The following is a 70,896-nucleotide window of genomic DNA, read 5'->3' as shown; positions in this document are numbered from 1 at the left end:
GGCGTCGAATGGTGAAAGACACCCAGTGTTTTCATGCGCTCTCCTCTTCCTCTGGGTCCTGCAGTGCCACTTATCTGCTGGCACAGCTATCCGCGCTGGGTAAGCGGGCGCTGCTCTCCTTGCCAAAAGAAGTTTGCCACATCCGTGCACATGCACACTTTTACTGGCCTGCCACACGCAGGCACTAGCCTAAAAGCATTCTTTTACAAGTCGCACGTGCTGTGATCTGTATCACCACCCTAACAAGCAAATGCTGCTTTACCGATGTTTTAAAGTCTGTCACCACTGACGGTCCTGCTCGGTGGCACAAACACAGGTGCACTCAGCTGAACCGTACGAAACGGGTCTTAAGGAACAACACAGACCCCCCGCACTGCACCAGCAGAGCCCTCACTTTGAGGCTGACACTGGTTTAAGAAACTGGTTCTTTCTATTACCAAAACAGTCCATAAAGGATAACCTCAGCACTGCACAAGCATTACTTCAATATTCCAGCAGCCTCTCAGCACTGCAACTTTTCCTGTTCCCACTTCACAGATGGAAGCACAGAGACATGAAGGAAAAGGCGTAACACTGGTTGTGGAGTAACAAGTCCCAAACTTCTCACTTCCAGCCATTTGCAGGCTTTATGTTAATGTCCTTTGTCCAAAAATCTATTTGCTGAAATGAATAAATAAGAAAAAGAGGCGATTCCTCCCCTCTCCCCTTGTCATTCTTCTAGAACAATGCAACAAAACAGCTTCAGTTTGGAATCAAAACCCTCACAGCAATTTTTGAGGAATGCTGCATGGAAACACCTTTTTCAAGTGGGGATGTCAGAAGCCCAAAAAAAGTATCAGGGAATAATGATGCTTTTTTGAACAATCAGTATCAGTCTGTTCCTCACGTTATTTTTGGAAATGGTATAGCTAATATGACAGCTACGATTTGGAGCCTTCAAAAGGCACAAGCTATTGGCATTTTAAATACATTGCACACAAACATGCACGCACCCCTACGCCCACTCCAGCTCTGGAGATTTGTTCTGCTCCTGTCTGCGGGCTCTTCTGAGTGTACGCCACAACAGATTGTTTCCTTCTCTCACTCCGCTCTTCTCCTGCAAGGGACATCGAGCACCGAACGCAAAGGATTTGAAGAGACTTGCACCAACGCGCTGCACGGCAGAAGGGATCCTCTGTGACTAAAGGGACACAATCAAGCCTTTCAATTAAACTATTAACCCCAAAAGTATGGGAAGTTTATGGCCAAAGACAGCATTTATATTTAAAAAAAATGGGAAGTCCCATTAGAAACACCTAATATAACCCTTATTCACTTATTTGAATCTAGTCCTGAGCACATCGGGTCCGTAAGTGTCTGCTAACACGGCATTCTGTTTGCCTAATTAAGTTTTCAGTAGGGTAAGCTGCAGCTCTCACACTAATACAGGGAACTGGAAAATCACACATAAACCAACGCCTGGCTTGATTTACCTTTATTGGACAAGAATTTGCTACAGGCTCTTTGACAACTGCTAGGTAATTTTCCATCAAAAAGGACAACTGCCGGACAAATCGCCATCGCTGTTCTGAGCCCGTTCTCGTTTCCACGCCACAGTTTGGGCAAGGTGGCTGCAGGTGGCACTGAAGGTCTGGCACGGCGTGGAGAGGACGAGGAGCAACCTGCAGGGCTCCTCCTGGAGCTGGGGAAGGCGAGGAGCCGGTGCCTGGGCCGCCCGGCCGCGTGGGCACCGCAGCTCCAGCCGGGGAACGCAGGAAAATCACTGCCAGCCAAAAAAAATTCCTCCTAAGAGGCTTAGGAGAAATCTCAGGGAATCAACGCAGATCTCCATGACAAATAATTAGCAAAATAAAGATAAAATACTCAAACATCTCAGCTTTCCGCTACATTCCAGAGCAGCTTATTTCCTCCTTTAATTTTATTCCGACTGCATTCAAAACGCTCGCTTGCAACTTCCAAAAAAGAAGACGGGGGGGTGGGGGGGAAAGCAACTCCAGAGCACGTTGCCCCCAAAAGGCAGGGTTTTGCTGCAGTGCTGGGATCCCGCGCCCCCAGCCCCCCGAGCCGACCCGGTGGGATGGGGGGGTGCTCACGGAGCTGCCCCCGAGCTTTTTAAGCAGCATCACGGCATTAATATAATTTACAAAATGGTTCAAATCCGAATGTTTTCCCTTCGTGAAAAATAACACACTTAATGCTTTTCATCTGGCACATAAAATTTACAATACCTCCAGGAACATTTTCTTCGGTTAAATCAACACGATTGGTCCTTTTTTAGCCTCTCGGCGTATTACAGTCCCGGCTTTTTATGGTGGCTTTTTTTTTTTTTTTTGGTTGTTGTTTTCACCCATCGTCGTAAACTTTTCAGAACCAGAAACGATCATCAATAAAAAGCATTCCCATGTCAAAACAATTTTAACTACTACTTTTAAAAGTAAAGAAAGGAGGGGGGGGGGGGGGGGGATTCAGACCCAGCTTTTTACAGGGTCTCCGTGCAATTGATAGCAAGTCCCTGTCTGTAGGGCCCAAGGAGAGACAGGGCCAGAGCACGGAGGTGCTTTCCCCAAAATCGCTTCCCCGCTGCAGATGCTGGCTGCTGGGTGGTGCGGACGAGGCAGGTGAGGGCTCCTCGGAGGCGGCCGTGTGCCACGGCTGCACTGGATGAAGGCGAGAGGGGAGCGTGGCAAGGCAGCGAGGAGGCAGGAGAGGCGGCCGGGGCCCAAAGCTCGTCGGCTTCCCTGCTGGGGATAAAAATAGCGGATGGAAAAGCGCTGAACGGCGGGGCTGCCGGGGCACGGGCACGGGCGAGGCGAGCAGCCGGGCGGCCGCGAGTTCACGGCGAGGAAGCGAGCGGCGGCGGCAGCCCGCGCCTGACGCTGCGCTCGCAGCTCCTCATTAGCCGGGCGGCGATCCAAGTTCATCTGGGCCCCAGAGAAAGGCAGTGCTTGTGTTTAGACCGCACAATACTGACATAACATTAACAGATTTACATATGCAAAACTGTGAAGCAACAGGCATTCCCCCTCAATTGACCCACAGCTTGTAGTGGCTGCCGAGTTATTCCCTGCTTAGGCTCTGTAACCAAGTGGGCGTCATGCGACTACCATCTGGGTACCACTTATTTAAAGCTGGCAGTCTCTCTGTAATAGGCAAGCTGGCAATAAGCAGGAAGGGAATAAATTGCATCATTTAGTTAACATCCACTTGCTTTGCGGCTGTTAAAAACCCATGACTGAATAATAATTTGGTTATTTCTTTTGCCAGACAATGCTGTCAGCCAAATCGCACGACGCATGCTGCAAAACGTCAGCTTGCAAAGTTTCCACTTTAAAAATAAATTAAAGAAATTCGGAGGATAATGCGAGCTAAGAAGTTTTTCCTAATGCTAGCGACTCTAATGCAATCGGGCTCTAAAAATAAACTTGCGCTGCTGTAGTCACCAGATTCTGCTTTTCCCCAAAACCTTACTCCTTGTTTTCGTCACTACACTTGCCAAACATCGCCGGCCTGGCCCGCAGCGAGCAGAGGAACTGGGCTGCGCCTGCAGGAACGCTCCCCTTAGTGCCAATGCGTTTGGACGTCTTGCTGCCCGCTGCCCTTCTCCTCCTTTGCCTTAGTTTGTAGGTTTTTATCATTTCCTTCCGCCCAACACAAGTGCTTTCACATAAATCAGTATCAAAGCAAGTGGCTGAAATCCTAGACCGCAGAAATACGGTTAAAACATAGCCTATGTTTAAAAAAAGTTAAAAAAAAAAATAGATAAAGAGCTTTTGAAGCAGGTTTCTCTTCAGGACTCTCTAGTAGTCTGTCCAGTTTGCAGGAAATTGTTACCAACAGTAATCCATGGGTTTTTCTGTCCCAGTTTGCTAGGATTACAAACAGCCTGGCACACCCCTATCTCCACATTTCTCTCTCTTCAGGGCTAAAGGCAAAGCCCCCGCCGAGCGCACTCCCGCCCGCAGAGGTAACCAGGGGCTGCCTTACGCAGCGGGACAAGGCAGCGGCAGCGCCCCCAGCCCAGCCGTTGGGGAGGGAAGCCGAGAGCCACCCATGGGTGAGAGGCTTTCACCAAACCAGCCTCGTACTCCCTTAGCACACTTTGGGGCAGGACTCCAAAGTGCACAAGTAATTGAAGACACAGGGCAGCAAGTGGAAACCCAAGTTTAGCGTTAATGCGCGCCCAGTGCTGGCACCGCAGGCGGCGGCAGTGGCACCAGGACTGCACGGCTCAGCACCCGCACCGTGCGTGGCACCTGGAGACCACGAAAGCCAAAGAAAAAGGGGAAAGCATTATTTTCCCGGCCCCGCACAGCTCTGGCCGCTGCAGGCACGACGCTTGGGCAGGGAAACAGGGGACACGCGGCCACCCACGACTGCTGCAACGCAGGACTGCCACCCCAAAACCCAGCAGGGTGCTGGGCAACGGCAGCAGCCGGCGGGCTGGTTACAAAATAGTGATGGAAGTAAGATGGAGGAAGAAAAAGGTTTTACATGGCGGGATCACACGGCAACCCGGCAGGGCAGCGGTCAGCTGAAAGAGGGAGGAAAACAAAAAAAAGGAACAGAAACAGAGGGCAGACAGGAAAATCTGTTACAGGAAACGCAATGCCTCAGACCGCTTTAAGATGCCAAAGCGAAAGCCTCCAAGAAAGTAAAGCTACAGAGCCCCCCAAACCCTCCTGGTAAGGCCCTGGGCCGGCTGAGGTTTGCCCGGCCGCACTCGTGCTCGCGGTGCCCAGCCACAAACACCTCTGGAGAGGAGACCGAAGGCACCCAGCAACTTTGGCAAGTTGTCCTTTGGGAAACGCGCGTCCCCCTAAGCGCTGGTGCGTGTGGGGGAGCGTCTGAGGAGCCTCCCGGCACTGAGCCTTGGCACTTTTAATCGCATCCACCACACCCGAGACGATCGGCCCCGTAACGCTGTCACCCCTGCGGCACGGTACCGCGCGGCCCATCTCCCTAATTGGCCCGGAGTTGTTTTTTTCCAGGAGATCTACAAAATAGCGGCATAAATCTCAAAACATTGACCAGTCAACACACTCAGCACAACAGGCGTAAGCTTGGCCCTGACACATAAAAAGACTACGGAAAATGTATGTATTTGTTGAAAACGTCCTCTCCTATAACCGTCAAATAGATTACAGCTGCAGCTCTCTCCTCGCGCTGCACCCTGGGATCCAGACATTTAACTAGCACACACCGCGGCCCTGGATTAATCAGAAAAGCAGTGTATTTTTAAGTGCATTAATTATGTAACAGATGCTTCCAGGATTCCAATGGAGGTAATTTTTAAGAAATCCCAGCGTACGGTTTTAGGAACCTGTGCGGTTTCAAGGTTGCTTTTAATTTCGGCTCGATACCGCGCTTCCTTGACACCACGAGGCAATCACCCGCTGCCCCGTTTTTGTTTTCATCTCCCTGCGGACCGCACCCCGTGGTGTTAGCGTGGGACATCCCGGCTTCTGCTGGAGGTGCTCTCCATTCCCGTCCGGATACGGCAGGTTCGGACAACACGTGCACGCAACATTTCTCCTTTTGCCTTCTACCAAGGCACATTTTTGCCACTCCAAAGCACCTGGCTCCTCCTGCCCATGCCCGCGCACGTCACGCTGAGCACCCACGAGGACAGCCAGGATGCTCGGGGTCTCTGGACCCCGCCGAGCACACCGCGAAGCATCCCCCACCGCGATGCCCGCACGCGGCACCGTGCACGGGGCCAGAGCTGTGCAGCAGAGCCCCAAGGCACCCGGCGGAAAGCCTCCGGGCTGGCAGCCCTGCAGCGCTTTGCAGCAGGAGCTGCCATCGCAGCCACGCGGTCGGAGCTCCTGCTGCTGGCTCGCTCTGAGAACAGAGCGAAGCCGAGCTCACTCGCGTGCTGCCACACTGGAGGAAAAGGCTTTTTATTGCACCTACCTCAACGGCAACACGGCGTATCCAGATGTGGGGAATAAAGGCACATCCACAATATTTTCCTGCTAGTTACTGGGAAATTTACAGCTTTTACAGCCTGACGCAGCTGCTAACAACCAGAGGCCACCTCACCAACTAAAAGCAGAGCTCTCCTGGCTCCCCTGGCTATGGCACCGGAGCAGCAGGTGCTGGCTGGGGCACGAGCAGAGCACCACAGGCTCCACGTCTTGGATGAGAAGTCTGCTTTTCTCTCCATCTTTGCACATCGCATCATTCTTGGATCAAGCCAGAGGTCTTCTCACAGAGCTTCAGCTCTGCTTCTGTCTGCGACACTTAATTTGCAGTGACGCGGAGGGGCACGTTTCCAGATGCTCACTGTGCTTGCTGGCCTGGGCTCTCCCTCCACCAACCCCTCCAGAAAGGAGCAGAAAAAACACAGCGGCACTGCGGGCACCTAAGGTGCCAATCAGGTACGGCTCTGACACATAAGAACGAAGAGCAAATGACCCTAAAGCACGGCGAGCACTCCTGAGGGGTGCGTGCGGCTGCACACGGGGTGTGTGAGATCCTGGGCTGAGCAGCGCCGCGAGGAGACGGGGCTGGGGACTCGAGCTGGGCACAAACCAAGGAGGACGAAAAGGTGGACAAGAAGTTTTATTTGCCCACCCAGGCCATGCCCCCTGTCTGCACGGCCCCCGAGGCCACACCTGGTGCAAGAGGAATGTGCCCACACCGCCTGGCAGGGATCGGGTCGGTGCCAGCCCTCGGCGTGACTTCACCCCTGCGCTCGCCGCGACGCGTGCAGGCAGCAGCCCCGTGCCAGGCTATCACCAGGTGATAACGCCCGCACACGGTACCTGCTTGGCACGGCTCGAGCGCAGCTCCCCCGGGGCTTCTCCGGTTTCGCTTCCTGCTAACGTGCACCTGCACCAAGCTCGGGAGCCCTGAAAGCATGAACCGTGTTGGAAGCCTTGCTCAGACCCCCCGAGCACACCCCAACGGTAACGACCATCCACACAGGCACCGAACACCTGCTGTTTTCAGCCAGGGCTGTGGCACGATGCTGGAGCCGTGCTCGTGATCTGCCTTCCAAGCACGGAGGAGTAAACGTGTATTCCTGTGCCCCAGAAGCACAGGCTGCGTGACCACGGGCTGCAGGTCAGACCCTCCCTCGGTGTAAACCCGCGATGTCGTTGAGCTCTGGCCACGTATTTCCTTATCAGCTCCTGGTCTTTAACTCACAAGGTAGCTAACAGGCTAGAGACACTTTTAGTTTAGTTTTACGCACGGCTGTATTTGCTTATCGCACAGATAAGTTACTAAAAACAAGCAGAGAACAGCAGCTAACAACCTGGCTACCTGTCGGTGCCCCTACCCAAAATTCCAGCCTCCGGAGCAGCTCGCTGCGTGCTCGCAGGGGCAGCGGGACGCGTGGTGCTGCATTTGGCAGTACATGGGCACCAACGACCTCCAGAGCACAATGAGGACGCTCAACCAGCACAACACGCTTTTCCCAGCTTGTTTTCTGCTGGTCGAGCTGAGCTGCCTGCGTGGTCTCACCCCTTGGAGCCAGCCAAGGCTCAAGGGATGCAATGGAAGTGCGCAGGGACCAGCAGACGGGTCTGCTCCTAACTCCACCGAGCTGCAACGTGAGCCGAGCCCTCCTTCCACACAGCCCCACACGCACGCTGCCAACTAGCCTGAGAAAGCAGCAGCATCCTTCCTCCGAGAACAAACAAAGACAGAGGCTTCCCAAGGAAAACAACGCTCGTTTAATACATGCCGTGAAGTTGTGAGCACGCTTGAGTCACGGCACACGTGTGGCCCTCTGCAATGCACTCGCAGAGCAGCGTGTCCTCCTCCTCAATCTGCCGAGAGCATCCACCAGGCAGAGGCTGACACGCAGAGGTGATTCAACACCGATGAACAGAAACGTGAAGACGTGCTGCTCTTAAAACGGGGGCTGTATCTGACATGGGATTTATTTACCCAGGAAAGTTTTCATGCCCTCCTCCTCCTACAGCATTCAGCAGAATCCCCATCCTACCTGGACGGCTCGCTGCCCTCACACAAGTAGTCAGTGCTTCCAGTAAAAGCAAATGTATTCATTTTTTGCTTGGACCTACAAAAAGTACTAGTTGAAAACAAAAAAGTTATAATTTTTTTAACTGACGGGGCATTAAGAGTAATATCTGCCACCCCCTCCTTATGGTTATAGAATAAAGTAGGAAAAAAATTTTTAAAAATAAATGTAAGAAAAAAAAAGTATTTCTTCCCACCAGAAAGTAAATATTTGTGCATAGCGAGAAGAAAGTATTTCCATAAAGCTTTCAACAAAGGATGACTGCAGGCCAAATTTTACCCTTGGATAGAGGCGCATAACTCTAGCTGAAGTTACTCAGAGCTGCCCACGTTCACGCAGAAGCCAAACCGAGCATCGCGCGTTCACGCACAGGAGGCTGCGCGCTCCGGAGCCGCGGCCAGGCTTCCAGCTCTTTCTCAAAACTCGGGCGAGATTCGCTTCAAATCAGCGCAGAACTTCTGAAATGAGTCAAACCTGCAGGATTTTCTGCAATACCCGCTGCAAAAGAGGATGTGAGAGCTGGCAAGTCAGCTGTGTTTACTCACTGTGCCATCTAATTCGGGAAGCCGGAGCCGAGCCCCTGCGCTGAGCACGATGCCCGAGGGCGGTGGGAAGATCGTGGCCGGCTGGGCAAAACCAGCAGCTCCCGCCTGAGGTCCAGCAGCTCCCGAGCACCTCGGGGCGATGCTCCACCAGCCCGGCCTGCGGCCGAGGCAGGAGCCTTCGCAGGCTGAGACTCCCGGGAGGAGAAGCGATGCTCCACGAACCACGCGCTGCTTCAGCTAATGACACAGATTTACACTGGGTGTTAGCCTGCTTCGCTAAAAAAAGCCAACCAGATTTTTTTTTTTTTTTCCTGGTGCAAACTGTCCTTTATAGAGACTATTAATATCCTCCTTACTTCAGCTTAAGCTACACTTCTCTTCCTTGTTCGCCACTAACTTAACAGATAACTTGCAAAACGAGATCTAATTTATCCCCTTCTTTTGTCCTCGTTCCTCTCCTCCCGCTACCGTCTTGACAGGCACCTTGCTTTCTAGGGGGACCACTGCACGGGGCTTAGATTTGCTGAAATATTAACGTTTTTCAGCAGAAAATTTAAGGCAATGCCTAGTTTATACTAAACAGATCCCCTGTGATTCTGGCCCCAAGTAATTAGTTATGTACTGCCCAGACTAATAACTTCAATAAAGCACCCTGCCATGAACAGCCCCCTCCAAAAGCTGCAAGGATATCCCTCGCTACCAAAGCCTGGTCAAGACAAACAGCACTGGAGGGCCGCCACCAGGACATTATGCTGAAACAAATGCATTTTTATTTTTCTCTTTAAATTACAAAAGATTATCATTTCACTCAGCAATGCCCCTTATTAAATTGGAACTCTCCACATCAGAATTAAATATGTCCCATCTACTCAAAATGAAGTGTATTATTTATCACTAATATTTAATGACAAAAACCTGATAACTTTCTCCGATTATCCCACTGATTTCCTCCAGTCATGCATCATTGGCTCTGCCGGTCATTAGCATTATCACAGTGCATAAACTCTGGCTTATGCAGCAAGTTTGATAACAGAGCCAGAAGCCTACAGCTACTATTTTTCAGTTTGTTCAGATTTACTAGTTTACCTCTCTGTGAGCGTGTCTCTATCTAACGGCACCTACTACAATCCCTAAAAATCCTAGTCAATAAGTGTCCGTTTCCATACAACACGGTTCTGCATGGTAAGAACTCCTAGGCAAATACAAAGCCCCCGCTGGAAAGTCAGTCCTCCACTTCACCCGGCCAAGGACCCTTTTCCAGAAAGACCATATCCCAGTCACTCTGAAAAATAAATAGGAAATATCCAGCCTTCTCTGCCTGCATAACGCCAGGAATATGCTGCACAGGCTTAAAATCATTTAGTTTAATTCACAGGTAATGTTCGATTTCAACTTCTATGAAACGCTGCTTTCGAGGGCTGTACACGTTGCTTTTTTTATAGCAGTGAAGAAAAAACAGCACAGCAGAAGAGAGCACCGCGCACCACCAGCTGAAATACACCAGGATGAGTTTCTCCCCTTCTCGGTTAAATCCTGCGAGTGCAAAGATGGATTAGAGAGGTTTCTGAATAGGTTTCATTCTTTACGCTGCTGGCCTTCAGAAAACTGCAATGGGTTAGCCAGGGAGGAACTTTAAAATACTTGGACAAACTGTAATTATATCGCATAGTTTTGACATTCCGCCTTCAAAGCCTTTGAAGTATCAAGTAATTTATCACTGAAAAATACATTTTCACTTTTCCAAATGTACAATTCGGGAGCTTTGGAAACCAAGTAAGACATTATCTGAACAAAGATGCATGGCGTAGCATTGAAAACTAACACAAACACTTTACCGTGAGCTATTTCAGAGACTCATTCTCAATTTAATTCAAGCAGAACAGCATCGGGCCCGTGCCATAACTCTCTGATCAGAAAAAAAATCACCGAAGTTGTTAACGCGTTATTACTATTGCAAAACTTAATGAGAATAAAATCTCTCCTCTGAATCTGCTAAGTTAGATATAGCCTGTGATGTTCTGTACAAACATCCAGGTTATTATATGTGCATCCTTATTATATGGCACCTGCGTGAATATTCATAGCTTTTATTCTCTGAGCCAAATCGATATATATATACGTATTTTAAACTCGGTCCACCCAAGGAAGCTCCTGAGATTTCAACAGATATATTTGTGGTTAGGCCGCATAACTGAAGCAAAATCTGGCTGGCTTATGAGAGACGCATGGAAATACACCTATTTATGAAATTCACCCGAGGGGGAGGAATAATTTACAGTGCACTGATCAACAGAGTTTGCGAGATATTGTCTGAAGGGGCCCTATTTGAGAAGTAGAGCAGTTATGAAAGCAGAAGGTATCAATACTAATGCAATTGTTGCCACTGTATTATGCTATTTGCCAGGCAGAATTCCTATCGCTCACAGAAATATCAGTTTGGGTTAAGTTTCAGTATCGCTAACTGCAGTATTAGAAATAGGGGCCATTAGACGAGAAAGGGCAGCAATCTGACAAGGTTAATGCCAAATTCTGCATTCTCCGTCAAGGCAAAAAAAAAAAGAAAAATGGATCGAGTCCTGGAAGAAAGGCAGCAAGCCCAGGAGCACAGGATGCAGGCACGCTAACACAGATGCTTCCCCGACTCCCGCACCTCTCACGGTCAGAGGGCTGGAATTCGAGCCTTCAAAAACCAAATTGTGAAAAATATTGTCATTGTTCTCCCGCGCCCCGCCGCTCCTCCCTCTGCACGTGCACCCTCTCCAAAACGCACTTTTGACCTTACTGAGCAACACCCAGCGTCAAGAGCCTTGGGGGCCGCATCCTGCCCCGGGCTTGGCCGCTCCCCGCCGAATCCGGCTTCGACGTCCTCAAAACCTGCCCCAGACCAGCAGTCGCTCCGGGATGTCCCTGCGCTGCTGTCTGCAGGCAGATTTTGGCAGGCGGAGGGAGGCAGGAGTCGCACCACCCCGCTCAACGGGGTTTTTTCTTCCTGGTGCGAGGACAGAACGTGGGAACGGGCTGGATGAGCTAAGCAAGCTGCCTGACCAGCTCACAAAAATTTGTCATGAGGTTCATGGGAGATAGAGTTCGTGACTCACTGTCAGCAAGCTTGCCGTTACAACATAAAAGCTATCATTAAAAAAAAAAAAAAAAAAGCAAGCACCCGGATGAACACTTCAAGAAGGTTTTAACTTCTTAATCCCGAATAGACCACTCATGAAATGAGGTTTGCAACGGACCCAGCTGACAAAAGTCGTACCAGACAACCTTGTAATTGAAAGACCATTAGAACAGCACATTTCACTTGCAAGGAAACCAATCTCTGCTGCCCTGCCGTTCCCAGAACTTTCCTGGGAAGACCTCTCCTGCCCGTGCTCAGCCCCGAGCTCTCTGCTGGCAGCGAGAGAAATGCAAACTTCGCATTCGCTGTGCGGCGCTGGGAAGATGCTTCTTAAAACTGACACTGGTTCCTACAGAAATATCGGTTAATTACTTAATCCTTCTTAATGGAATGATTAACATCCTTTCAGCAAACAAGGCGGCGATGATTTAACGTTATACTGCATGTTTCATTACAGAACCGGTAAAATTAATACTGCTCCCCTCTCCTCTGCTGCAACCACTCATTTCTTTATAATCAGTTACATTTTTCACTTCTGCAGAGCAGCCTCTGCACCCGGCAGCCGGGCCAAGAAAAAGACTCCAACATACAAAAATCTGCATCGTTGTTATTCTGTTGTGAAGCCAAGGACCGACTTCCAGACGGGAACCAACTTTCCGTCAGCAGCAAAGGTGGCCGCGCAGCCCGGCTCGGCGCCGCCGAAATGGGGGCGAGCAGCAGCACCCAGCACGGGTCCCACGGGCACCTCTGCCGGGCAGGGGAAGCCACTTCGAAGGGCACAAGGATGGATGCTCCAAGGCAGGCAGCTCCCGAGACCCCGAGAAGCCTCCGGAGCCTTTGTGGAAGGAACGCAAGTAGGTGCGGGGCGCCAGCGTTCACTGCCATCAAGCCCTCGCTTCCCTCTTAATTCTGCAGGCAAGGGTTTTGCAGGAAGGGGGATTCTGAATTGATTTTTGTGATCAGATGCTGAGCTGCTGCTCTGAACACACATCCAATCCCCCTCACCGTTTTATCTTCCTTTATCACCGTCTTTTTAATAGAGACATGACATTCTGCTTACTGCTGGGCTCTCTCTATTTATCTCTCTCTTAACAACACTTTGGCATCGCCGGCTCCGCTATCTAAATCAGCAATAGTGCATGTCCGGTCACATAAAACTGGAGAGGGTTTCCCGAGATGCCTTGGGAAGTCTGACTACTCCAGTTTACTGATGTGTTAATACGCCTCATCTACCAATTAACGAACAAACAGCTCAGGCTAGGAGCTGGGGGAGGGACACCAACACGAAGGCTGCGCGGAGCCCAAGGAAAGGCACTTGACCCTAATTGTTAGCAACAACGTGACAGGACCGATCGGGAAGTGTGGCTACAACTCACATCCAACGTGAAAGGAAATGTCTGGCGAAGAGGGGAAAACTAACGATGCCGTTACAGGCGCCGGCCCCGCCGAACAGGCCCACCTCCCGTCAGGCTCTGTGCGCCCAGTGCCCAGCCCAGCCGCCGCGCTCCCATCGCGGCCGTCTCTCCGTGCCCAGACCCTGGTCCTCCTCCTGAGCCCCTGAGTCTTCAGCGACCCCCAAGCAAGCGAGGCCGAGGGCTCAGCACACCCACCTGTGTGTACCCAGAGCAAAAGGTCAGAAGTCCAAAGCGCCCCGGACCACACAGCACAAGGGCACCAGCAGGAAGGGGCCTGCACGGCGAGTGCCCGTACCGATATCCTGGGAAATGCTCCCCCACGCATTTCAAGAATTCAGGGAAAAGAAGCCATAAGCACTTTCTACCTGAAAAAAAAAATCAAATCGGGACTCACAACGGCACAACAGTGCCTGCAGCACCGCACTCTGGGCCGTTTTACTTGTCGCCCAACACGTGGGAGAGGGCAGAGGTGCAGTGCACGCACCCAGCGCCGCCCGACCGCGAAGGCCACGAGGCGCGACGCGAGGGCCCGCGTCTTCAGGAGCGACACGTCTGAATCGGCAGCAGCTCCGAACTAACTTATTGAGGAAATAGGCACTTCTAACGAAAACACGACAGTGACAAGTACCGTACAGAGAGACCGCTTAGTGGTAAACAATACACCAGAGGATCATCCGAGTACCACGGCCCGGTACTCGTACCTCTTACCGAGACCACCGCAACCGAGAGGCAAACTGGGAGGCAAAAGGCCCACAGTTAGTTTCCAAACAGCACTCCCAGAAACACCAGAACGTATCAGATGTACCTAAGCATTCTATGGTATGGGTTCCATCTCGGTAGATCCGTCAAGATATTTACAGGGCTTGACAGTACTCCTGTCTTTAATTAAATTTTCACACACATACTTTAATGTAATTTAAATAGATTATTAGTTGTCAGAATATAGTATAAATTTTGTTTACGATTTAGTTGCTTTAAGTACTTACATTGAGGAAACTCATTTAACCCCCTGACTGAGTAGCATTAAGTGTTGAGATGAGACTTCTAAAGAGCTTCCACTGCCCTTTGCACTCTCGCAATAATCTTAAATTACTACAACTTAATTGCAATTTCAAGGCACTAAAATGGGGATGTTTTAAAAACAGCACAGGGAGGGTCACCGAGAGGAGAAAAATTATTTAGTCCTCCTCAGGTACCAGATGCTTCTTGGAGAGAAGAATTGATTTTGCCCGTGCTCTCCTGTTCTCTCATTTTCCACAGAATCCTATCCTCATTTCCAGAATGGCACCGAACAAAAAGTTATCAAGATTATTCTGGATACTTGCCACGTACAAACAGCCATTATACATAAGCCTGTTCGCTTGCATGCATGGAAGAGATCGGTGCCAGGAGAATAGAAAGACAAAACCCTAGAGCGTATTTGCAAAGAAGGCTGCACGCGAACAGAGCCAGCGGTTTCTCTGCCTTGGTAGGTCCAACGCTGAAGCAAGAAAAAAGAGCACACGTTAAATAAAACACTCCAGACACCCCAATCAACAAATATCGGAGCTCCTAAAAATAAACCAGCTTGCATTCCCTCTTCAGCCCCAAATACCTATTTTTTTTTTTAATTAAAAGGCTACAGAGCTCCCACAATTAAGTTTTCCCTCTAACGACTGCGAGATTTATTCCAGCCTACTTTTTCCCTACGCATACCCTGGCATCACCTTGCTGCCTGCCGCCGCTGCAGTTCCCACCGCAGCGATAGCTGCGGGAATCAGGCGGCACGGTACTCTGTGAGAGCAGCCGGCTGCGAGCAGCGTTTTTGTCAGCGAGCACTTCCAGCACACACACGAGATCTTGTTCGGCTCTTATTGCAACAAGGCATTTCGTAAGGCTTTGGCCAACGGAGAAGCGATCCGAATCGCGACTTAAAGCGCAGCCAAGCACTTAGGCGTGTCTTCGGTGGCAAGAAGTCAGGGCCCCGAGCCCCTCCATACCTTTCTAAGCATGGTAGAGCAAAGTTTTGTTGCCAGGACCTCTCGGAGCAGCCGCAGACAGGCTGCTGATCTCCAGCGCACCACGGTTATCAGCTCCCCTCGGCAAGCGCTGCCGGGCTGCGACTGCCACCGTGAAAACACAAGGGGGGCCGGGAGGGGAGCGAAGTCGCAGTTCTGCGAGTCAGTGACACGGACCCAGAGGCAGCAGCGGCAGCAGCGGCAGCAGCAGCAGCGCCGTTTGATGTCAGCGTGCTCCGGATCAGGCCCTGCACAGCCGCGCTGCCTACCCTGACCTCGCCCTCAGGGCCACGGGGCCCGTGCCATGCCTGGCAGCCAGCGCAGCGCCGAGGCGTAACTGCAGCGTCCCCTGCAACACCGCAAGGCAACAGCAAGCCCGAGCTGCGTGGCTCCTGAGGGCCCGATCCCGATCCCACCCCCGGGGAGCTGGGGCTCCCTCTCCCCGGGCTCCCCTCGGGCGCACGTCGCGGCCGCAGAAGGCCCGAGGGAGCACGGCCTGCCTCCCCGCAGCCACCCCGCTACCTGCCTCCGCTCCAGCCCTGCCTCGGCCGCGGGAAAAGGTTTCAGCTCGGTGCCTTGAAGTTGCAATTAAACTGCAGTAATTTAAGATTATCACGAGAGCAAAGGGCAGCAGCGGCTCTTCGGCAGACTCCTCTCGCCACTTAACGCTGCTCAGTCTTGGGGGTTAAATGATCTTCTTTAGTATAAGTACCTTAAAGCAAGCGAATCGTAAACAAAATTTATTCTGTTTTCTGACAGCATATAATCTATTTAAATTTATTAAAGCTTCTCTGAGAAAATTTAAGATGACAGAAGTATCATTATGTCCTATAAATAACCGGACAGCCTTGCAGAAATAACTGTATTTTACATACAAACCCTACATATGTGTGTGCATGTGGTATTTCACTTGATACACAAATACATGCTCAAAAGACACTTCACAAAATGAATTACATTATCGGGTTCGATCTCTCTATAAATGACCACGAGCAGTAAGCATATGACATACTAAGCTGCGCTCCATAAATCCACCTTTTTACTACCCCCCTTTTTCCTAATTTTTACAATACCACGAAACAAGGATAATTCCAGAGCTAAACTGTTTACGCTACATCATACCGCGGATGATAATGCAAATGGAAGCTCCTAAAAGGAGGTGATCCCCTCCAACAGGAAAGCATATTGCAGCATATGCTGTGCAATAACGCCCAGTGCACGATTCTCTGCTCAACTTCCCTGCTCCTTCCCTCACCGGCACAGAAACTGGCTGCCTTACTATCACCGGTGGAACCGATTTAAGCAGAAAATGTTTATAGTTGTTAAAAAACATTACACATTACCCAAAACGGCTTAATAGCATACATGTGCATGTTTAACACACGTACTTTTTATTGTCTAATTAAAGTATGTGCCATAAAAAAACTACAGGCTTTATGCTAAGTTATGCAGGATGGTTATGAAACCTTACCTTATAAAAAGTATAAAGTACTTATTGTGTGATCTGCACTGTTAATTAAAGAAATACTTATGTGAAAAGGTTTTGCATTTCTTAATTCTTCAGTAGATGTGCACTTGGTCTGCCTCCTGATTAACACACATTCGGGTAACAGCCTTTTCCTCAGATTTTTTTTAATAGATGTTTCCATTGTTTTTGAACGCTTTAAAGAAATTAAATAGGTGGCTTATTTGTAGAGTTTACAGTGAGGTGTACGAATGCAAACATCAAAGTGTAAAGCAACAAAAATATCGCTAACTCGCACTGGTTAAGGTTGATTAATACTTAAACCCAAAATATTTATTGAAGTAAAGATCAATTATCACTTAATACCCCTCGCTACAATTTTCTCTCAAGACTACACAGTAATTGAGTCTCCCCAACATAGCCACGAAGCCAAGTTACACACAGTTTTGCAAAAACCTTGGCATATCAAGAATAAGGTGCCGCCCGGGTAATATGTTTTGAAAGAAAGACACCACAAGTTTTCTAAACTCTAGGAACGCAGACAGACAACGTACAATGCTTAATCACAGCCGAACTCCTCTATTATGCATCAGCACAGATCTTACACACAGAGGAAAAAAAAAAATCCATGTTTCCTTACAATTCAGAGATCCAGAAATAAGAGCTGAATTCCACAGAACTTTTACGCTGCTTTCGACATTACACTACTGAAATGCCACCTTCTCCGCGGCTCTAGACAGCAAAAATAAAATCAAATCCTAAGTCACTCGGAAAGTATATACAATGCACTCCAAAGCACCACCACTCAAAAAAAAAAAGAAAGAAAAAAAAAGAAACCCCAACCCAGCCCATGCACAAAACCTAACTTTGCAGGCAAAATCATAAGCACCAGAAAGCCTTGTTTGAAATAGCAGTTATTTTTCTCAAAGTTATCCTTTGGTTTCACAACAAAGATCAGCATTTGTAATGGTCCATTTCTGCATAAGTGAACATATAGCCTTGCTGCCTGATCGAATAGTCCAGAGCTTTCAGTGAGGCAGCTCCTGACAACAGCCCAGCAGCAGCTTTGTTTGATCTCTCCTGCCTTCCTTAATCTGGGTTGTCAAGGTTCACTTGTTGGAGGCTGTTTACTTTACTTTTTCCAAAAAAAAAAAAAAAGTGATTTTTTTTTTCTGTCTCTCATACAATGACTAATCCAAAGACTAAGGGGGAAGAATGCTGCCAATGCAAGATGTTAAAGCTACAATACCTTTTTGCAATGAGATTTTAGCCGACACCTTTTGAATGGTAACTAGTGAAGAGCTTCCTCCCCCAGTGCCCTGGTCCATTCAATCTGGCTGAGAGATAGTGCAAATCAAATGTGCGGGGGGGAAAGATTCGGAGCAGAGAAATTGAAACCAGGAGCCCTGATTTCCCCTTCTTCCCCCAAATTTACTTGCAAGGATGCAGAGTAGCTCGTTGCCTACGCTCGCTGCGCTCTGAGAACTCGAATTCCTTCAGGATCTCACAAACTTAGAAAAAGTAGGAGCTTCTCAGCAGCGGCACAAACTGCAAAAATAACAACCCAGCGAGATGCCTGCCTTCCCTCCACCTAAATTAAAGCAAACCATGGATTACCAGCGCAAGAAGCAAGTTTCTTTGACGACACGCTTTAAAGTTTGCCTAATTAAGAGCCTGTCATTAGCGACAGCAACATTACGTTAAAGCAGGTAAAACGCAACGTTAGGAGAAACTGCATGGAAAAGGAAACACGGCTTCGAGAATTGCTTTAATATTTATAACCGCTCCAGCCCCCTAGAAATCAGCAGGCTACATTGTGTAGACGGCACGCTACGAGCAGCATACAGACATTACTCACTCAAAGAGCAGTTACTAAAAATGAAACCTTAAACTTCGGAGCCCAGAAGTTGGGCTCCAGCTTCCCTAGAGGAGCGGCGGCCGGGCGCGGGCAGGCGGCGGGACCTCGGGCGGTGCGCTAGGGCTGCGACCCGCAGCCTGGGGGGGGGGGGGGGGGGGAGATGGAGGGGGGGGGAAGGAAAAAAGAAAAAAAAAAAAGAAAAAAAAAGAAGAAGGAATCTCACTCGGTCGGGTTCACTCAAAGCAAAACCACGCAATTAAAATCATTACGGCGAAGCGGCAGGAGGAGGGCTCGCGAAAATCGATGCGCTCCGCAGCCAGCCCAGCGATGCTCTGCGCGCAGGGGCCGGGGAATTAAGGACCAGTTGCGCGGGGGGGGGGGGACACCCGCTGCGCCCCGCGCAGCCCAGCCCGCTGCCCGGCACCGCTTTGGGGTTTTGTTATTTTATTTATTTTTTTTTTCCGGAGAAAAAAAGAAAAAAGAAGGGGGAGGAGGAGGAGGAGGAGGAGGAGGAGGAGGAGGGAGGCGCGGACACGCCGCTCGGACGCCGCCTGCAGCGCGCACCCTCCCGGTGCCCGGCGGAGGCGGGCTGCAGGTGCGGGAGGCGCTGCGCGGGGCTCCGCGGATGTGCCCCCCCCCTTCCCCTTCCCCGGCCCCCCCCCCCCCCCGTCAGCTCCGCGGAGGCTCCGCACCGCGGGGGTTGCGCGGAGGGAAGGGGAAGGGGTTGGGGGGGGAGGGATGCGCGCAGCGCTGCGCACCCGCGCAGCGCCGGGATGGGGAGGCGCGGGTGTTTGAGGGAAACGCTCCGGGAGGGGGGGGGTAAAAAAAAAAAAAAAAAAAAAAGGAAGAAAACAGGGAAAAAGGGGGAAAAAAAAAATGTGGAGGGGGATGGGCGCGGCGGGACGCGGAGGGGGGGATGCGCAAAGATGCGCGGCCGCGCAAGGGGCAGCGCGGGGGGAGGCGCAACAGGTGCGCGGGGGAGCGGGGCGGCCCGGCCGGCCGCTGGGGGGGGCGCGGGGGGGGGCGGCCCCGCCGCAACTTCTTGCCCCGAGTGCTGAAGTTGGGGCTCGCGCGCCCCTTGCGCGGGGGGAGCCGGCGGAAAGCGCTGAAAATAGGGGTTGGGGGGGGGGGGTAAAGAGGAAAGGGGGGGTGGATAAAGGGAAAGCGGGGGGGGATAAAGGGGGCGGGGGGGGGCGCCGCATCCCTCCCCGCGGGGGGGGCCGGGGGGGAAGTTTGCAAAGTGGGCGGGGGGGGGCTGCGCGGCCGCGCATCGCTGCGCCCAGCGCCGGCAGCTGGGGGGGGGGGGGGGCAGGAAGATGGGGGGGGAGAGAAAAGGGGGGGGGGAGAAGGGGTCGTGCCGGGCACGTGTGGGGAGAAGTGCGAGAGGGAAAGTGCCGGGAGGGGGGGGTTGGCACGGGGCGGGGGGGGGGGGGGGCGGACTCACCCGCAGGACTCGGCCCTGCCGCTGCCCGCCTCGGCTCGGGGCCGCCTGGCTCCGTCCCGTCCCTCTCCCTCCCGTCCCTCTCCGGGGCACGCCGAGCCCGGGCGGCGCGGCGGCGTGCTCCGCCGCTCGGTAAATAACAATAGAGCCGCCCCTCGGCTCCGCTCCCAGCTCCCCGGCTCCGCTCGGCGCCGGGCCCCGCACGCCGCCCCCGCCCCGCGCCCCCCCCCCCCCCCCCCCTCCCCGCCCCAGCGCAGCCCCGCGCGGCGCAGCCCGGCCGGCCCCGGAGGGGGGGGGGGGGGGTACGGGGCGGGGGGGGGAGCACGGAGTTGTTGGGGGGGGGGGGAGGCGGCGCGGGGCCGCCCCCGCGGAGGGAGATGTTGTTATTTTTTGCTGTTGTCAGTCTCTGACGTCACATCCACCTGCTGGGTAAACAAGGCTGGGTGCGAGGGGAAAAATAATCGGAATAATGGGGGGGGGGGGAGGGATGGTGGCGGGGGGGGGGGGGGATGGTGGCGGGGCGGGGTGGGGGGGGGGCGCGGGGAGGGGGCGCGGGCTCGGCGCGGGTGCCCGCGGAGCGCGCTGCGCGGCTTCTGCGCGGGGTTTGCGCCGGTTCGGCGCCGTGCCCCCCCCCTCCCTCAAGGCGCCCCCCCCCCCCGCAACTTTTTTCCGCACCCCCCCCCGCATCCATGCGGCCCCGCACCTCCTGCCCCCCCTCCCCTCCTTACCCCCCCCCCCCGGCCTTGCGCTGGGTGCGCAAGCACTGCGCGGGTGCGCAGCGGGGGCCGGGCGGGCCGGGGGGTGCAGAAGGAGTTTTGGGGGGGGGGGGGGTCCCGGGGGACGGGGGGGGGGGCTGTGTGCGGGGAGCTGCCGGTGCCGCCCGGCCGGGAGCAGCCGTGCGGGGCGCTCCGCAAAGTTGAAAATCGCGGGCAGCGGCCGCGGGGGCTGCGCGGGGGGCGGGGGGGCACGGCTGGACCCCCCCCCAGCGGGACGGAACCTCTTCCCCCCGTTCTTCTTCTTTTCTTTCTTTTTTTTCTTTCTTTTTATTTATTTTTTTTGTATTTTTTAATTTTTTTTTGCGAGTTCGGGCTTCCAGCGGGTCCCAAACAAAGCTCCCCGGCCCTGCGGGGGGGGGGCTCGCTGGAAACACCGCCATCGCCCGGCCCCGCCGCACATGCACGGAGCCCCCCGGGCCCCCCAGGACCCCCCCCCCGGCCCCCCCCCAAAGCGGGGCTCGGGCGGGCAGGGCCGGGGCCGCGGCGCCACCTCTCGGCAGCAGCGCCCCGCCGGCGCGGGGAGCCCAGCCGGGAGCGCTCCCACCTGGGCTGGCCGTGACGGCAAGGCGCTTCGGCCTAACTCCGGGTGTTTTCCCGCATTAAGGGGGGAGAAGCACCGCAAAGAAATATCTGCGGGGACGGCGGCAGGGAGCAGCGGCTTTAAGCACGGCGAGCGGCGCGCTCCGGGCGCGCTTCTTCACCTGCTTCAGCAGCAGAAAGGAGAGGGACACCCCCGAGTCGCTCTTCTGAAGCACCCCCCTTCCCGCTCTCGGTGTTTGTTTTGTGTTCAGCCTGGAATAAACTGTGGTTACTGGAAATCCCTCTGCTTCCTGTTGTCACACCTTCGCCCATCCAGACCGGCACAGCAGCCCCGTAAAACACAGTTAATCCCCCCGAGGATACAAGGGGGGACGGCTCCCCCTCCACCACCGCTGCTGCTGGTACCAGAGCTGTTCGGGGCCCTATTGCTGGGCAGGTGCCTGCAGAGAGCCGCCCGCTGTTCCCCCCGCCCCAAGCACAGCCATCCCCAGAGCAAACGCTCAGCAGATTTTGGCAAGGGTGTACGCAGGCTACGACTACAGCTTGTTTGCTAAAAAAATGATGAAGGTGATGACGCCTCCGTAATTATAGGTGTTACTTGTTTTAAAGTGGGAATGTTTTCCAAGCTACTGTCACGCCACACCTCCGGTGGCCCCGGAGCCAGGCCTCCCGGTCCTTCCCCTTTTAGTCACTGGTTTACGAGGTTTGCAGAACGCCCCGCCGGGCTGCACGGCTGGTTTTGGGGCCGCTCGGCGCTCCAGCAGGGCCCGTGTAGGCACTGGGACCTTGTCCTGCTTTCTGCATCAGGTATGAGAAGTCAGGAGCTGGACCAGAACCCCCTCATTTCCCTGGCTGCGGTGGGAATCACATCCTGCTCTGCTCCAGGAGGACACCCTGCCAGCACCCTCCAGCCTCGCGCTGCTGCTCAGAGCCAAGCAGCAGAGGAGAATTGCTGTCCTGCCCCGTGGCAGCTAATCCTCTGCTCCTCCAGGTGTCCCTCCAAGTGCCAGGGTGCCAGAAGCCGCCCAGAGCTAACTTTTCTGGAGCACGTTTCCAGCTGCCCTGAGCCGCCAGGCACTGCGCGTTGCCTTTCCCTGTGGGGGCCGTGAACGGCCATTGTATTTGCGTTGGACTATTAATCTGCCTGAATTCGGTAGAGATCCTTAAATGAATATTCATGGGAATTAATGTCATTTAGCTCTTATTGCTTCCTGAACGCAATTACACGCGATACGTGAATTGGCAAACACCAGAAGACGTCCCGTCCTGCTGGAAGCCCGTGACCTACGAGCCCGTTAATGGGAAACACCAGCCGCCGGACGCCTGCGGTGCTGGGGAGGCACAGGGCGCTGCCGAGGGGCGCAGCACCAGGGGAGATGGGGTGCTGAGGGGGAGAGGGGGAGCCGAGGGAAGGGGCAGGCTGCAGGCAGCGCCTTGCAGAATGGAAAAGACGCTTAAAAAGGTGCTTCAATACAAGCTCTTCTTCCCCAGGTATTTCATTTACAAATAGGGACCGCACTTCTCATTCTCTTACAGGAGAGCTTCAGTTTTCTCCAGTTCCCGACTCCTAGAATAAAACCTTTCAGGGTCTCCTGCTCCTGGCCTCTTCTGAGACCCAGCGCCTTTCGGAAGGTCTTGGGCACCTCCTAGGAGAAGAAATGCCCGAGTCCAACCCTCCCAAGAGCGGAGCACATGCCGGAGCTCACGCTGCTCCTCTGATAACAAAGCAGTAAGCAGCTCGGTCTTACAGCAACGCCAGTCCCAGCATCCGTGCTACCAACCCCTGTCGTAACATAACAAGGACTCTTCCCAAAATATTTGGGCTTGCCCTGTCACAGTGCGCGGCGTTCAAGTTCAGCACTCTGTCAACAACGCCAGGTGTCTCCTGAACCCCCAGCTCCCGAGCCAAGAGGGAGAGCTCAGAAGCAAGGAATAATCATTGCTCACATTACTAACACATAACGGAATGTTTAAACAGATAACGTAACAAAACCCTCCGCAGCGAGAAAAACGACAGGTTCTTATTTATCCCAGCTAGGCACACAATGAACTCCGTCTCCTGGAAAGAGAAAGTGAGGCTCCCTCTTCTGCAACTGACAGCCACCAAAAAAAAAAATATATGTGTATATTCTGGTGTGCTGGCTGTGTCCCTCAAGGAGGGCCGAAATTCTCTGTAGCCCTTGATAAACCGACTGGCAATTTTGGGGGGTAAAAAAAAAAAGTTACTCAAAGCCAAACTCAAACATCTAAGAAAAAAGCTGGTGAAACCAAAATCCAAGAACAATTTCATTTTGAGTCAATCCAAAGATTTCAATTTTGAGTTTTAGGGGAATAAAGAAAAAAAAGACACACACCCCCCTTGCTTGAAAATAAAATTAAAGGACATTTTGAACACAAAGTAGTTTCAAAATGAAAAATCAAAGTGTTTCATGTCAGAAGTGTCAAAACTAACAGCTTCAGCATTTGTCAGAGCTTTTTTGAGTTTTTATAAATGACAAGTTTGGCATGTGTGCACAAACCGTTTTGGTGCTGCTGAATCTGCATTTTTGCATGCAAAAAGGGAAAAAAAAAAAAGGTTGGGTGAAATTTTCTGAGCACGAGCCCCCTTTGCAGCTCCCTTTGTTTGGAGGCATAGGAGGCCAGCGGCAGCCTCCTGCAATGACTGCGCTGCCGCAGAGCCCCGGTGACACCTGTCATCTCCTCTTTGGCTTATTAATATTTTACCGTTTGGTTTGCAGGACTCGGCGGGCCTGGGCTTTTTCAGAACTAGTTCACTAGTTAGCGGGAGAAGGTGCAAAGGTTAGGACAGCCTGACTGCACGTCTCCGGCTTGACGCGCTGCTGTGTGACAGCCTGCCGCGTACCTATCCCAGGATGACTTCAGGTAATTCATTAGCCTGGTTCATTACAGCCTTTGCAGTAACGAAGTTGCGGGCTAAGCTCCGTTTCCCCAGCTTCATCACCCAAAGTGATGGTTTTCCAGCGGGGTTTTCTCCTGCCAAGTTCCAGCCAGGTTTACAACTTACCTGGCAGGAGCGGAAATAGGAGCAAGTACTTAGTACCTGAAATAGGGCAAGTTTAAAACCTGAATTACGTGAAACGCTATTGCTATAAAAAACGACTAACAACCAAACTTGCGAAGCGCTTACAATATTAGCGACTGAACTTATTCTCGCCGTGAAACCAGCGGCCAGCTGGATTTCACGTGCCTGCTTCCAGCACGGCTCACCTTGCTGCAGGTTTGGGACAGCAACAAAACTCCCTCGTGGTGAGCACCACAGGCCTGCATTCGCTTCTGCGGGTAGCGGACACCTGCCTGCCTTGTGCTGCCTGATTTCTGCAGTGCTTTCTGCACCTCTGTCAGCAGCTCTGCTTCTTGCTGCACCTCGACGGCTTCTAATTCAGCCAGGCTCAGCGTCTTTAAAGCTTCTGCAGGAAGCCCCAGTGCTTCTCTAGAGCAAGAGGCAAATTCACACCACCGTCTCCTCCCCCAGCTGCCAGCACAGCCTTTGCTCCCCAGGGGCTCCAAACCTCCAGCCATGCACCGTCTGCATCTGCCAAAGGCCAGAGCCGCTCCTTCCCTGCCCCGCCAGGAGACACGAGCTGAGATGGAGACGGGTTTCTCGCATCGCGTTGCCGTTTCTGGGACCGCTCTGACTCCTGCTGTGATGCACACAAGTCCCCGTGGGGATGCGCTGCTCCTGCAGCCCCCGGCAGCCCAACCAGCCCCATCCCAGCGGGATGATCTCCTCGCCCAGCCCCACTCCTCCTCTTGCAGACCCTTCCCCGTAGCCGAGCCGGGAAGGGGATGTAGCTTCTCCCACGAAGGGTTTTCTGTTGATGCCGTCTCAAAAGTGTACTTGGCTAAGTATTATTCCATCCTAACTTTTCCACTATTAGGACTTTCTTAATCCAAAGGTCCAACATCAACAAAGATTAAAGCTTTTACTCTGGTTACATATCTATGAAAACAGCAGTCTCCTGTGTCCTGGGAGATAAACACTACCAGATGCTCTAGTAAACAGCGGAAAGGGGAGAGAGGGGGGAAAATGCAGTGGTCGGGAGAAGGAGAGATGAAATCAAGTTAGAAACAGCAGAAGAGACCAGAGAAGTAAATTCCTGGTGGTTCTTGCTGCGTGGCAGTGAAGAGGTTAAGCCCCAGTACGCTGCCATCTCTAGACAGAATTGGTTGTTATTGCATTGATAAAACCCCGGGTTGTGTTTTCCTTGTCCATTTTGACCCGTATCTGACGTTAGCATTGCAAATGATGTCTGCTGCCATTCAACTAGTCAAAGCGAGCGGACAGCAACAAGACAGAGAGCTTAGCAAAGACGATACTAATGGAAGGGGTGGGGAAAAGTCTGATTTACATGTAATTAATTATTATTTATGTAAAAACCATATCGTTGTGGTGGTTCTTGACATCATTTAAAGCCTCTTTTCAAAAGAGGAGTCTCCCCTCGTAGCGCGCCGATCTTTTCCGTGCTGCGAGTGGGGGTTGTGATGCAGAGGGGTCCGCGTGGGCCCACCACCGCCGCTCGCAGGCGGACATCCGACTGCCCACAAGGGCCAAGCAGAACAATCCTGCCTCCCCCGAACAGACACCTTCGCGTGACCAGGCCCACAGGGAGCCAAAGTCATTGGGTGAAAACTGTCGGATTTTAGCCCAGCGTTATGCGGAAGATGACGGAGTTACACACAGCTGCCGCGAAGACGTCTCAGATGAAATAAATGGGTTTTCTTCTGAGCTTGCAAAATGATTAACTTATTTATTTGATTTCAACACCTAATCTCGAAATAATCACCTTGCCCAGCCCCAAGGTACGTTGGCAGTGTTGTTCTAGACGCTTCAGCACAGACAAAGCTCCCGCAGGAAGACATCAGTCTTCCCGGGCAAATGAAACTGGTCCACAAAAATGAAGGGCACAGCTCCGCCCCGGCCTGCCCAAATCCCCGGCCGCAGCTCCTGTCCAGCTCCCAGACACGGCCCTGCCCCGCCGGCTTTCACAGGAGCTAGGTCAAACCTCAGGTGCACAGATTGCATATGGCAGCACGACCTAATTAACGCAGGCTCTGCTGGGCAAGATCTGCACGGTGGAAAGCTTATTGGCGGTGTCTCCACGGTTCTCTCTAATTTGCCAAAGGAGCTGCTGGGCAAGGAGCTCACTTAACCCCAATGATGGCAGGGACAGATTACAGAGAGCTGGACTCAAAAACAGGCAGGTCTCAAGCACCCTTCTTAATGAAGAAAAACAAACCACAGCGCTAATTGGAGCAATTGGACGGGGCAGGAGCTTCGGCTTGAGCCTGGGAGCGGAGGCAGGTGTGGATGGAACAGCCTGTCCTCGGCAGAGGAGGGACGGCACCCGCAGGGGTGCCCCAAAAACCCACTGCCCAGCCCACCGGCCACACCAAGGGGGTGTCCCCAGCCCCAGCAGTGTGTGTCACTACCCCCAGCCTCCCTCTGCCCCCACACCTCCAGAGCTCTCCTGCCCAGCCTGGCTGCTGCTGAGAGCTCAGCCCCACGCTGGCCAGCTTCTGGGGTCAGAGATCTCCCCCCGGAGCATACAGGACTGCCCCATTATGCAATTTCCAACCACCACAAGCCAGTTTCTCACCCAACCCTCGCACGCCATAGCTGTGGTAGGACTCGCATCCTGTCCTCAGCAGCACGTGAGCCCCATGGAGGTGAAGTGGATCGTCCAGCCTCGCCCAGACCGAGAATGAACTCTGAAACCAGGCCGGCACCCACCCTCCTCGTTTTAAAAACACAAGTTCTCCCAGTAGACCTCATCCTCCCTTTTGCATTATTTATTTTGCCAAAAGCAGCAAAAGCTGCTGCCATTGTCATCAGCTTGGGACTGAGCGAACTCAGCTAACAAAGAGAGGACGAACGGCACAAGGAGATCCCATCATCTCTTGGGGCAGGCTCCAAGAAGGTCAGCTTGCTTTGCTAGCCACTCCATTTCAGACCATAAACGCCTTCCATTCAATATATATATATTTGGCCTATATCATCAGCCCTTTTCTTTTTTGGTTTTATTTTTAAGTTTGTTTTTAAGTCACATTTACCATAGGGATGAGCAGGCTGCTATCGCTGTATTCCAACCTCCCAACTCCGTAAAACTGAGCGAGGTCAGCAGAGGGACCGTTTTTCCCGGTGAAGTTAGCACAGCCATAGAGGCAGAGGCATTATCAGAGCTACCGAAAGCTTTCTTTATCTGCTCAGCCTAGGACCAGATGTTTCGCTACAAACTCTTTGGCTCTCGGGGGTGCACAAGCGCTCTCTACCATCTCTGCACATCAAACGTCTGCAGAGCAAAGGCAGTGTTTTGAATCTCACCAAAACTTCTGACTTTCAGAAGGTTATTATTTCTGCTGTGGGTTTTTCAGAGAGGAGGAATTATTTAAATGGGAATCCTCACACCCAAGAACCTTCTGGCTGTTTATTCCTGCTCAGGGTAATTCTCTGGCAGACACATTACAGCTTCCACCCCGATACTGTGAGAGTCTGAGGCACATTTCCACCAGCCCTCTGACTTGGTTAATCGCATCAAATATTTTGTTTATGAAGTTCTATTCTACAAAGCCCAACCTGGAAGCAGGCATTCATCCTCCCATATACAAGCACTTTTGCTATAATTTCTTTTAAAGTCAAAGCTGATCCTTATCTACAAAAGGCCAGAGCAATAAGTATTTAATGTGTTTAGAAAACACGGCTCTTTCACCACACCTGCAGCCCGGCTGCCAACTTTCAGCTGTGTGGACTCTCCGCTGCTCTGGTGCGGTAAACAACATAGTTTGCCCTGGCTTCCCTCGTGGCAGGCACCTCTCCCAAACGTCTATATGTACTCACGCCCTAAAGGGCTTCCTTCACTCAGGTCCCGTCTCTGCAACACTTCTGAGGGCTCAGGTTTGGTGGTGGCCGTTCCTCCAGGCCATCCTGTTAGCGGCTGCGACAGATGCAGAAGAGACCTCACTCTGAACAGTGGGATCTCGGGAATTGCTCCTCAGATTTTTTTCCTCCCTTTAAGAGGCAAATGAAATCCCGTCTCTCCCAGACTTCTGAGGGCAATTCATCCCAGCCCCCCAATCCACAGCTGTCTCCCACAACCTGATGCAAAGCAACGCCCCGTAAGCCTCTCCCTTGGCACCTCCAGCACTCGTTTTGGTCCTAGCGATGCCACTGAGCAAACAAACTTCAAAGCCAAAAGCAACGCCAGAGCCAGGGAGACGCGCCGGGGGGGGGAGAGAACTGGGGTAATAAAACCCGCAGCATCACCCCTGTGCCAACAGCCTCATAGTTTTTGTGCCTCCAATTCCTGCCATTTCTTGGCACGGCTTCCTAAGACGTTGCTGCCTTTTGGAGATGAAAGGAGCAGGCAAGGGTTAAATCCCAGCCGCCGTACCCCACCCCCAGCCTATTCACAGCAGAAGGAAATCTGTCTCTCTCCCACCCCTCAGCATCCTGTCTGTGCTGCATGGAAAACACACAAATCCCTGGCAGCTTCCTGAGGGGCAGAGACCTCAGCCCGGCCGTCACCCAGGCAGCGCTCCCCTCCCGGCTCCGTGCCCCCCGCTCAGACCAGGCCTTGGATGCGGTCAGCACAGGGCTCTGCCTTGCTCACGGGCTGAATTACACCCAGAGAGACTTTTCTCCCCGGGTCCCCCCTTGCCAGGTCTATCTCAATGGCTCATTTTCCTTTTTTTTTTTTGGCTCCACAATTGATGTGGACAGCCCGAGGGAGCTGGAACTGCTCCCTCGAGGCTGTCCCAAGCTCATCCAAAGGGATCTCTGATGGTGTTCAGGGCTGTCCCCATCCCCCTGATGCTCACCCGAGCCACACCGCCCCCGTGGCGGCCAGCTGCTGGAGGTGGGGAGCCCGCAGGAGAGTTTCCATGGCGGGTGCAGTCACCCAGGCTTCAGGAAGTCCCCCAGAGGTCACACGGGTGTCACCACCTTCCCACACATGGCCCTGGGGTACTGCAGAGCACGCCTGCCTCTGCTGAGCAGAAAAAAACAGAGGTCCTCACCCTCGTCCCCTCCAACAGGCTCAGAAGATGCACAAGCGAGCCGCTGAGATGAAGGGGATGGGAGCTACAAGGAGAAGCCAGCCCTTGTCACCCAAGGGGGGGACACAGCCTTGCGTTCAGCATCTCTCGGAGCTCCCCGAACACATCCCAGCCTGGAGGCGCTCAGCACCCCCACGGCAGCAGCAGCAGCTCGGAGCCGTGCCCTCGCTAACAGGATCACTTTGAAGCACGAGACTCTCAAGCTACCTCTGGCTGACAAACACGTGGCTGCCAGCTACAGGGGCTCTGAACCTCACGCCGCCTGTTCCTCGTAGAGAGGCACGTCCCGAGGCTGCTTCCGAGGGGCAGGCGCCGCACGCCGGGCATCCACGCAGGGAATCCGAGCAACTAGGGCACCGCAGACCCGCACCCGGCTCGCTGTGCCGCGACTTGTCCGCGCAGCCGAGCCCCGCGCGGCTCCTTCCAGCGCTCCCCGTCACGTGGGAGCTGCAGCGGTGCCAGATCGACGCGCTCAAAATCATGAGTCACAGTTTCCAAAAATTATCTAACTGGTATAAAAAAAAAGAAAGAAAAATTTAACGAATTCTGTCTTTTCGTATTTCAGATGACACCCAAAAGTTTCTCCACAGCTCTCGGTGCTAGAAACTCAAGGAAAAACAAACACATGACAGAAAGCAGAAGTAGAGATTTTCATGCGTTCTCATGATTCCAGAAGCTGGAGCTTTAAGGAAAAAGAAACAATAAACAACAAAAGGCTTATGATATAAGGATTATGATTTGGCTAGCAGCAGAAGTAAAACCTCATGATTTATGTGACAAACCTCAACTGAGCAGCTCAGCTCAAGAACTTGGAAAAAGGTGAAACATTCCAGCATCGTTTTGGCTGCCAGAATAACAGAAACAATCGTGCAAAATTCCAGGGCAAGAAAAAAAAATTAATGAGATTTGTTCCACTTTCGTGAACTCGAAGACAAACAGATGTTGACAAAAAGATGTTGCAAACAGTTTTTGCTGTTGCTCAGCCGAGCCCAACCCGCAGCGATACGAGTGCATCTCTCCTTCGTTATGTCATCCCCTTCGCTCTGCCTTTTCGCCACACTCCGAGCAGCCCAGTGTCTTCGCATGCTGTGTGTTCTTTCACATCTTTTACCAGCACAGTGAGTTTAATTACGGTCTCTTGTATGCCACGTTAACAATCGCAATTAGTTATTAAGCATTTATTCTGCCAGAAAACACCTGTATTGGGTACTTCCCTAAGACCCAGTTTCAAAGGGGCATGAAAACGCCCCTCTCTTCAGTAACATCTGCACTTTTTAAATGCGATTCTACGATTTAGACTACGAGTACCAAAGGGCTCAGCTGGCTCCTGCCTACTACTTTCTGTTCTCCTTTAATACTGAAGCAACCATTAATTTTATTTACTATAGATTAGACCTGTAGGACCCAACCTAAATGACACTGAGATCCAAGAGGCCCTCTCCTGGAAAAAGGCTCCAGAAATGGATCCCATGTCCAAATTGAAGATGACGCCAGCACTGGTTTCATTTCAAGGCAATCCAGATGTTCAGTAAAGTGATTAGGAAGTGGTGTGTATCAAATATAAGATACTCTGCATTGAACTAATGCATTTATTTGCTCTGAATGGTTTTCCAGTTCAGGGCAGCACTTTGCCTGTCACAAGTAAAGTGCTTTGACAGAACACATGGACATTGCTGCTGCCCCAGCTGAGCCAGCAAACAGAATGGCCAGCAGCCCTCAAATGGTGAAGAGAGCCCAAAAAAGCACCGCCACTCTGATACGTTTATTTCCCGGCCAACTAAACGAGGAGTTCACGTCCCATTTGTCAGCATCCTGTATATCCACAGCCATTTAAAGGAAGCAAATAAACCTGGTGTTACCATGAAGTCATTGAGTTTTTGCTGTTACTGGTTAGCAGGTGTCCCAAACGTCACCAGAATCAGGTAACACAGCCCTTCGCTTTGAAGAAGCGAGGCTGAGAGCTTGCCCTGGCTGTCAGCAGCCCCAGACAGGCTTCCTTCCCTCCAGCACTGCATCCGAGCCAGGCGTCCCCCGGCAGGCACGGGGCTCTGGTACCCAACCTGGCCCCCACCACGTAGCTGGAACATGGTAGGTGAGGCTCTGAGACCTGGCTGGGGCCCTGCAAGAGGTGGGAAAGCTTTGTCTCAAACTCCTGCTGAGTGCTGCCTCTCCCCTGGGGACCTGCTGATGGCAAACTCCCTTCAAGGAGGGGGGTGAGGATGGAGAACAGCTGAGGAAGTTGAGTGGGTGGATCCCCTATTTCACTGCCATAATTAGTAAGAGAAAGGGTAGCCCTCTTCTTTCCCTTCCTCCTGGGTGGAGAAACTTGCAGCAGATGTATTGACTGTTACCTCTGGCTGCCTTGATTTTATTTTTTTTTAGGGACAGTTACAGAGACAAAGTCTCCAGGCAGTCACAAAAGAAAAAGAGGAAAAAAAATAAATCCAGAGACATCACATCCTCTGCGAATGTAAAACATGGTAGCTCCATCCAGTCCCAGAGAGGCACCAGCCACACCATCCCATCCAAACACAGCACCCACAGACACGGACAGGATCTTCTGTGCCATCAGGGTCCCTTTGGGCTTGTGTCTCTGCTTTCTCACTCAAGTTTCTCTTTGCACCTTCTACTTGTGTAGAGGGGAGGACTCATGGGCACATGGGGAAAAAATCCAGATAAGAAAATGCAGCTGGATTGTAATTTGTAGTTTCACAGTCCTCTGTGGATAAGCCCCAACACAATACATCCATTTGCCTGCAAATTGAGAATTGTGTTAAACCCACGGTAGTTCTGAGGTAACAATATCTTCATGCTGAGAAACTTGAAGACTGCTGAGAAATACAGCACTTAAGCAGAACAAAAAGCAAATTCCCAGCAGCACCTTCCACCCCCATGTTTTTATTGAGTTTTAGTAGAAAAGAATTCAAAAATACAGAGAGCCTGCCGACCAGACTAGGCATTGTCTGCATTAATTTGGGGTATACATTACTCTCAGTTGATACCCAGATGAAAAATTAACCCAGCATTCCTCCATGGCTTCACATTTCATGAACAAATTTTGCAGGCACATCTCTGCTCTCTGGACACGGTGCTCTTGATTTCCCCTTGCACGAGCACACAGGAAAGGGAGGAACAGCTCTGTGCGTGTTGGTGGGGATGGTCTCCACCAGATGAAACGGGACCATGCAGAACAACAGCAACTCTGAACTCGTAAGAGCTCTTCTGGAAGCAGTAATGGTAATGGGACTGTTCACCAGCTTGAGTGATAGCAGAATCTGGCCACCAGATACCTGACCTGCACTAGTCCACTAGCAAAAGCAAATACTGAAAAACTGAACAAAGCAGAATTGAGATCTTCAGCAGGGCCTGAAGGAGCTGGAACCCACACCTGCCATCCTTCAGTCCTAGGTGACTTTGGTAGTTTTCGCTCTAAACTTTTACCTTTAGACCAAAAATACAATTCTTATGTTATAAAGGCGCCATGCTTCCAGCTGATCTTATGGCATCATGAGGTTTAAATACCCAAAATATATAATTCTATAATTGCCATTTCATTAGGTTATATGGACTGCAAAACAAAGTGATTCACTAGTAGAACATATTTATATTTTCTGGCTTACTTCTGACGGAAGATGTTTTTTAATCAACCAGACAGGAATTCAAACACCTAAGGCCCACTCTTGCACCAGAGGTTACAAAGTTGGGTTGCTCCTCCCAAGAACTTCTAGAACCATCGAGCCATTTCCGTAAGGGGCACCAACAAGCAAGAATTTAGTTGTGAATAAGAGGTAGGAAGCACAACTGCAGGGCACCAGCACAACCACCCCGACCACACCACCTTCAGCAGCAGTCCCACACGCTTCACCAGCCTGCACAGAGGCTGCTGCTCTGTGCCCCCTCTCCTAACCACAGCCCCCGGCACCCACAGGGCAGACCCCTGGAGCCCCACGACACCACCATACAGGACCATTACCTTCAACGAAGGGCCGCCAGGCTTCTCCAGAAGCACCGCCCAGTACACGCCAAGCACCACCACAAACCTCACCGAGTCCCACCACTAACCCCTCAGCCCCCCAGGACACGCAGATCGCTCCCAGCCCTTCCACAGCCGCTTCCCCCCCCCCAGCAGCCAGCCAGCCCAGCGAGCACAGCCCAGGAAGACCTACCTCCCCACAGCGACACGGGAGGCTCCTTCTTGTTCCTTTCCTTGGCTTCAGGCTAACGAGCCTTCATCTCAGCTAGCAGAAAACCAAGAGACTTGAACCTCCCCCTTCAGGCAGCTGTACTTTATCCCCCTTCAAACCCACCCTCACGTGAGGCAGGGCCTACCTTCCTCTCGGGCTCCCCAGGCCTGGGAAAACAGCACAGGTGAAGTGGGTCAGGCTGTCCCCTCACCTCACAGGTGTAGGCATTTTCCTCTCACGAACAGGAGCTGGAGGCTGCAGAAACACGGTGTGAACCACACCACTTCCCTGATCCGCTTCCGAGGGGGGGAAGGCTGACAGAAACACCGGGGCCTCAGCGCCAGGCTTCCTTGTCAGGACCAACGCCCTCCCAGTACAGGAGCTGGGCCCTTCTTAACATCAAACGTTGTGTCAATACCGGGACTAACGAAAGTCAAACACTGGATTTTCAAAAAAAAAATACATTAGAAGCAATGCCAGTTGTAAGCGATTGGCAAGAATTAACATGGGCATCTTCACTGGAGCACAATCTGCAAGCGGTGGCAGATAAATACGGGCATTTCTATCGGGCATCGCTTTATATACACCCTGCGAAAGCAAATCATTGGGTGGGATGTGAAAATCAAGGAGGAAAAATATATATGTTTCTGATTATTCTACCCTAATGTTGTGTTCTGTCATTATGGCAGATTGCTTAATTGTGCTGCTGATTACTTTTCCTGAATTCTTCCTACAGCTGTAGTTTTTGCAGTGCCGTGGAAACACTAATTAGCAGGAGGAATGTTGCCTTAAATTTTGTTACAATATCATACACGGGGAAAAAAAAATAGAAATCCTCAGCCTTCACTTACTTAGTCCCCCTCTCTTGTTTACTTAACCCGTCTCACTCACCGTCCGTCTGTCCCTCCCGTAAACTCTGTCTGGGCAAAGGTGGCGAGGTCGTAGGCAGGGAAGTCCTGCCGCCAGATAAAGGCAGCTGTAATCCAAGCAAGCAGTTTAGATCAGTCCTTTCCACCCCACAAAATTCACCTTGTAGAACAATCCAAATGTGCATTCACCATAGGACAGGCTAGACTTTGCGTGCGTTTGCTACCAGGAATTATCTATATACTTTGCAATATGCAAAATAAGCTGCCAGTATAGGAACATCTGCACGATGCTGTAATCTTACTGCACATTTAGACTCCACATTCTTAATGATCCATCACGGGGAATGATTTGATGTTGTTTAACTCTTGTTTCGCTAAGCTGTGGCATGCATTTGCCCTGCTTGTTCTGCAATATATTCCTGCAATATATCCACTCGCTAAGGAGAAATGCTTCTTATCTTGTGTAAATGAATGCTGTGACATTTTATTTTTTATTTTTCTGTCCTTAAGTGCTAGCTACTGGTTCAGCCAGCATTGCTCTTCCTCCTTCCCTTCCTCCAGACGATCTAATGGGAAGAGATGTGCTCCTCACTCAGAAGCAGGCATGAAACCCTCACGGAAGCGATTTGAAGAGGGGACCCCACTCCTCCACCTCCATTTTTACACCAGTTTGGGATTAGCAGCAAAATGGGGGAGGCTGGCAGCACACGGGTGCTGTTGGTAGGACTTCCCCCTCTCTGAACCGACTGCCTCAGCTCAGCCGAGCTGTTGACCCGACCTAGTGCAGCAACTTTCCTGTTTCTCCTGCACGTGTAACCGCAGCCTGAGCCAGCACCTCGACCGTGACCCTCAGCCAGCGCCGGAGGCCTCCGCCACAGCGGCTTCGTGCTCGGGCTGCCCCACACCGCAGCCATTCCGCCGGCACACTTTGGCTTTTACTCCCCGGGGGCCAGCACAGCCCACGCGTCCCGGTGCAGCCACCCAGCTTCCCAGGAAGGGAAACTCGGGTGGGAAGAGAAACCATCCCACACACGTGGCTGAGTCACGAGCCCTGCTGCCCGCCGCAGAGGCTGCACCCCGAGGTGCGAGCGCTTCGCCACCGCTGGCTGCTCCATTCCACCAGCGGCACCAAGCAGCTAAGGCGAAGCAAGGCAGTGGGGTGACTCTGGGGGTGGGAAGGGTCCAATGCTCACCTGAACGGGGTTTGGACATCTGAAGGAAATAGGAAGTCTGGGAACAGCCAAGGGCAGCTCATTTATAAGCAAGAAGACAACTTCGGGGCTTAGCGCGAGTGCTCCAGCAGCAGAGGCGAGGCTCAGACGGGTATAGCTCAATCAACACTTGGTGCACGTGCACAAGACCCATTGGCTTCTTCATGTGTATGGTTTTTCACCAGTATGTTGCTCCTGAAACACTGCAAAATGTTGAACAAACAGTGCTGCACACCGGGAGAGAGATTCAGGGTGCATCACACAGATGGATAGCTGGCTGTACTGCTGGCAGGGCGTAGGGAGGAGCCCTGGCATCTCCTGGGCTTCCTGCAGGCCCTGAAAGGTGCTGAGCAGCACACACACGGCGACCCCGGGGTGCTGGAGGCGCTGGACTTGCTTTGAGCCGGCGGTGGAAGAGCTCGTGCATGCTTAGGGGGCGAGGTCAGTGTTTGTGGACATCTGGCAGCTCCCAACAGGCTGCCAGACATTGGGAAATCTGAGACAAATACAAAATCCTCCAGATCTGCCTGTACACAACCTTCAGGTGGAGAATGTCTGGGGAAAGTTGCATACACGGTAACCCTCTGCTTTGCTTTAGCTGTGACTGAAATGCAACCTGTTCTGGGATGGGCTTTGACACCTGCGGTGCTGGGAGCCGGGCTGGCGGCACCCGGTGAGCTGAACGCTACGGACCAGCAAAACGCCCGGTACCAGTCACTGATAATTAGAAACAAGCTTGCCAAGTCCTGCTTCAGAGCTTGTTGGGGGCTTGGGCTTTAGGCAAGAGCATTCCTGAAGCTGCTCTCACGGCTGCTCGTATCTCTCAGCAGCCGGTGTCATTACAGGGAAAGCAGCACAGCCCATCGGGGCGAGGAGCACCTGAGCCATCCCCCATCATGGATGAGGAGCACCAAGGCTTGGGGTTTTGCGTAGTCAAAATTAGGACCTTCATCCCTGCACCCACTCGGGTTCCTTAGGGTGTTTGTGAACAGGAATCTCACTGACCAACTAAATCCCATGTGATTGCACCGGACCTCTGACCGCAGGGAGCAGTCCCCACCAAAAAGAGCTCACAGGTGAGGAGCAGGAACGTCGGGTAGTCAGGATTATTAAAATCCAACAGCACACACAGCAGATTATTACAAGCCAGCAGCAGATAGATGTCCTCTAGGAGAAAGCCATTTTATCTGCCTGTTGCTAGTAAGTACTGGAAGAGGTTTCATGGTCACCGTAAGTATTAGGACTGAATAATGTTTGGCTATATTAATCTGAAGTGCACAGCAGGGAATAAGGTAATTTTTCCATCCTTCTGATTATATGTAAAAATTTTATATGAGCTTTTTTTGTGGATTTGATTGCAGCAACTTGGGATGTTTCCCAATTTGCTCCTCTCCCAGGACAGTTTTTCTGGATCAGCTGCTAGCGAGCCCTGGTGGAACACATGGTATAAAGTATTTGTTGCTTTAACATTTCAAACAACCTAGACAGACAAGGTCACTCTCTCCTGGCACATGGCCTGCATGCAGCGCCTTCTTTGTCTTCTTTAATATCTGCTGCAGCCCAACAGCAAGGCGAGCGGGCTGGTCCTGCGGCATCTCAATGGTACATGCACAAAGCCACGCTTTCCTTCCCTCTCACTCTCCCGTTTGCCACCTTTCCGTTTGGCTACGGCGGTGCTGTGTTGGCTAGCCCAGGCCTCACCCACCCTCTGGCCGGCAGAGCACGCGAGCCACTTGGTTACCTAAATGCTGCGTTTCCTTATTAGAGCAGACGCTGCAAAGTACTCGAAATAACGTTAGCGGCTGCGAACTGCGGTGCCCGATCAATGAGGGACATGACAGCCAATTACCCTCCCGCTTTCTGAGTGTCCCCAGCAATCAGCCCGGATCAATACTTTCAATCTCAATTGATAGCAGATATCAAGCCTGAAATGAAGCGGTTCGTTGTTTTGGAAATGCTGTCGCATTGTGTCCAGGCGGCCACCCCATGTATTTGACCATTCATTTCACTTCCACCCGGCCCGGTCTGGCCGGGCATCACAACACCCAAACCATGCACACGTGGTGTTTCGGCACGAGCACCCATCAGCCGCCAGCAGCACCTCACTGCACCGGGCACCTTACTGCAGAACTAGCTTCCCAAAAGAAGCAAAAATAATAAAACCACTTTAGGCTAGCGCAGCAGGGTGAAAGCGTGAATATCAGGAGGGAAACAGGCACTGAAGCAAGGAAGATGGTTAGCACATCTTCCGAGGGGGTGGCCAGGAGACCGGCCGCAGGCTCAGCACGGCAGGGCAGGCGGTTTCTCCGTCCCTCCTCACCCTTCGTGCCACCCAGTTGCCATCCCAGCGGTGACCGGTGCTGGGTGCGTGCCGGTGGCCAGCCCGGTGCAGGGGGCTGCTCTCGGCCGCCCCTGCTCTCTTCGCGGGCGGCTGCGCCTGCCTTTGTTTCGGGAGACTCGGCGAAGCTTCCAACTATTTGAAGAAGCGCCGTGCCAGGAGATCTTTCAGAGTTTCCTTTGAAGATGCCAGTTCGCGCAGGCTTTTGTAATTGAGCAGGATCATTTACATTCGTAATGGTTTAACCAAAAAAACACCTGCCGGTGTGGGTGTGATGAGCCGGGCCCTCGCTGCGCTGCGGTAGGGGGGACAGGACTGACAGGGATGCGACAGGGACAGTCACTGCTGCCCTCCTGTCCAAAAGCCTCACAGGGTTTGGTTTTGGTCTCCCCAGAGCATCCCAAAGACTTCAGCTGAGCAGCAGCTCCCTGCCCTCAGCACCTGCAGGAGCCCTCCACCAGACCTGCCCCCCTGCCGTCCCTCAGCGGCTGGCCGTCCCACGGGGGTGTCAGCCCCCCCACGCCGTGCCCACGGTGCCCAGAAATGCCCGTGCTGACGTCTGGGACAAGCAGCAGGTCCCGGGGGTGCAGGCAGCCTCTCGGCAGCCCCTTCAAAAGGCTCAGGAGAGGCGATGCTGATAGGAAGGGCACCTGCTGCGTCCTCGGTGTTGTGGAGAAAAAGCTGGAGAACACGAAGGCAGGAGCTCAGGGCACGGATGGGAAAAAAATAAAAATGAATAAAATAAAATAAAACACTCTCTTAAAACCCATTTACCACGGGGATTGGCTGTAAGAGGTTGGAGTGGTGGGTCCCATCCCCCTGCGGTGACACCCTCAGCTCCCCCCAGCGTCAGGTAGCCCCACCACGCATCTCGGGGGGCACCACAGGGGCAGACGCCCGCGAGCCCTGGGTGGGCTGGGGGACACCTCCTGTGGGGGGGTGCCCGAGCTGGTGACATTTCGCTCACAGCCTGGGTGCAGGCTAATGAAACAGATCCTGACTAGCTCGCGGCGGGTCGCTTCGTTCCGACGTCCGCGTGCAACCGAGGCAGGAGCGCAGCCGCAAGCCAACGGGGATAAAGCACTAGCTCCGGGAGCGCAGCGTGGCGAGGAGCCAAGCTCCCTCTCTGCTGACACACACCGCTTGTTGTAAGATTGAATATCCATCTGGGGGCAGAATTCACCTACTTTCCTTTGCGCGCTCCCCTCTGAAAGCATCGTAATGCTTTACTTATTGGCATGTTATTTTGATGAATAGGCTGCAGCTGGTGCAAAAATATCCCGAGTGGCGTTAGGAGGCTCAGCCACGAGGCCGCTGGCCCGTTTGCGCTAAGTACCGTCCGTCAAAGTTGGTGTCGCTCACGGGATGCTGAAGCCCGAGTATTTTCCTAGCAGGCACAGTCCTCGGAGAGCCCGGGCAGCGCGAGGAGTACCAGGCCTCAGCTGCTGGGTGGTTTCTGGGCTGAGCCTGACGCTGTGCTGCCTTTCCCAAGGCCACGGCGGAGCGGCCCAGATGCAGAGCAAACGAGTGGTGCTCAGCCAGCACGGAGAACGGGAAGAGAGAGGTTTTCTCCAGGCCGGGGTTAGAGCTGAGCCTTTGCACGGCCAGCATGCATGAAAACAACTTTGATGGGACAGAGAACAGGGGAAAAAAAAAAAAAAAAAAGGAATGTAAACCAGGGACCTTGAAAAAATGTGGATGAAGTGCAAAGGGCTGCTTTTATTTGTTGTAGTTTATGTAGTGGGCAGGGGTAACAGGTCCTGCTCGCACCATGGTGCTCCCAAAAGGCAGCCCTCAAGCAGCAGCAGCAGCAATGACGTCCCTGAGCTCAGGTAGCCTGCCACAGCCATGAAACAGTTTCTCCGCTGACAGGCTGGGTCCCAGTACCAGGCTGCCCTTTACCAAAGCCCTTTGCCCATGGCCAGCCTCAGAGAACACCCCCTTGGCTGGGGTCTCAGGGTGCGCCTCACCGTGCCACGTCAGGCAGCGGGCTCTGCACTGCCCTGCTGGGCGGGCAGCGGTGGGGGCTGCAAGCAGCGGGTTTGCACTCCATTAAAAAAAAACCATCCAGCAACACATCCAGCTCCCCCCAGCACTGCCCCGTGCCCTCCCACCGCCACACCAGCACAAGTCCCACTGCTGCCTCCAGCCCCCAAGCCGTGTGCCATGGGGCAGGCTCCAGCGCAGCCCTGGTTCGCCCGCCGGCGGGGAAGGCTCCCGCACCGCCTCGCCTGCGCTGCTTGCTGCCAGAAGCGCTCCTGACCTTGTCGGTGCCGCAGGACAGCCGGGGAGACGCAGCCCCCTCTTTCCTCCTGACGGCACAGAGCTGTTTGATGTGCCGCTGTTTACTTTGGGAGAGCTGGGCAGAGCCAAGGCCCTGTCTGAGCTCTGAAAATGCTTCTTTCTGGGCAGGGGAGGAGGAGGGGGGAAGGCAGCGATTCAGTCCAGCTCTAAAAAGCAAGCCCCTTGCTACACCTAACGAGGAGTCCGCCGTGGTTTGTGCTTTCTAATTACAGTTAATTAGGAATTGTAGCCGTAGCTTTGCTTCCCGTGTGGCTTTGGGCGAAACTGGTGGTAAAAGTTGTTTTCAAGAGCATTTTGCTCCTTTACGGTGTCAGGGAGGTCACGAATGTGACGGAGGCTTCAAAGGTGACTCGGGGAGGGTTGCATCACACCCCCAGGACAAAAAGTGCCTTTACAGGGCGTGAGCAGGCACAGACCTCAGGAGAGGCCACCGGAGCTTCCCTCCTGCTCTTCCAGGCTGGGTTTAAGCTTCGTGTGTGCTCAGAGAAGGGGAGAAACGCACAAGCCGTGACTATTTTTCACGCGCGCTTATGCTCAGAAACCCCCCCAGAAATCACAGACTCTCTGAATTTGCCAGCAACAGTTCGAGAAAATCCATTTCCTTACTGCTGCTCCTAACTCGGAGAGCCTCCCCCCTTCTTCGCACTGTTTATACGCGAATTCCTACAGCATTATGTGCTTTGTGTAAGCAGGAAAAGTCCAGTCCAGACAAAGCTCCGTGACAGGCTCCCCTGACTAATAGCAGAATTATCCTTACATAAGTCCTTTCTCTTCCTTGGCACTTTATTTTTTTTTTTTCCCCCAGCAGGAAGGGTGCTTCTCCGCAGCCTGGCAGGACGGGAGCAGCCGAGCTGGTCCCTGCAGCCCCGGGCCGGTGGCTCCATCCTTGGTCTTGCACTGCCATCTCATGGCAGCTTCGGTGCCAGCTTGAGCAGCTCCTTTCGCTTTCAGCTCCGCAGGTATTTTCTTGCCGAGCTGCAAAGGTTTTAGATCTATAAAGTCAAACGACATCCAGAGATTAAATAAGTTTTTAATTACCGAATGCTCCGTGTCCAGAACCTAAGAGCCTTCAAAGGCGGCCCCAGGATGGAGCACGAGCAGCAGAGATAATTTATCTTCTTAGAAGACGAGCGGCCTTCCTGTCCAGACTGCTGCTATATAAATGGTAACACTACACAAACATGTGTCTTCCACATTACGGACTATCTCTAATGGCTCCTTTATTGAGAGAGAGAGAAGGGGGGGAAAGGGGAAAAAAAAATAAAAAGGAGATAAAACCATACTTAAATCTGGAAGCCATTGCAGGCTTCGAACTGTAAAACTATTGCAAATGTTTAACTTCCACTCCCACCTCCTTGCAGCTCCGAGATGTTTCCAGTGCTAACCCCCTGTCCCATGGGCACCAAATACCGACAGCCGCCCAGCACCCATGGGTGCACAGCAGAGCCCCCACACCCCCTTCCCAGAGGAGAGGGAGAACCAGCATCAGCAGACCCCAAAACAAGACGCTGCTCCCTGTCCTGTGGCGTGCCGGCAGGCCAATGAGGTGTGCCCGCAAAGCCACGCTGTCAAAAGGACTTTTCTTCCAGGCTTCGGCTCACCCTGTGCCTGCAGGAGGATCAGAGGAGGCCCGATCCCGGAGATTAAGGTCTGGATGCTGGCGGAAGGTTTCTGCTCCTCACCACTGCCGGGGGGACTCTGCTGGAGCAGCCAAAACCCAGGAAAAACGGAATTTCTTCTTTTTTTCCTTTTTTTTTTTTTCCCAACCATCTCAGGACAGCTCAGGTCCCGTGGTCTCTGCTGTGGCTTTGCAACTCAGCACCCTGCCCTGGGGCTGAGCACTGCCCTTGCTCCCCAGCAGGTATCTTCCACTCTGCAGAGGACAGGCTCAGCCCCCAGCCTGGCTTGGCTTGGCCCCTCTCAGCACCCAGCTGAGGGTTTGGGGGGGGGGGGGGGAGAAAGGAATCTGGGTCTCCGAGGGGTCATGGCACGGGTGTCCCACCGTGAGAAAGTAGAGGAGGGACACCAGTACCACGCGGTGACACCCAGTGTCCCCGCCACGCAGCCGCAGCCATGGGGCGTGGGAGCTGATGGGCGAAGCCGGAGAAGTGGCGCAGCCGCTGCTGCGGGGCAGGGAGGGTGACTAACAGCTGCTTAGGAAATAACAAAGGCAAAACAAAACAAGAGTCCCCGAAAAATAATCCCAAAGAAAAAGAAGGAAGCCAGCAGACTTTGCGTGCAGAACTCGTGGGCGCTGCCCATCACGGGATTGTTTCACATTTTACCTTGTGAGCCACCACCTCCTCCAACCAGCAAATATTATTTTTTTTAAGTATTGCTAAGGGTCAGAAGTGCTGATGCATTTTGGATCAGGATTGTCCTTGCTCCAAACCCCATGTTCTGTGGCCAAAAGACATTCAGGAATATTCCTTCCTCCCCCGGCTGCCATTTACGACACGCTGAAAGCGCTCGGTGCAGTTCAGAGCCGTGCAGTGCCATGAAACTTCTGAGACACATCCGTCCCTCCTGGGTGGCCGTCACCATTCCAGAGAGACTTGGCCCTGTGCCCGTGATGCCACCACCCTGCTGTTCCCTGTGAACGCCTCAGCACCGTCCTGTTTCGCCCCGTGCTGCCCCAGAACCAGCACCGCTCCGCAGGGCACGATGCTTTCTCTCCCCCGTCGTGGCAATCCCAACGCAGATCCCGTCCTGGCGTGGCACAGGTCTACACGCCCCACCTTTTCCCACCTTGCTGAGCACCTTGTTTTCCCCTTGCACACTTGCATGGAAATTTAACTACGAAGAGTTCCTTCAGACTACTCCTTGATGTGCAGATACAGCTTTAAATGACTTCTCTAGGAAAGAATCCTCACTATTTTATACAAATCGTCTTGCATGTTTATTGCACAGAATCCCGATCCAAAAAGAAGGGGATTCATCCCATGCCTATTCATAACACTGCTCTCCCTTACGCATTACGAGCTGGAACAAACTCCAGGCCCCCTCGCATGATGAATGATGCCTACTTCAGGCTTCGCTTTCAGCCTGCTCCGATTTGCTTATTTATGGAGTCTCCGTGGCAGCAGCACCAGTGCAAACCCTTCTTGCCCAGTTTTAGCTTTTAAGCTTCATCCCCTCCAGTCAAGCCTGCCACAGGCAGAACATAAAAAGCGATTTCTTTTGTGCACCCATCACCTGGCAAAAGCAGAGCGTTGACTGCACCCGTCCTGCCCTGCAGAGCCTTTGTGCTCCTCGCTCTGAAGTACCGAGTTCCTTAATTATTACCGAGGAGAGCGCGCCAGCCTGTCCCGAGCCTGCCATGCTAAAATAGGAGCACACAGAAGGCTGAGCAAAGCCCATAGCACGCAGTGGCTTTCATTGAAGATGCTCTGATGCGTTCCTGCACAGCAATCAGGCAGCATCGCCCAGGCACACTGCACAACACAAAAACGCTTCCGCTACTCGCGCCTGCTCCCACCGCGCTGTTTTTCAGCGCCCCTCTCCAAAACAAAACTCCACAAGCATCTCCAGGGTGCAAATAAGCCGCAGAGCGGAATCATTAATCCTGGTACGTCTCGCATTTCCAGAACCGCTTTGCAAAGGGAGTTTTTAAAAAAAACAGCACTAAGTGAGAGAGCCCAGGAGGGGGACATCGTAACACCACCACACACCCACAGCCTGTTGCAGCGCACGCAAGCACAGCGGCTCCTGCCGAGGAAGCTCCGCGGGTGCTGCGTGCAGGAGCAGCTCCAGCAGCCTTCCTCCCGCAGAGGAGGGACATCGGTGGGACGGTGACATGGAGGGAGGGCTTCCCGGCAGATGGGGCAGCAGCTCCCAGCTCAACCAACACTCATTTGTCACCTGGGCATCCCCAAGGTGTAACAGCCCCGTGGGGACCCGAGGAGGACACCACCACCAGTTTGGGAGAGAACAGCATTTTGGCAAGACAACACAAACACCGCGTGTGCCAGAGATTACTGAATTCACAGGGAAATTAAAAACACAAACAAAATTCCCAAAGCTTTCCAATCTCTTAGAGCAGATACAGTCAGTTATAAAGAACCAAAAAAAAAAATAAAGGAAGATTTCAGCAGCTGCAGAAGCAGCAGGTGAGGCAGGAGATCTCAAGACCCCAGGGCTAAGACAGCCCCTGGAGGGACCCACAGCTGCTACAGCAGAGGAGCTGCTGAAGGACAGCAACAAAAACCAAACCAAATTGACTCAAAAATCTTTCATTCTCCAGCAAAGATGTTTAAGTCGGAGCAGCAACTGGTTGGGTACAAGCTTTAGGGCAAAGTCGCCCTTCCCTTGCCTGCTAATTGTTATGCCTTCCAAAGATCTCAAACAAGTTATGTTCAGCAAACTGCTATTTAATTACCAGCACAGAATCCTGTTAATTAGCTCGCCCCAGAAGGCAGCCCTTCATCCCTGTTAAGTGAAATTCCCAACTAATCCCCGCAGTTGTGCTGCAGCCGTGTGCTTGGAGGCTGCCTGGAAAGCTGCAGGGCAGCGCATAGGGGTAACACTGAGCTCCAGGGAGGCGAGGGCAGCCACTGCAAAAGTTCTTCAGTTTTTAAATTCAATGCTTGCAAAATCCCCAAAAGCAGTTTGTCTTTTTCCTTATAACTTGTATTACATGTTTTGATCCAAGCCCAGTTTCAGATTATGGAATATATGTTATGGGGCAAAATGTAAGTCGCTACTAGTATTTAAGGGCAGGAAAATGTTTCAAGTGAGAAGTCTTGCTCTTCGAGTTGTTGAAAACTTTTTCCTGTCCTGAGTCTTCCTCCAGCCCTTCTTCCCTGGAAAACGAGGAACCCACTCACTGCCCATAGAAATGGGGGCCCCTGAGTGCCCACTTACACTAAAACCCGCTCAGTAAAAGCAGTGTTAACTGAAGTCCTACTCAGTGCTGCAGTAACGAGTCCACTTCACCATGGAGGTAAAGCACCTGCTCACATTCTCTTATTTATTCTGGGAAGTTTATCTGACATTTTACATTCACAGTAATAGTCTTATTTATTTTGAAACCTCGATCTAACTGCCCCTCAAAAATACCTTGAGTACTAACTGAATACATACAAGAGATAGTACTAATGTACTTCAGGCCTCCTTTCTGGTTTAACAAAAAAATTAAATTTTTTTTTTTTTAACCTTCAAACAAGATGTAGATAGCTTGTAAGAGAAGTTTTACTGAAAAACACACAGGTTTACAAAAGCAGGTCTGGTAACATTTTGTCTCAAATCAATCACAGAAGCAAGACATTTGATCTAAGAAAATTTCTTTATTTCTTTAATTAATAATCTCTAACTGCAGTTTTAATTCATAAATACAAAGTTGTAAAAAAACCTCATGTGCAATCCTTACTTTTAAATTTGATTCTAATGGCTGCTTCTTAATACTCTAAACATGTGGAAATCAGTGCAATTTGAACAGTCGCCAAACAAGAACTCTTACCAATGAAGTAATGTTGAGCGGAGCACACGTTCTTCTCTATGCTGCAGCTTCTTCTTGCAAAACAAAGTAAATCTTTGGTAGTATAGTAAAGCAAACCGACACCTCATAATTAATATAGACAAACATTTAAAGAGTAGCACAGTTAATGTTCACATTCATGCTGTAAAGCGAAATCCATTTCTTTTCTTTAAATTAAAAAAAAAAAAAGACCTAAGGAGCCCTGATAGCTTAAAAACTGTGAGATAGAATTTCTTCTTTTGCACTGAAATCAACAGCAATTCTGACCTGACCCTCCACGAGTACGGGCCCTAAAATAACTGCAGAAGTGTGAGGGATGGGGATCCAGTTAGTCAAATGTATTAGAAATGATTCATGACTTTTTCCCATAGTGTACAGAAAAATATCATACACTAAAAAAAATAGACACAAACCCTTCTTAAACAGGAGGTGTAGAGTTTGCAGGGTTTTTTACCTTAAGATCTCTCAATACTAGCATGAACAAGAGTTGTTTTGAAGTCATCATACTTTCAACACTCGTTAACGTTATCTCAGAGAGGGTTAGTTCCAATACAAACGTGTCTCTTTAGTTGCTCATTCAGTGAATACTTCACTCTTTACTCTTACAGCATGCGTGCTGTTGTCAGTGCAAGACCAGATTACATAGTCCATTAGGATAATGCAGTGCAACTCCTTCATCTCTTGGGACAAAGACAGTGAGTAAATCTTAGCATGATAGGAATGTCTCAAAATGAAAATTGAAAACACATTTCACCAAGCCAGTATCCCTCTATGCACAGCACATCTAGAGAAAGCAGCGTATCATGTTTGTGCACATTTGCATTTAACTAAGTACAGTACAGAAAAAAACCCAAAGCATTCTATCTTAACGAAATCGGAATAAATATGATCTGATTGAAAAAAATAGTGGCCAAAATAACTTTTTAAAGAAACAATGAAGAACTAAAAACACAACCAAACAAGAAGTAATGAATGGCACATTTGGCAGGCAGGGTAACCATGTTTCCTCATTTTCAGCAGCAATAGCCCAATCTGAAGTGTTAGAAACTCAAGAGGGCCACTGCACGTAGTGGTTCTGCAGGACTTCCAGCCATCCTTCTGCTCGTTCAGACCACCTCAGAACACTAAGTGTCAAGCACAAGACTATGCTTAATGTTTTCCACGTCTGCCTTCAAAAGCATGGTGCTCTCTGTGTGCTAAGGGAGAGAGAAGGGGGGGGTGGAATAAAAAGAAAACGTAAGTTTTTTCAAGGGGTTGAAAAGATGAAGAGGAAAGACAGTGATGCACAAGCAGTCTAGGAAGACACAATGTGCCAAAGAGTGATTTTTGGGAATACACTATTCTGATTACACATTTATATAGTCTAAAGAAAGGGATCCCTTAAAAACCTGTCTGTAACTGGTTCCACTAAATCAATACCCACATTAAAAAGCATGCAGTCTTGGCAGCTATCAAGATGTCTCTCACTAACTTTAGGAATCAGGTATATTAAGCATAAAGCTGAATACATGCTAAAATTAAATCTGAAATATTCTATGCTTTGAATGGTAGCTAAGGCACAAGACCATCTGTAATTCTTAGGAAAAAATTTCAGTGCAATGAGAGATGCTGTGTTTCCAAATGGCTAATGAGGAACCAGAGAGGTTATTCCCATGGAAATATCCCACCAGCATCTTGTTTCTCTAAGGATGGTGGAAATTAATGAGTGAAAAATACTTACGTTTATAGAACACCGCTTTAAAAGAGGTGTGTGGCAGAAGTTTATATATCTTTTCTAAAACTTTAGCTTCACTTGCTAAGGAAGCGTTCCCATTCCAGACTTGTATAACATCTTCACGGTCACGAACGCTGACGCTAACCCCTATTACTTCATCATCTGCATAGAAGAGGAAGCATCATTAAAAAAAATACTTGAAAAGTGAGACATGTCTAATTCGATACTTATGTGCTGTGCAAGTGCCCAGAAGTTGAACAAACTGAAGCAACGAAAGAACAATCTCCAATGCAGGGAATACAAGTGTTCAAACCAGACAGAACAGTCACCAGAAAGAAACAAACGCTATTTATAGAAGCTATTGCAAATATTACCTCATAACGGTTTTAATGAAGTGCCGCAAGATTATTTATTAACACTTATCCTTGACCAGGAGGTAATCTTGGGATTCCCTTCAGTATGTTTAGCAATATAAACTACTAAGGGAAACCTACCTTCAGTAAAACACTGCAAGCAAAAGCCTGCAGTGGCGGATTAGCTGCATTGTGTTTTTCCCTCAGAAACTCTTTTTCCCCCTCTGTGATAAAGCAGTGAAGGAACACTTCCTAACTGGTTGTTCAGTTTCATTTTAACAGCTAGTTTAATCCGGTATTTGTGTTTAGGAGAGGTAAACAGGGTCACAAGAGATGACGCAGAAGTGCCATTCACGTAACCCGGACAGAAGAGCCAGCTCTGTAACTGAGCCTGGACGCACGAGATGGTCACAGGCTCTTACTCGCTGCCCGTGACTGAGCAGCAGCACTTGCTGATGACCTGAGGCATGCTGGCATTCCCAGCGCCTTCCTGGAGTCCATTTCCAAATGAAATGTGTAAGCACAGAAGAGACGTTTATTCTGAAAGTGATTTCATTAAATCATTGCATCTGAACAAAACCACATATGAACTTCTGGATAATTAATGACTGTTTCCCGGTAAGCCAGCAAGGTATTTCAAGAATTTTACGTAAATTAAATCACACTACAGACTACTTTGACCTAAGCAATGCTTTTAAGTGATAATGAAAGCATCACCTTTGGCTAGAGTGCTAAGCTGGGGTTCAGAAGACCCAGGTTTCCATTACAGCTCTGTTATGGGTTTTAACATCACCACAGGCAAACCACACAGCTTCTCTGTGCTTCAGGTCTGCGCTGGTGCTTCCCCAAGCAGCCCGTAACTAGAAGGGACCATGAGGGCTAATGGGCATCTATCTAATTTAGTTGCTTCCAACTGTGACGGTACAAACAATCCGGTATAGAAATGTGATTTGGTGTTCCAGAATTCTGGCACTGTAGAATTTAATATTAATCATTTTAATGCTGGCAAAGAGATAGACATTTAAAACCTTGATAATCTGCTGGCTTCCCAGGAACACAGGCTGTTGAGCTGGAGTCTATAGGTAGCTCTGCACTGGAACAGCTGAAATACCTCGTCCTCCTCTTCCTGAGGGTAGGTATGGATACAATACCAATATCACTTTTAAAAGTTACCTGCTGCACAACAATCCATGAACTGTTCTCCAATAGTTGCTAACAGGAGCTCTTTCCAAACTGCTGCCTAAGAAGAAGAAAAAAAAGTTACTTTTGCTTTACTATCTCTTAATTTAAAAGTTAGGTTTGCTAGCTCAGTTTTGAGTACGTTCTCTTTCTGAGGTTGTCTAAACAAGAAAGTATTTGTTGCAATTACACGCTATGTGATACTAATAATTTCTTCAATATAGTTGGAGCAAGAGTTTAGACCCTGGAAATAAATACTGTAACAAAGAATTGTTAAAAATATATATTTTTTAAAACTATATTTACTTTCTCTGTGTCTGTGTCCATGACGCATCCTGAATGCACTAATCAACGTACAGCATGAAAGTAGAATTCTCCCAAGAATTTCCCATGATAAAAAAGTAAGGCTTTACTTGTGATCATTTGTTTCTGTGAAAATAGAATTACTACCCACATTAAGAAAAGTACCAGAAATCCCTACCAACAAGTTAAATGGATTTATTATTTAAACATCAAGTCTGATTTGCCTTGACTATGAAATAAGGCTGTCTTTCAACAAATTCAGATGCTCACTAGAGAGTTAAAACAGAGGGGAATAACAACTATCTGCCAGTTTTCTTTGGCTCTGTTAGACGAATTACGCTGTTATTTGCTTTTGGCATTTATTACCTAAGCAAAAGACCATACAAATTTTGGAATGCCTCTGGATCAACACGTTCAGTAATATGCTCCAAGGTGTGCATTTACAGGGACAGAAAATACAGACGTTGATGTATTCTGTAATATATATATATTTTGCTATATCACCATAAAGATTTTATTAATACACTTCTTTTAAGGAATGCCTTTCTGCTATTTGAAATTAACTTGAATTTTAGTACTATTAAAAAGAAAGAGCAATTAAATGCACCAGGGTTAAAACAAAAGCCGAAGAAATAGTAATTAAATGCACCAGGGTTAAAACAAAAAACAAGCAGCTACGGAGATGACAAACCAATAAACTGCCTTAATGGAGCTTCCAAGTACTCCTAAGCCATCTTCTGGACTACAAAGGACCAGACGTTCCTGTGACTCATTACCACCTCATCCTATCCGTAACATGAAGCTATGCTACGGGAAGAACTGCTGCCATGCCTCACAAGGCAGCTTGAGGACGTCAGTGTGAGCCTGCGAAATGATGCCCTTGCCTGCCGGCGTCCAGTCCGTACATTAACGTGCGATGACCATGCACAGTCATTACCGGGCACAGTGCTCGCTACCGTGAGTTGTCCTCACGGCCCCATGGGTAGGAAGCACTTCATCCAGTAGTAAGCAGTTGCAGGATCAGGCTTATAAGGATCTAAAAAGTATTAGTTTTCGTATTAAAAACCAGCATACAGAAGGGTCACCGTACGCATGCAACAACATTTAAGTGTCAGTATTCTGTCGGTCAGATTTTCACACCACTTGGAAGACTGATATCTTTAGGAAAAAACACATTTCCCTCCCCCCACACCCTCTCCAAGCACTGCTCTTCCAGTGAGGGCTGTACAAGACGGCTTGTCTTGGCCAAGGAGACGAGGTCTGGGCATGCGGTGATTAGAAGCATGAAGCCAAGACTGAGAAACAGGCATAAATAATATATTATGCCATTTACAAAGGTACTAAAAGCTGACTCAGGTTCATCTCCAATTAAACCTTTCAGAGGACACCAGGGACATGCGGTACTTAATTTGAGATATCAGAAAGTAACCTCATGTCAGAAAGTGGTGACCATTCTACGAAAAACAAGGCTTCTTCGGGGTCCCTAAATTCACCACACAATAACGCAGGCTCCCAAAACCACTTGTCACTGATGACAATCTTCACACCTTGGGTTATAATAGGAAAAAGAAAATTTCAGAGTTTTTTGTGATCACTGGGGATTCCAATTCCAAGGGAAGAAAGCTGCAATTCACATATGGGAAAGAGCCCACAGGCAAAACCAATTAGCTTTTGGCTGAAGTTTCAAGTACCATCTTTCAGCATTTAATGCCTTCTGCAAGGCTGTCACATTTTTCTTACAGTTCGTGTTTAGTATTTAAAGGCCTGATCCAGACCCCACCTGCACACACACACACCACATGTGAATAGGTCAGACCTCGTCCCTGTGGCAGGTCACAGGAAAAGGCACTTACATGCATCTGACAGCACTGCAACACTCAGCACACAAAGTCATTTGTTTCAGCAGGGCTAGAACGACGACATGCCTGTACGTTTTATCTTTTGCATTTCTAAATTCCAAAAAGAGAAAACTAAGAAGCACTGCGTTCACAAGATGTATGTGTGAGGTGACTGACAACCTCAAACTCAATCTTGCCAAAGGGGATGATCCCACTATTCTTCTCTCCTTTACCCCACATAGTCATTAAAACAAACTCTCCTGGCTACATGCTCAAATTAAAAAGTTTTTTTAAAAAAAAAGACTTTCTGACATCATAGTGTGCTAAATTGGCTCACAAAACAGTTTGGTGAGCACCAGAGCCATCACATGGGGGATGAGGAGAAGAGAATAAACAAGATCTTCCCTCTTTCGAGGGAAGACAGACATTAGATGGGACTAGCTACCTGTGGAGATAAAGCCTTAGTCCTCATTTGTCCTGAGAAAAGCACAGCACTCCTCACTCCCACACGCAGTACATACAAGCAGTGCCAAGCACAAGCAGTCCTACTAAGTTCGACACAAAATTTGGGAGCATTTGGCACTTTGTGAAACTCTAGAAGTTGTGCTGAACCATGCGTGCGGATTGCTGAAGAGCATTACTGAGGTTCTGGCTGTAATATTATCAGGAGGAGGTTTTTATGTTTTGCTCTGCACGCCTGTAAGCAAACTGAGTCTTGAGAACAAAGGCGTTTATAGAATACCATCTTTGTCAAATGGAATACAACACTACAGCTTCCATTTGATTTACAATACCTTGACAAATGTGATCAAAAACAAGAGATACTAAATTAGCTGAAAATAAACTTTTGCTCACTGTCTTAAAGCAAAAGATTACAGACTTTAAAATGGCATTTGGTTGTTGTATCGGATGATGTCAAAACTAGAAAGTCTTACAACAGCTTTATCACATGGAATTTAAGGGAATCCCCTTCCAAACAAAATCCAAGGAAAGAGTCAGTATTACATACCGTACTTTCTTTAGGGACCTTCATTTTCCATATACCTCCCTTGGCATTGCTTTCCTCTTCCCTGGTTATGGGAAATAGATCAGTAAAATAAGCATTCAGATCCACATCACGATAAGCCTATGTTCAGGGGTTAATTTTCCCAGAAAAACCCCATTTGAAATGCAATTACTAACTCCGGGTAGCATGACTCAAATTATGACTTCTGACATCAGACATAATTCTTCCATTGTTCATATGAACTGTACCTCTCAACACCTAATCCCTCTCCCAAGTTTTGTGTGTTGGAAAATATATACATTTTCCCTGGCTACAGACTAGCTTTGAAGTGGCTGCACACTATATGGGAACAAGCCACAAAACAATTTTATGTTTTACTATGGTAACCTTTTATTTTGGAAGAACTCTGGCACGTATCATTTTCACAGAAGCAACTTGTTACTCTCAAGTTTATCCATTTTAATAAAAACCATGAGTACACTTCATTTCAGTTTTGTGACAACTAGAAATTAATTGTCTTTAAAAAAAAGAATGAAGTTGTCTGGAGCCAGGACAGACATAACCTTTAAACTGTCTCTTAATGACAAAGGTACAACACAGAAACTTCTTAACTTTTCAAGTTTTCTGTTACAATTCTTTCTATAAAATTTTAAATTTTAGAGCTTTTAGTTTTTTGTTAAGGCTCTGTAAAAGCGAAGTTAAAGGCACAACCTAAAAGTCACTTTTGGAGTAGCTAGTATGAAAGCTACAGAGACTCTCCAGGTCAGTGATATCCCACTGGTCCATACAAACACCTGTGGCAGAAGGAGGGAAACCTTTGCAAGTCCCCAGTTCATTCTTCTGAATGTTTTTCCTCCTAAAAATCAACACTACGGGGTTAGCCAGTATACTGTAACTGCAATCTGAGAAAAGCTGCTCAGCAGTAATTACCGTTAAGCCAGGGGGCTACCAATGGTATTAACCTCTTGCAATCCCTCCCCTACAAGGCAGCGCATACACTTACTTAGTCTTAAAACCGATGTATCATTTTCAGGAAAAGCCTTTGCATTTCACACCTCCAACAGTGATTTATCAAACCAAAACTAAGACTAGAAGAAAAAAATCCGTTCAAAAATATCAAGGAACTGCACACACTGGCCCAGCTGATTTATACAGACACCAACATTTAGTTCAAACCCAATTTAGCTATTCTGGCCAGTCACTATATTTTTTTTTTTTTTTTTTTAGAAAACTAACACAGATCTTCAGATGTGTTTCACTTTAAAGAAGTATTTGCCTCTTCAGTAGATTAGGACAGAAGCCTCCTGTAGTAACTCAACATCCAGTCAGAGACACGATGATCCAGTTAGAGAACCCTAACCCAATTACAATCTAGTGCAAATGATGTCAAAAAGATCAAATCTCTTCAGCAAATGTTTAAGATAATTAAGATGTGAAGGAACTGGATCAGGAAGAAGGTATGCTAAACTCAATTTCTGAAAGGAAAACATCAATGATTTATACTTGATTTCATTACTATCCCACAATCAAGTAGGGACTTGCTGCAATGCACCACTTCATAATGCCTTAAGTTGGTTTTAACCCAAGCCTGTAAGTACATTTTAATGCCTGCTCCATAATTTTGTACAGGTGAAGAACAGTTAAGGACACACCAGTTATTTGCATCATTATTACGCTAGCTTCACTGCAAAGAAAAATTTGCAAGGTAATAGCGTGTTTCAAAGACAAGTAACATTCTGCGCAGTCTTGAACCAGATTTCAAAGGCACATTTTAATTTCTTAATTGTTAATCCATAATTTAATTTCTGACATTTATGTTCAAAGGTGGACAATTAAATTACAGCCTGCACTTTTAATAATGGTTCTCTTTAGTACAAGTCACTTTTAAGCTTAACATAACCCCTAGGATACTTTTTGCAAGGTCAGGCATTTGCAGGCAACAGAAAGGTGACGCTCCTGGCCCACGCCTGCCTCCTTTCCCCATGTCAGGTTTTCCCAGTGCCCGCTCCCAGAAGTGTCTGATGATAGCACACTTACCAAAGTGGCCGTCTTTCTCCCCGCATTAAGTGGTAACTACATCTCAGGGGCAAGCTTGTCACAGGAGGAATGTTGTTGTAGACACTCCAGAAATTCTTTATAAAAAACAAACAAAAAACTAGCTGCATTAACACAAGAAACTACATTTCAGATGAATTTACTTCCTTGGTCATATTCTCTAAAACCATTACATCTTACTCCTAGAGACCTGTCATCTTCTGCGTTATAAGTAAATGAAACTTAGTGCATTTTAGTCAACTTACTGCAATTTCACTTGTGTGTTTACACTAAAGTATGTCCGAACAAACCAGCACACTAAGCTTCCTTAACATACTAAAGATATATACTTACATAAAATCTCCACCTTGTGTCACTAACGGCTAGTCTAAAACTTCACTGGGATCATCCTGAACTACAAAGAAACAGCGATAATTCTGTTGCACTAAATCCCTAACTAGCTGTCCAACTGCTCTGCCTTGATCACAGTAACAATTTTCATGAGACAAAGAACTTGAGATGCACGTTAATACAGGAATGGGGGAGAAATGAAAAGATGCAGGATCCCTCAGAATACATCCCAGCTTTTCTGGTAGTAAGAGCAGCAGCTGTCACATGTGCTTGGGGTGGATAAAAGGCACCCAGAGGTGGTGGTGAGCAACAGGGAGGGATGATTGAAGGGATCCCAATTCCCTTTCTTCTTTATCCAACAGCCAGGATGAAGAAAGGATTTTAAAGACTTATGTTGCATCAACATGTAGTGATGCAACATTAAGGACTAGTACAACTAATTAAGTATTAGTTCATCTAATACTTAATCATTAGCACAACTTAGAAACAAAGACTGCAACATTATGCGATAAGTTTTTGTAGCCCTTGGCAATTCCATCTAACAGCCATTACCATTATCCAGTCACAAGAAGAGAAGGAAAACTATTAAAAATATAAAGGTGGGTATGAAAAATCTGTGAGAAATAGGAACGTTTACAGTAAGTTCTGGGCCACCGTGCAGTGCTGCTCCTCTCACCGATGAATATGGAAAAAGAGGCACAGTGGCTCCCAAGGGAGAGCCGACACCAAGCACTGGCTTCAGCTTTCCCCTCGCGCTTACCTGGCCTCGTGCCTGGGTCTTCCCAAAGGACCTAGAGGGATTCTTTGTATTTTCAACCCCAAATCCATAGAAAAAAAAAACTTAATTTTTTTGAACAATAAAGCCCAATAATTTAATGAATAAAGGCTGGATTCAGAGTGGGAAAATGGCCATTACCAGACACTGTGTATACTGTTTTGTGGTCTTACGCTGACCTTTTTCCAACAGTTCAGACAATAGCCAGAGTAGCTGGTTTTGAAACAAACCCGCTGGTGCTGTCAGCTCAAACTTGACAGAGATGTTCTGCTGCACGGCTGATGCAACCATCCCACTAACACAGGCATGGTAACTCTGGTATAAAACAAAAATGCAATTTACTTGCAAGAGATGCCCGCTGATGGGCACTGGCAGATGACACAAACATGCAGAATTTCTCATTGCTGCATGATGTAAAAGCATTTTGATGTGTCAGCTGGATAGATTTTTGTTTTTATTTAAAAAAAATTCATGCTCCAGGGTAGAAAGAAGAAAAAAACACAGGCTGTAACATTTAGCCTTTATGCAATGATTTTCTGCATTAAAACTTAGAGAAAAGTCAGGAAAAATACTTGAAAACACATCAAGTATAACAACACAGCACAGGCACAAGTGGAAACTCTGGAAAGTTTATGGGTGGGCTTGCCTGATCAAGCCAATATTTCCTCCTTTTCTGGTCTGAAAAGCCAAGTGAAATTCAAACAGTGACTAAGTAATACCACACACGACCATGCACAATAACGCTTACACTTCCTACCACAGGTGAGCAAAGCCATGAGCGTGACTCATCCGTACGGGTGTTAATGCTGCTTCACGCCTTAAGTTCTGCTTTTCTCGCGTGGCAGTTGCTAGAGCAAAGCCAGCCTTACCTGCACTGTTTGTACTGTATAAATCTTCTTCAAGTTTGAGGCACATTCAGCTGCTGTAGTACCAGGTAGTGACCTTGGGGGGGGAAAAAGAACGTAGGGATTAATAAAAATGTATTTTAACAAGAGGGAAGAAGGGAGACAGATAGGGAGAAGTGAATCACATGAGTGTGAAGATGAAATATCCACATATCAAAGCTACACAGAAAACTCCAATTCTAGTTATCATTAATCACTTAAAGAGAGGAACTCGATTGTTTTTATACTTTTGAGTAAATAGAGATTTGCCAGGTAAATTGGGATTTTACAATAGAATAGGTCCCTTCCAACCGAACAACCCTATAAAGACGCAGCCCAGCTGCTGTTCTATGAAATCACTTCTAGTAAGCAGGTAAAATTAAGATTTTAAACCAAAAATATCACTGCTCCTAACTGCCACGCCACACTTTTCAGCTGATAGACATCAGGGAAAAAAAAAAAAAGTTATTTGTCTGGAACCTGCAGCCGCTATGCTCGCATTCCCGGCTTGTTTGCCAGTGCCTCCCAAGAGCCAGGGGCACCCCGAGACCCCCGGCACCCCCAGACCCCGGGCACGCCGCAGGGGGGGCAGCGGCCGCCAGGTGGCAGCGGGCTCCAGCCCAGCGCAGCACCAGAAGCCCCCGGCCCCGCTCCCGCATCCCCCGGATGGGCTGAAGGAGAACAAGATGCAGGTGTATCTAACTGGTGTATCGCCGTTATACTGAGCCGATCTCACCGCAGAGCGCTTCCCAGCGTTAGTGTTTTATGGGAGACGCGTATGGGCTGATGGGAATGCAGAGTGCCAAGGGACAGCTCCTGGTTTCGGTGCTGCGAGCCACCTAACGCAATCCACGTGGGAAATTTGGAATTTCAGGCAGTCTTTCCACCAGCAATAATTAATTCTTCAAGCCACGTCTGCTGCTGGCACTTGCCACAAAGCCAAGAGGTCCTTGGGCTGGTCTCACTGCCAGGGCGCAGGGCTACGCTGCTGCACACCGGAGATGGGGTGAGCTTCTCCGGGTCACCCTCACATCGACCATTCCAACTTCCCACCCCAACCAGAGCTGCTGCCTGACGGCACCGCAGCACTGTGCCCTTTTCAGCCTTTGTGCCATCTCTCGGATGCATACAACACAGGACAGGACATCCACCGTGTCCCCAGGTGTCCTCGCTCCATCACCACCCACCCGACAATCCCAGCACGCACCCTCCGGCACACTTGGTGGGAACGAGGTCAAAATTTCCAGGGCTCATTCAATTTGTTAAAACCACAAGCATTTTCTCCCTCAGTAGCTAACGCGGGTTTTCTAAAGCAGAACAAAGATCACAAAGCAACCCCCCATTGCACAGGAAACATGGCACTCAGAAGACTGAACCCACAAACAGAAGTAACAGAGGAGACGACAAACGGAGGGGAATACAGCTGCTGCTCGGGTACCTGCTGAAGTAAGATCCAAGGGGATCTTCCTGGGCAAACCAGACCCCAGTAACCCTCCTGACTCTTCAGCTGCTTGTCCCGGTACATCTGATCAGCACGTAAAACACTACAACAACTCTCAGTTGTTACAGATTTAATTCAGACTCTGGGGCAGAAAGGGGTATCCACACAGAAGAAAGGAAATAATTAAGCAAGGCAAAACTGCTGAAGCAGCACCAGATCTTCAAAACTTTGATACTGGCCCCCAGGTTTCTTGGGGTGCTCCTATCAAAGCAAAATGACTTTAAAATGCACACAAAAGCAGCAGAGAAACCCTTCCGTCTTTTCCAGCATAGGACAGACTAGCTAATGATCACTGGACACAAGACTACATCACTGTGATGGACTCGACAAGAAAACAGCGCATTTGATGCCCCAATTTCAGCAATTAATTTAACTAGAGGTTATAAAAAACAGACAAGAAATCAATATAGTGCAGGTTTGAGTCCTGTGGTTCATGAACTACAAAAACTCCCACGGGAAGACTGATAATGTGAAAACAACAACAAACAAAGCTTTCAGTGTGCTCAGAAGGAATTATTATTGCGACTGGTGGCATCTCTGCACTCACCATTAGAGAGCAAAAAGAAGAATCCACAGTACTTAACAGAACCAAAGTCAGACAGCTTTCGAACACACAAAACAATGAAAGTAGTAAGGAGTTAAAGGAGATGGAAAACTCAGCAGGGAGGTAACTGTCAACGAGGAATAGTGGATTTACAAACTATCACTTACTTTTTCCTTGCTGCTGACCAGAAGCAGCACATCTCACTTTGTGTCACGTATTATAGACCTTTAATAGGCAAAACATGAGAAGATTTTGCCTCTTCTTGTTTCAGACCACCATTCAAGAAATTTCTTCTCTTACGTCCTACTGCCGGTTTGCTAACTGCAGATCACCGATACCTACGGGGTTAACTTTGCTGTACAACGTGTGGCATCTTCTCTGCACGTTCACACTGATACTGCTCCCGAGATGCTGCCATGGTAAGGTCTACTCAAATGAAAGAGAAATCCAGTCTGTAATGATAGCTTTCAAAGGTTACCTAGATAATCACGGTAGCCATGTAGTTATTATAACGCCATTTTAGAGATCAGCTAAGAATGAAAGACAGAATATTCCACTCCGAGGTCATCAAATGGTTCATTTTGATAGCTGCAGATCACATAGTTTGTCTGAAAAAAAAACATTATCAGCTGGCAGAAAGCACCAATCAACCAGCAAATTATTTGTTTTAGAAGTTAAGGTGACTGACTACTCATTTATTCTTAGTAACCTGCCTGGCAAGCACTTCATGCCCACAAGATTACCCTGCATTATGTCAGCCTCTCACCCAGCTCTGAGAAGTGCCACTGATTTATGGGTCTGAGCATGAACCCCTAAACCTTATTAAGCAAATACTACTGAAGGGACTGTAAATGACAAAATGACAGCATGCACCAATTTAAAAGTTTCAGGACCATTTGCTGCAGAAGTTACACCTGCGCAAATTGGGTTTAATGCATGAGTATAGGACAGAAACGGTATTTTAAATCACAGACAGGCAGAGAAGGAAAAGTGCATTTTATTCAAAATTACAGATTGCTGACAGCAATGAACTGCAGCTGTTCTGCAATAGCCACCCAGAAACTCAGCAGGTAACAGATGACAATTGAGCGGGTTTTGTGCCTCGAAACCCAGGAAATAGCAATTTTTTAACAAAGTACAGAGAATAAGTTTAATCTAAACTAGCACAAGTGTTAGATGAGTTTCTAATGAAGAAACCTGTAGATACTCCTATTTCTGTAACTATTCCGACAAACGCTTGCAACATAAGCTGGGAGTAATAAGATGTTTGTGTACCTTGCTGAAAAAAACTCACTACACACACACTACTACAAAACAAAGCTTCGTTTAAGGGTCTGTATTTGCAGGTCATTATGGGGTTCCTCCCTTTGGGATAACTTTGCTACCATCAACAGTAACATCAAGCTGATGCGCCACAATGAATTTTGAATTATTGCCATGGTGCCGTTTTGAATCGACTCAACAAGCACTGCAAACCCCTAGGAGCAGGAGGAAAAAGGCTGCGTCAGAAAGCAGCTGGACACAGCTTTTGGAGGTGGGCATGTCAGCCCGCGGGCCACCAACCCATTAACGCACACCCAGCTTCCCCACGGAGCCTGCACATGAAATATTCAGCAGCTCTCCTGCTCCGTGCCCTGCGATTCCCAACACCTTCCTGCACCTTCAGAATATTTATGGGAGAAGTTTCAGTGCAACTTCTGGAAGAACTGAGTTGCCTAATGAGGTCAGGCCCACCCCAGTAAACTGCAGGGGCATTAGTTAGAAGTGGAGCATGGAGACAGAAATAACCTACCCAAACCGAATCCTACTGCTGGCTTGCTTAGCTGCTCCTTTATTATTCCAGCATGAATAAAGAACAAGAGACACAAAGATAAATTCCATTGTTTTATGCATGAATAAACCTCCAGGTGGTTGTGCTTATGTTAATGTGACGCTGAACTGTAGCTCTTCTGTTTCCCTGCAAAGAGCCAAGGATAGAAGTTTTTTTTTCATACGTACTCACACTGGCCTTTGTTTCCCAGCGGGAATCACTCCACGGCTTTAGCGGGAGCTTTAAAAGCTGCCGAGTACTTTTGAAGATACCACTGCCAGTACTTCGACACAACTGGTTTGGGTACGAATAAGCAAAATATTTACTTGCAAAGCATAAACTCAAGAACATGCTGTGGCAACTAAATCAATCTGGCAATCCATCCTGAATACAGACAAAGACTGATTTCAAGCCATCAAAGCCTGTCAAAATGCATTTACCAGGTTGAACGTTTTTATAATATTAACCATCATTTTTCATTGTAAGCCACCTACTCATGAGCTTTAATAGATGAAATAGATGATTCTAGATAAATAGGATTTTGTTATAGGGAAGAAGGGAAATTATTAAGTTTAGTTTCCAATATTTGACGTGTTCAGTTATAATGATTCACAATTATTATGAAAACAGCTCAGTTGTCTACTAAACATTATTTATATAGATCTCAACACTACAAACTGGAGAGAGAAAAATCAGCATATAGGGGTGCATTTATGTGAGAATGTTTTCACTTTCCTGGAGTTGTCTATTAACATTGCATTACATTTGACAACATTCATTAGCATATTCTTCCTCTCAAAGATACAGAATACTTGAACCATAAACAAAATTACCTAAAAAGCACCGTTGAAGCGAGGCAAGAAGAAAAGGCAGACAGGCCCCTACAATGAAACCTGCACTGTTGTGTGCATACACTCGCACACACACTTCCACTGACACAAGCACATCTTTGACAGCGCTGATCTGGAAAGGAGACTTCTGTACTAGGCTTTTGTGATCTGCGTTCAATTTCTGATAGCAGCGATTTGTAAAGAAGGGTACCCGTATTTTCCTCGCTGTTGACTGAAAGCGGCACGTCAGCAAAACTGTCAGCTTAGATGCACTTAGATCTTCAAAAGATGTCTTTCTGCAAGGACGTGCAACATCTTCATCACTGCAAGTGCATACACACACTCTGGACCACAAACTGTAACCACTGACAAAACCTCCGGCTTCTCATTGAGAGGCTGAAAAAAGCAGACAGCTATTAGTACAGTACTAGTATCTTCTATTATTTTAGCAGGAAAAGGCTCACTTAGTGTAGCTTTAATCATAAGAGGGCATACAACGCCAGGTAAGATACTTGCATTGTGCCCAAAAATACACATCAAAAGGAAAATCAGTTTCACCATCTTTGTATTTACACAAAGATTGCATCTAGATCTACAATCCCAAATCCCATTAAGGGATAGTTTCAAGTGCCTAACTTGGCTTGTTATCCATGACATCCCAGCCTTTGATGGTCATTTCGCTTAACTTCTCCTTTTGTGTAATCCCCATGATGAATGCCCTACACAACATGGATATAATGACCAGATTTCTAATCCCTGTTTTCAAATTATTACTTTCACTGAGGCATAATCACACTTTGTTGTTAAAAAATAGACTGCACAGTATTGCAAGAACTAGAAATGCAATCTTTCGTTTAAAAGCCAGAGACAACTATGGCAGAACTGTGCACTAATTCACAGCCACACTGAGATGAGCAGGAGTGTGAAGGGCCACCAGCACAAATCAGCTTCCCAAGGTGGTACCAAAGGCATCCGCAAGACCCGCTGAAATTCCCCGGGCCTTGTAACATCACCAGTGCATGGCACACAAAGCACTACGAGTAAGACATGCAGGTATCAGCTCGGAAACCTGCAGAATGGACACACAAAACAGCAGATCTAAAGACTTGGTCTTAAAACATTTGGTACATGACCTTTAAACATTTTAACATTTTTTTTTAAATCTCATTTCTTTTAACAGGAAAAAAACAACAGCTTCTAGCTTCTGTCTTTGTATGTGAAATGGCTGGCCTGTGAGCATTTGAAGATCATTCACGGGAACTTACCTGTCAAACTAGTGAATAATATTTTCCCAAACACTTTCATCATTCTCACTTTCCTAAAGCATATATGGGGTCAGATATAAGAAAGTGATGTCAGACCGTTAATATTTTAGACACGTACTAAGAAAGAAGGCTTAGCACTTACAGGAAATGCAAATGGCCCATGACATGCGTGAGATAATGACAATGAACCAGAACCCGGTCACAGGACTGCAGCCCTCAGATGTTACACCTACGCCAAGGCGTTTAGAGAAACAAGTGCTAATGTGGATAAAACAAAGGCATTTACTTCTGAGGTGGGAGATGAATCCGGGACACTAAAGGTAAAAATGAGGGCACTAAACCCAAGTGAATCACTTGGAAGCATGTCACAAGCTGGTAGAAGAAGTGCTGCTTCCTGGATATTTACTGTAAGAGTGTGCCTTAATGAAAAGACACATGCTGGAGATCTCAGAATGTATGCCACGGATCTCTCACTATACTGACAGAAAGATGCCGACCTCTACATATCCATCTCAACATCTACTTACCCTCAAGTCCCACTTCCTCCTGCATTTCAGCCCCAAACCAGTGTAACACGTAGAGGCACTCAGAAGCAATACCATCTCGTGGCACACCACTGCTCCACACTAGGAGTTACTGAAGGAAGTTAAAAATGCTCAGCTGTATTCTACAGAAAGTTCATCCCATACAAGCCCAAGCACCAGTCCCCCAGCAAACCCTGTGGGCGTACCAGTAAACAGTACAGATGCTTCGGAGGAACTGTGTAGACACACGAACCTCCACACACTGCAGTAATAGAAGTTCCTGGTCGTGCATTAAGAGCTCTCTCGTATGCTTTTTAATGACTTACATTTAAAAAAAATAATAGTGTTGCTCCCTGTCATTATTCTGCTACTGTTGCTGGTAAACAAAACTGTGCGGAGTGTATATAAGGCTAAAGACATGTTGATGCCTGGTCACACTTTTTTTTTTTTAAATATGCATTCACTTTTGGTTTTGTAAGGTAAGGAAGAACAACACTACCTAATTAAATGCACTTAGAAGGGATCAGAAGGAGGGAGAACAAAAAGAGAACACAATAACTGAGTTTTAAAGTCTGAAATGCAGCTGAACCAGGACTTGGGGGTGGGGGGGGATCATGATACAGGTCAGTAACTTGAAATGGATTTTAACTTCTGGCATAAATTATACAAGCAGGACACGCTTATCTCCACGTGCTCGTGTAAACAAGCAGATCTTTGTGATAGCTTGCTTCGGAAGTGGTCCAAATCCTGTTTTTTCGAAGTAACCAAACAGAAAACACGATTCCGACCCCGAACCTGGCCGCAACTAAGTCACGGTTCAAAGGGGCGAACGGGGAGTGATTTGTGGGGTCACTTATAAGGTTTGTGGGACCTGAGACCATCCGCATGCTTTCGTCAATTTCATGCTATTTCTCCATCAGCAAATAAAAAAGGGACAGAAAAGAGGAGGAGAAGCTCAGGGCAGTGCGAGGAAGGCGGTCAGTCAGCCTGCGGCAAGGCTCGCAGGGGAAAGAACTTCTCTTGGTTGAGGGAGAGGAGAAACACAACAGAAAGTAGAAGGGGTGACACAGAAGGTTAATAACAAGACAAAGGCACAACCCGGGAGCAGGCCGGGATTTGATCTTCAGTTTCGGCCTGGGCTCGGCACGGTGACCCCAACCCCCGGGCAGGCCCGGGCCCCCTCCCTCGCCTCCCCCTGCCCCGCCTCACGTCTAAATTTAGGGCTTAAAGCAACAGCCGGGGCGCCGGCACCGACAACTACAAAAGCAAAACTGGCTCGGAAAGTGACTTTATTAATAGTGGGCGGAAAGTGTAAGGGGGGGGGGGGGGGGGGGGCAGCCAGCAAATTGATCCGTTACATCCAGAAGTTCTCCCCCCCGGAGGCAGCCCCCCGTTAACCAGCCCCCCCCCGGCTCCCCCACTCACTTGTCGAGCCAGAAGGTCCAGGGCGAGTGCAGGGGCAGCGGCAGCCCCGGCCCCCCCGGCCGCCCCTCCGGGGAGCTCGGGGGCTGCGGGCCCGGGGGGCCGGCGGGGGGGCTCAGCGCCATGTCCCTGCCCCGGCCGGCCCCGCAGCGCCGCCCGCATCGGGGGGGCGGGCCGTGAGAGGGCGCGGGGAGGGGACAAGGGACGCGGGCAGGAGGAGGAGGAGGAGGAGGAGGGGAAGGGAGGAAGGACGGGAGGGGACAAGTCGGGTGCCGGGGAACCACCCCCAAAAACCAGACCCCGTGTCTGAGGGCGGTGCCCAAACGCCTCTTGAACTCAGGGTTGGGTGCTGTGACCGTGTCCCTGGGCAGCCTGTCCCAGTGCCCGACCACCTCTGGGCACAGAACCTTTTCCTAACCCCCAGCCTGACCCTCCGCTGTCCCAGCCCCATGCCGTTCCCTCGGGCCCTGTCGCTGTCCCCAGAGAGCAGAGCTCAGTGCCTGCCCCTCCGCTCCCCTCGTGAGGGAGCTGCAGGCCGCCATGAGGCCTCCCCCCGGCCTGCTCTGCTCCGGGCTGAACCCAGGGACCTCAGCACTCCTCACATATCTTCCCCTCCAGACCCTTCATCATCTTAATAAATCTCCGTTGGACAGTATTATGTCTTTCTTACATTCCGGTGCCCAAAACTGTACACATTGAGGGACACGGGGACCAGAGGAACACAGGGACAGAGAAGTGGTGACAGACAGCGATAGATACAACTTGAGCACACAGCTGACTTGGACAGGGTGATATTTTTCCATCTTCTAATCTTCTTTCCCTGCTATTTAATTTACATGCTTGTTTTAAAGGGAGATGTTTCTCATAATACAGCATGGATGCGTGCTTTAAAATCTCACATTATTTTTATAATAGTATTTCTTAATTTAAGATTCTCCCCAGTGGGACTATGCGCAATAGTAAAGTTAAACACCCACATAAGCGATAGCAGGATCAAAGACCATGAATCACATAGGATTCCTTGCAAACACATTTAGTAGGATGAATAATTTTATATGTACTTCTTCCTAAAAGAAAAATCAATGAAGCCACACTCCTTTAAAAAATGAAATCTAACAGTAAGTAAGGGCAGAGATCACCCATAAAAAGCAGTCTGTACAGTGACAGTGAAGAAACAAAAAAAATATAATGATTATGTTGTGCAGATGGAAAATGCTAACTGCTTAGCCAAATTAAATAAGATCTGGAAAACCAGTTGCACCATCTCGCAATTTAATTTACTGCTCTTTAAATAGAAGACAAGATAATGACTGCTTGGGAAAGCTTGGAGTCTGAAATTCATTGGTATGCCCACTCCAAGCTTTCTCCCGCTGTGTTAATGCTGAGCCCACCAAAAACGTTCATCCTGAACAAAATACTACAATAAATGGTTGTACCTAGGCACAGCAGGCCTCGGTTTTCACAGGAGAGCTGGAGAAGAAGAGAAGGTATGAGGGTGCTGACTTCCTGAAGGGCACACCTCGCCTCTGGGCCTGCGGCAGACAGCCTCCATGCCAGTGCCGTTTCCAGTGTCCTCCCGCTAAGGTTGCCAGTGCGGTGCTCGTTTTTGTCTATGCAGCCAATCTCACTGGAAATAAGGCCAAGACCACAAGCATGTACTACGCAGCTAACTCCCTTGAATCCACCGCCTGCCTCTGACAGGAACCACACGCTGCAGTGAAAGCCTCCAGCTTCCACCATCAGAGAGCAGCTCATCATTTAAAACGTTATAGCTCAGGTCGAAAACAAATTACCATGTTACAAACAACCTGAGCTGTAAGGAACAATATCGAAGTACAGCTCCCACACCTCCAAGACACTGAGTGAATACCAGGCAGCAGTGCCTGTATCATTACTCCAAATAAGACATGTAAAGCCTCTGTTTGTTTCTTGTTTACAGCAGTAAACACCAGGCCTCGCAGTGGCACAAGGTACGTCATGGGAATCTCAGATAACAGTAAATTAATCTGGTTGTGGAGGAAGGGCAATCACAGGATGCATTGAATTAGCACACTCAGCCCTTGCATACAGACATTTCTAAGAAGTCGTGACACAGAAGCAGGAACAAGTCTCCTGAGGTGGATCTCACAAGGAGAAACAGTGGTGAGAACAACATCCTGATCCTGCTCAGCCTCCCCACATTGCCAGCATGCCTTGAACAAAAACAATTCGGAGACTGAGCCCCAGGAAATTACTAGCACTTTTAGACAGATTTATGAGCTTTAATTAAAAATGCATTTCATTGATATTTGCCTCATATCTAGAATGTTCATTTTTAAAGAAACCCTGCTGATGCCATCTCCTGTGCTTTTGTACCTTCTCAAGCAGACCTACAATACACAAATTGTGTTATGGTGCAACTCCATACTCCAAGGCAGCACAGAGACAAGGTGACTACAGCTCACCACCACAGCAGGACTGCCTGTCTCTATCCCTTACTTACTTGTCCCATCCCAGCCACATCCTCACTTCGCTTGCAGAATCTCTAGGCAAAGAAAAGAGTTTCTGCCAGGAAAGGTCTTATAAAGCAGAACCAGGCAGCCAAGAGCAGGAGTCAGCAGGCAGATCAAATCAGCTGATTGCAGATGGGTGACAGCTGAAATGTTCCCAGGTAACCACTGGTGGGAAAGAAAAAAAAAAAAAAGAAAAAGAAAGAAAAAGGAAAAATAAAATAAAATAAAATAAAATAAAATAAAATAAAATAAAATAAAATAAAATAAAATAAAATAAAATAAAATAAAATAAAAAAAAGTGGAGTGGGAAATACCATTCTGGCCCACTCCGAGTGGGCCACTGCTTTCCTGCACTGAGTTTTAAGCACGTGAAATTCTTTGCCACAAGGGTCCAAGTACTTTCATGCTGGGGCTATTTAAAGCTGAAGCAAGCACACTATAGCTGGAAGAAACACTGAACATAACTCTTTCCGTGGTCTCACTTGACATTTAACACCCTGCCCTTATCATCCGTGCTGATCCCAGAGCCTTGGCGGCGCCGGCTGTATCACACGTGCTTGAGACGTTATTTCCCTGCTCGGGTGGCTCTTTGCACAGTCCCTGCTCCCAGCTAGAGGGGAGGATCCCTGCAGCGTAACGTGGCCGTGGCTGGAAGGGGCAGGCAGCCTCTTCAGACGTTCAGGACCATCCCTTCCCTTGTTGGCAGTTGTATAACATCGCTGTGGCAACTACAATGCCTGCATGCGCCAGAAATATTAGAGAAGCATTAGGCTTATTTTAGCTATGTTTTAACACAGTTTAGCACCTGCGAGCGAGGAAGAGAACAAGCGCCATATGAGCAGTCATGTTGCGCTTCCACGCTGGAAGTCTCCCACGGCTATTTCCGAGGCGATAGGTATGGCACCTCGGCAAACGCCCAGTAGATAACCTGCTTTTGTCTATTCGGTGCTCCTAATAAAAAAAAAACATGTGAAATGTTGGGAAAGACCTCTGCCTAGCCGAAGCTGGTCTTTTACTTCGAGCCAGAGCCAGTTGCAGCATAAAACCTTCATGGACTTGGGAGCTGGCTGGCACACAAGCCCTGGCTGCTGTGCCCAGCTGCTGCTGCCGGTGCCCCGCCGGCTCGCAGACTGAGCCAACAGCCATGAGATGTAATTTCTGTACCAAACGCTGGTGTCATGATCGCTGGCTCTTGAAACACTGCCTGTGACTTCAGAAGCATATTAAGTAACGCAGGAGCTGCTTCTGATAGCTTCCCAGGAAGATAAACTGATCAACCGAAAGCCAAAGCAGAGGTGAGGAAGGGATTTGATTTGATATTTGCTTCCAAAGGCTTAAATAAATGTTTTTTAAAACCTAAAGCATGATATTAAAGTGTTGAATCCAAACGCTTTTGGCAAAAGCTCCCCCATCTAGGAATGATTTCATATCAGCCAAGCTGTTAAGCGGAGGTTGTCATGGAAACAAGTTATATTCAAATGATACGGCCAGAGATATACTGTATTTAGTGAGTTCTTCATTTGCTGCTTATTGGGAACATGTCAGAACTAAATGGTATTGCATAACTTTGTTTTGTTCAAAACAAACTGTCTCGCTGCCCCAGTTTTTCTGGCAGGCTTGAGCCCGGTCCTGCCTGGGACAGCAAGCACTGAGCACTGCTGCACGGGGCGGGCTGCTCGCCCCTCCGACTGCTGCACGCTGCCGTCCGCCAAAGGCACGAACCTACCCAAGCCAGCTGACACATCTGGGGACATCCCGTAAGTGTCCATAACCTCCTCGCAAACATAGGGCTACTATGAACTTTCTGTCTGTGAGTGACGCTAGAACAAATCTCAGGCAGGAGTATGTGCGTACTGAATTTCTACATCCACTTTTTTAGCTGCGGAGCTGTGAAAAAAATTGCAGAATTTTTGACCCACATGCTAGGAGTAAAGGCCTATTTTTTTCACATAAACAAAATTAGTTGCTCAAGTTAAAAAGCAAAACCAAATCACCTTTGGCCCAGACATTATATGTGGAAATTTCAGCCTGAAAAGTGAAAACAAAAATGAAGGACAAAAACAAAAAAAAAGGCTCCAAAATAACTCTAATAGGAACCACTGTGCAGCTTTTACACAGCAGCGTGCAAAGGAAAGTGTTTTAAACAATCTCACGAGGGATGGGGAAGTCCTGATTGCCCAACAGAAGCTGGCCATTAAGTAAAAGTCAAACAAAAGTAAAACCTGACCCTTAAAGCTGTTGCATAACTGCACGGACTGTACAGCGCTGCACAGAGAGATGGTGGCATCTTACAACCTCCGGTTCCAGGGGCCTATGAAAATTGAATGGGAGCTTGCTCACTCCTGGGGCAGGTAATCCTACATTTCTCCAAGCTTTCTCTCTGCTACAGTTCATAAAGCGAAAAGCAAGGCCAAATAGCATCCCTGGTATGCGAAAAAGCAAGGAAAATCCAGGAGAATTTTTGCCAGAAGTGAATATGCTCACAAAGAAGGCAGCACCAGCTCTCTACCTGCCTCAGGTTTCTGTGCTAACTCAAAGGACATCAGTCGTTCCAGGCAATTTGATGTATTGCAGAGTCACAGCCCTGCTGGTTACCGTTGCTCATGAAGGAGGGTTCAGCCTGGTCCAAGGCCCTTTACAGTTAAGTAAAGGCATTTATTGAACTATCTATGCTTTACATTAGATCTTTATTCTTGACCCAGCCATTTTTGGGGAGCTGAACTGGCCCATGCATCAGGTGTTAGACCTGAATTTCTAACTGAGCTTTGGGTTGTAGGCTTCTGCTTTCATCCCTCTACCTTCCCATTCCCTCCACTTTTAAGGAATTGGATCTGTCTTAGGTGCTAAAGAAACAAATGCCTAGCAAAGATGAGATTACAGGCAGAAATGAGAGAAACCTGACGGACCTCAAATCTGAGCTGCATTATACATTGGAAACAAGCTCCAAGCAGCTTTCCTTTCCTTATTTCCCAGTAAAATATCTGCAGTGTTTCACTTAGATATTGCTTCCCCAAACACGGCGATCCCAAAATAGCATCATCCACCATGCTATTCTGTGTTATATTAAATCAAAAAGAATGTTATTGGCACCACATCTGGCAGCTGCTTTGATGTGGAACATGAGATTAAATACTGATCTTTTTTTACAGGCAGCCTGGTGCACAGCTGAAGGAAACAATGTGCAAGAGTCGCATCCTACACACCGAGCAAACATGTTAGCCTGGACTGCAGAGTGAGCCAGGGATGGAAAGCTTCGTCTTGTACAGATATTGCAAGAAATATAAAAAATGTAAAATAGAAAAACATAGAAAATACAGTGGCTTTGGTTTTGTTTTAGCAGGTTTTATACTCACCTCTTGTACATTGTTAGTTTGATACTGCTCATAGAGGGTCAATGGACTTTCTGCATCACACTCCAGCAAATTCTGTGCTCACTGAAGCCAGTAAAACCAAGGGCCCCTCTGGAAATGAACCACTAGAGGGAGACTGACTTCATACTGTGACATTGATCCTGCACCTCCAACGACATCCAGCTCCAGATAAGAAGTGCTCTGTATTGCTCAGGTCAAAATTACTCCTTGTGTTGCTTCTTCTGAAATAAACTACTGGGTCACGTTTGGCTTAGTTGATGTGACTGAGAGAATGCCATGTAAATGAGATCAGGCAGTCACGTATTTTATTGTTTGCAAGAGAAGTGAGGACCAGTCTATTAAAAAACAACAACAAACAAACAAACAGAACCCACCAAAAAATATCCCAGCCGCTGAAAATACTAATAGCTGTATCCTAGCAACATCACGGATTCCTTGTGGACTTTGTTCTGGAGCCTACAGTCTTATTTCATCAAAATTATTGACTTTCTCAAAGTCTCTAAACAACCATCAAAAACCAGTTAGTGCTTAAAAAATACAAACATTTAATTAGTTGCATTAATAAGAAAAAAGAAAAGGAGCACTGCATGCTAGCACTCCCTTTTCATGGAGCTCAGTTTAGCTCCCTTTGAAATTGGTGTCAAAATTTCCACTTTATTTATCGGCAACAGAGCCGGGTCCCTCCTTGGGGAAGAAAAGCTGCAAATGGCCTCAAAGAACACGGCAAATGGGGTTTATTTCCCAAGGCTGGACCCACGCATTGCGTGGATGAAATCCACACAGCTCTCCATGGCCCTTCCAATCACCGTGTCCTTTCTGTAAAGGTATAAATTGCGTTTAAATGCTATACAGAGGCTTTGTACTATGCACATTACCAATGCCTTTTTTTTTTTTCCTAAGCTTTGCTTTTATTTAAGCACAACAATTTTTTCAAGACCACAGAAAATCTGAAATCCTGCTGGGTCTTCCCGAAAGGTTGTACCCTCCTCCTGCCAGGTACCTAATCCTCCCAAAATAAAAAAACTTAGCACAAAAGGAACAACCAAAAAAAAAAAAAGGAGGAAAAAAAAAGGGGGGGGGCAGGGAGGAGAACG

At 49.0% G+C, this 70,896-nt stretch overlaps 2 protein-coding genes and 2 long non-coding RNA genes across 15 annotated transcripts in view; 1 reads left to right on the top strand and 3 right to left on the bottom strand.

Annotated features, from left to right (window-relative positions):
• FOXP1 (forkhead box P1) overlaps positions 1–33,411 on the bottom strand; it is a 384,485-nt gene extending 351,074 nt beyond the window's left edge. For 4 of the 11 annotated variants that reach the window (XM_080606022.1, XM_080606050.1, XM_080606027.1 and 1 more), the window contains exon 1: positions 19,839–19,981. The gene's annotated coding sequence lies outside the window, so the exon portion shown is untranslated. Of the gene's footprint in view, positions 1–19,838; positions 19,982–33,390 lie in introns of those variants that run through there. The other 7 variants (XM_080606046.1, XM_080606019.1, XM_080606032.1 and 4 more) reach the window with 4 other exon arrangements.
• On the top strand, positions 20,162–23,388 carry LOC308200377. Its single transcript, XR_013955577.1, has 2 exons — positions 20,162–20,264; positions 21,216–23,388. It is a non-coding gene; the product is annotated as an uncharacterized lncRNA (long non-coding RNA).
• Positions 33,412–45,395: 11,984 nt separating the features above from the next.
• Positions 45,396–66,535, bottom strand: EIF4E3 (eukaryotic translation initiation factor 4E family member 3). 2 transcript variants are annotated; one of them, XM_080606017.1, is made up of 7 exons: positions 66,422–66,535; positions 56,029–56,101; positions 54,037–54,131; positions 52,003–52,063; positions 48,847–48,913; positions 47,327–47,482; positions 45,396–46,802 (listed from the first exon to the last, which is right to left on the bottom strand). In XM_080606017.1, exons 1-7 carry the CDS (start codon positions 66,439–66,441, stop codon positions 46,756–46,758), a joined length of 519 nt encoding a protein of 172 aa, XP_080462143.1. In that variant the 5' UTR covers positions 66,442–66,535; the 3' UTR covers positions 45,396–46,755. The 2 variants fall into 2 exon arrangements, with proteins under 2 accessions (XP_080462143.1, XP_080462144.1); XM_080606018.1 differs by lacking the exon at positions 66,422–66,535 and adding an exon at positions 63,943–64,130.
• LOC308200375 lies at positions 58,878–63,823 on the bottom strand. The gene is made up of 2 exons (XR_013955576.1): positions 62,521–63,823; positions 58,878–61,124 (listed from the first exon to the last, which is right to left on the bottom strand). It is a non-coding gene; the product is annotated as an uncharacterized lncRNA (long non-coding RNA).
• Positions 66,536–70,896: the final 4,361 nt, after the last annotated feature.

Source organism: Anser brachyrhynchus, assembly GCF_964034855.1.
Source record: "Anser brachyrhynchus genome assembly, chromosome: 10".
NCBI classification, from domain to species: domain Eukaryota; kingdom Metazoa; phylum Chordata; class Aves; order Anseriformes; family Anatidae; genus Anser; species Anser brachyrhynchus.
The sequence above is the reverse complement of the archived record's forward strand: the minus strand, read 5'-3'. Positions and strand labels throughout refer to the sequence as shown.

What these genes read in the sequence shown, in the direction of transcription:
- EIF4E3 (XM_080606018.1), bottom strand. Translation starts at nt 64,064, where the DNA reads ATGGCGCTGAGCCCCCCCGCCGGCCCCCCGGGCCCGCAGCCCCCGAGC. An exon ending in ATACAGTACAAACAGTGCAG is followed by an intron (nt 54,132 to 56,028) that starts GTAAGGCTGGCT and finishes TTTTTTATAAAG; the next exon opens with AATTTCTGGAGTGTCTACAA. An exon ending in AGGTCCCTAAAGAAAGTACG is followed by an intron (nt 48,914 to 52,002) that starts GTATGTAATACT and finishes TCTTCTTCTTAG; the next exon opens with GCAGCAGTTTGGAAAGAGCT.